This window comes from Trifolium pratense, linkage group LG2 (genome assembly GCF_020283565.1).
Source record: "Trifolium pratense cultivar HEN17-A07 linkage group LG2, ARS_RC_1.1, whole genome shotgun sequence".
NCBI classification, from domain to species: Eukaryota; Viridiplantae; Streptophyta; class Magnoliopsida; order Fabales; family Fabaceae; genus Trifolium; species Trifolium pratense.
The window spans coordinates 65,066,448-65,128,442 of record NC_060060.1 but is presented as its reverse complement, the minus strand read 5'-3'; the positions used below and the strand labels follow the sequence as shown (position 1 = coordinate 65,128,442).

Here is a 61,995-nt window from a genome sequence, read left to right as displayed (position 1 = left end):
TGATTTCTTAGAAGGCCTCCCTCTCTTTCGCGGTTGAGCTGTTCCTACCGGAATAGTGCTCAGAATTTCATTGATAGGCTTTTCCACTTTATGTTTTTTGAGTGATGAAACTTCTTCTTCAAGCTTAGTTAGTCGAGCCTTGTAATCAGAAACTTCAGCTTGCAATTTATTTACCATACTCCATAACTTAGCAGTCTCCGTTGACTGCAAGAATTAATAAACTTGTTCATATTTCTCATCAAGGAACTAGAAACCAAAATAATGAACATAATTTGATTGCGAGAATTGGGAAGAGGTATTCACCTGAGCTTCAACAACATTGGGAACATACGGATGTTGTAATTGGTTCATCTGAGCCAAACAAGAAGATTGATTCCAAGGAACTGTAAAGAAAGTATCAAACTTTACATCTTAATTAAGTTACATGTTTATTTTTCACAGTTGAGTTGCTTACAATAATGTAGCATAAAAATATAAAATGGTAGTATATCAGTTACAATGGAAAAAGTAGGACACTGACACTAACATGTTGACACCAATAATATATCAATGTTGAACACATGACACACATTCAATCTGAAGTGTCAATGCTATGTATAGGAAAAAACTACTAGTTCCATAATATTTGGTAAAAGTAGGACATTGACGCTAGCATGTCGACACCAATAATGTATCAATGTTGAACACCAGACACATATTCAATCTGAAGTGTCAATATGGGAAAAAACTACTAGTTCCATACATAGGAAAAAACTACTAGTTCCATAATGTTTTTTTCTGACTCTGAGAAAAACATGTCGACACCAATAATGCATCAATGTTGAACACATGGCACACATTCAATCTAAAGTGTCAACGCTATATATAGGAAAAAAACTACTAGTTCCGTAATATTTGGTAAAATAGGTATCAAAATATAATGCAAAAATTCTTAAGTAACTACAAGTCATACAAAAATCAACAATTACATACATACCTAAAGAGCCAGGAAATGTGTATCCAACATGATAAGACATATTTGGAACCAAATGTTGGGTTGTTGAGGAAGTAGCTTCAGGTACAATAGGAATAGGAATAGCTTGCAAGCCATTAGCATTGAATGACTGAAAAAAAGGAGGGATGTTTGTTACAAACAATTGTGGCCAAAACACATGACTTTGTTGTGGAAGTGGAAACTGCTGCCATGGTGCTTGTGTGGAATTTTGAGAAGTATAATAAGGCCACTGATACATTGATGTTTGTTGTTGTTGATTTGAGTTAGGCACATTGTCATGTGAAGCATTACTTTGTCCAAGAGTCATATTTGCCTCAGCTTTGTCTTGATTGTTCTGTTAATAAAATGAAAAAGAGTGGTTACACAAATCAAATTGCAATATATGCAATTGTTTGCGAGCAGGGCCGTCCCCGAAATTTTGGGTGCCCTTCCCTCCTCCCAAACACCCTTCGGAACCCCTCTGTTTGTGAGTTTGGAGGGGAGGGAGGACTTTGGATGGAGGAAAATAGAATAGAAATAAAGAAATTTTTCACATTTTATACATGAAAAAGTTTACCTTTTAGATTATGGGTAGAATTGATGTATCTAGACCGGACTGGGAGGAGTATATATTTTTAATTTTGAGAATATTATAACACCTTAAATTGAATTTGAAGAATTCATATAAATCCTCCAAAACGAACCTCCAATTCAATTTTTGAGTTTCACAAATTATAAAAAAAAAAAAAACCTCTAAAGTCCTCATATTTAAACTCCTCTAATCTTTCACTTGTTCCTTCCTATTTTTTAATTTTTTTTTTCCCTCTCATCACTTCAAACTAGTAATCAAAGTATAATACCAAGAAATAAGGAATGAGTTAAATTTCATACCTGGGGTTCAAAAGATGAATGTTTGTTATTCTTGTTCTTGTTCTCCATGGATTGTAGTGCTGCTTGAAACATTTATCACAGTGAGGGAAATACTTGTTACTAGTAATAAGTTGCTAGTGTGTTACAGCTAGAAGAAGCCTAGAATGCAATGTCTTCTCTGCTCTAATTTCTGATCAATCAACACATGAAACGAAAAAAACGGAGTGTTGCTGTGATGTGACTGACTATTCTCACTCGGTACTCAAAAAAGGGTTGATTTGGATTTTGACTCATACCGGAAAAGCTTAACGTCACATTACTACTACCATTTTAGGGTTTTTTATTTAATTTTTTTTTTTTTGCTGTTTATTGAATATATTGTATTTTATATATAGGGTTAGAAATTGAAAAAAGGATTGTACCAAAAAAAAAGGAATTTGAATTCGAGATCATTTATTTATTTATTTATTTTAAGATGTTAATTTATAACCATTAACCTATTTAACAAAAAAAAAAAAATAGTATCACGGTTCGATCCTCCGCAATTGCAATTGGGAGGGGATTAGAACTATTTGATGTTAGAACTGAATATTGAACCAGATTAGACGGTACGGTGAGCCGAATAATGATAGTGAAAACCAAAAAAAAAAATAGTATAAACTATAAAGACACGATATTAACGATTAGGCCTTTCATAAAAAAAAAAAGGATTAGGAATGACACGATGATCAATTATGTTTGAAACAAATAGATGAAATGATAATAATCATGTTTATAAGGTTCACATTCTAAGATGCAAATTGTTTTTTCCCTAATTTTAATTATTTACACACTCGCATCCTGCGTTACAAGGGGATGGTATTGAAAAACCGGGGAGGTGCATGTGAGGCTCAGGGATCTCACTCAAGATAAGGTCAGGTGATCCCTTTCTGTCTCCTTCTCAGTCGGGTAACGTAGTTTATATTTTTTTTTACTAACTCACCTCTATAGTAAAAAGATCACTCACTTCTATAGTCGTTGTTAGCTCATTCTATAGTTGTTATTAGACAAAATTTTCTCTTCCCACCCCCCACATTTATTTTCTATCGCAAAACACGCAGAAAATTTTGAAAAACGTTTTTCGAATTTCTTATGAATATTTTGGAGGTAGAAAAGAAACGTGAGGGTGAGAAGATAAACCGTCTTATTAGACCAAAGGTGAGACTAGCCCATTTAGAAAGAAGATATTGTAGAGCTTGAGCCCATCAAGAAAAATGGCATAGTAGCCCATCAAGAAAAATGACACAGTAGTAATAATTGATAGAATCTATCTTTTCGCACCCTCCGAAATGACCAAACTAACCCTCTCACTTTCTAGGATGCGAGCACTTTTTCGCACTCTAAGTAGCGAGTGAAAATATTTTTAATTCAACCCCAACGTATGTGCCCCATAGAATGAAAAAAAATCATGAAAAAAGGAGTTCGCATTCTAGAAAGCGAACTCATTTTGCAATTTGCTATCTAACCCCCCCCCCCCCCCCCAATTTTTGCTATTTACCCACTCGCTTTCTAAGTAGCGAGGGGATAATTTCGGAATACCAGGGGATGCGCATGTATGCCGAGGGTGCAAAAAGTAAAATTCTAATTGATATAAGGTTTTGAAACTTGAATTTGATGACTTTAATTTTCTTTCTTTTTAACGAAATAATTTGATGACTTCGTAACCCCATCTTCACTTGCTATTTACACAAGTAAGAGGGAATGCTAGCTTGTTAAGAGGGAATTCTTAACAGTCATATTAAATAACTATACTCTACATTTTTGCAATTCTTGTGTCTACTAGTTGTCTTCACATTATACATATCAAGACATGCTAAGAATTGCATAAACTTATTTTGGTTCGGTTAAAGTACCACAGATCATCACATTAAGATAAAAATAATCACACAATTTGTACATTTTTTACACAATATAATACTCACTTATAATATACTAAATAATATAGTTGTAAATTTTTTAGTTCTCAAATTCTTAACTTTGATCGAGGCAAGATTCTCATGCCCCATCTTTACAAGAAGATTTACATACTTAGAGTGAGTAAACCATCACTCATAATAGCTAATTAAGTCCTCAATAAATATAAGTTGAAAACTTCCTTCAAAATTTGAAAATTTTTCACCATACTAAAGACATCAATCACTTTCACTTAGAAAGTCCAATGGAATTTCATGACTTGAGACGAGCTAATTTCTGGTCCTTAAGCAATTCAACCACTTTTCTCATTGAAGGTCTATTAATTGGAAATGCTGATGTACAAAGTAGAGCCACATTCAAAACCTTTTCAACCTCTTCATAATCACAAGTATCCAAGTTCAATCTTGGGTCCACAATCTTTGTCACAACACAATCTAGGCCTCCTCTAATGTTGTCACTTCCTCCTACTTCATGAGATGTTGATATAGCAATCTCAGTTATCCACTTCACAATATCTTTGTTCTCACCAAAATATGAGTCATTTGGCCTCTTCCCAGTTATCAATTCCATCAACACCACACCAAAACTATACACATCACTCTTCTCAGTCACTTTCAATGTATAACCATATTCTGCAATTCAATCAATTAGGTATTAGATATTATCACACAGACACAAATATCAAACACAACACGGACACATCAACACAAGTAATAATTTATGAAAATGAATTAATCATTGATAATCATGTGTCGGACACCAGACACACTTTTAATCAGAAGTATTTGTGCTTCAGATACAAAAAACTTCATTCATAATAATAAACAAGTAAAATGAAAACTAACCTGGAGCAATGTAACCATATGAACCAGCAACTCTAGACATAGCAGCTTCACTTGCGTCGCGCTGCAACGTCTTAGCAAGTCCAAAATCAGCGACACGAGGCACACAATCATGATCAAGCAATATGTTATTACTCTTAACATCCCTATGAACAATAGGAGGAACACAATCATGGTGTAAATAAGCTAACCCTTTAGCAGCACCTAAAGCAATTCCAAATCTCTTAGACCAATCCAACAATTCCTCAAACTTCCCCTCATGCAAAACATCACCTAAACTTCCATTTTCCATGTACTCATAAACCAAAATTCTGAAATCATCAGCACTACAACAAAACAACAGTTTCACTATATTAGCATGTCTAATTCTACCCAATGTTTCAATCTCTGACTTGAACACAGATTCTATATCAGGTTTCTGTGTTCCACAACCCCAAAGTTTCTTCACAGCAACTATTTGACCCGTTTTCACTTTCACTTTATAAACCTGACCCGACCCGCCTCTTCCAATCAAATTCTCATTGGTTAAAAAAGGAACTATATCTTCCTCATTGAACCCAACTCTCTGAAATGCAGTTGTCATAAAAGCCCGTTTAGATTTTCCAACGAAAGATTTCGACTTTTTCTTCAAGAACCATAAACCAGATACAAAAATCAACACAACAGAAGCAGATAAAACAATTATTGCAACAACTGAAAAGGGTCTATGTTTTGAACAAGAATGAAAGTTTTTCATTACATTGCTACACAAACCCGGGTTACCCATTAGTCCCGATAAGTAAACTTCGCGGTTAAAATCCGAAGGAACCTCACCAGACAATTTGTTATCAGAAACATTGAACTGATTCAACCTTAAGCTTGTTAACTCCACCGGAATCTTCCCCGTTAAAGAATTAACGGAGAGATCAAGGTATATTAAACCAGGCAAATTACCAAGTTCCGGTGGAATTGAACCAGTGAACCGGTTATTTGACAAGTTTAACTCGGTTAATTCAGTCCATGAAGATACATTACTAGGAATTTTACCGGTGAACATGTTCCCCTGCATATTCAGTTTCTGCAACTTTTTCAAACCGGTTATGCAGGTAGGAACTTCACCGGTAAACCTGTTGTTTCCAATGTCAATTTGCACAAGCTCAATAAGTTGGCAGACACCTACCGGAAACTCACCGGAAAACCTATTACCGGCTAAAACTAGTTTGATTAATCCCTTTGCTCTGATTGAACCTGAGACTGAACCTTCAAACCTGTTATGATCCATTTTCAGAAGAGAAAAATTGGGCAGGTTCCAGAATCTTGCTGGAACTGAACCAGAAAGTTCATTGTTCTCAATTCTTACATAATGAAGAGAATCACAATCACCATACTCATCAGGAAGAGAACCGGAAAATCGGTTTTTGAATGTGAGAAGTCTTTGAAGCTTCTTCTTTTGACAGAGAAACTTTGGTAACTCTCCAATGAAGTTATTTGTTGAAACATCGATTTCTTCAATGGCAGAGTATTTTCCAAGATCTTGTGGTAGTTTCCCTGAAAAGCTATTGTTGAAAAGACACAAATCCTGCAAATTTGGATTCAAAGCTAAACTTTCTGGAACTTCTCCACTGAGAAAATTGTCATTCAAGTGAAGAACAGAAAGATTCATCGAAGCGAGTTCTTTCGTCAATTTTCCGGTGAGAGTGTTCTGAGAGAGGTCTAATAGAAACAAATTTGTAAGATTTGTTAAACCTTGTGGAATTTCACCAGAAAGATTGTTATCAAATAGTACAATTTTTTCAACATTTTTCATACCAGAAATGGTTTCTGGGATTTTACCAGACAAGGAATTTTGAGACAAATCAAAGTTTTTGATGGAAATAAGGTTTCCAATAGAATCTGGTATGTTACCTATGAGGTTGATATTGGCAAGGTAGAGAATTTCTAGCTTTGTAAGATTTCCTAGTTGAGAAGGTAAAGGACCTGGTTTCATTGTTTCTGTATAAGCAAGTTCAAATTGAGTTAATTCACTGAGATTACCTAAAATTGAAGGAATTGTTCCGGTGAAAAAGTTACCGGACAAACTAAGTACATTCAGTTGCGGAAATAGGCCAAAACTTGCCGGAATGTCACCGGTGAAAAGGTTATTAGATAAAATGAGTACTTTCAGGTGTGGAAACCGGCCAAAACTAGCCGGAATATCACCGGAGAAGTTGTTGGTTGAGGCGTCGAGTACTCTTAGTTGAAAGATTTCTGCGTTGAATTCTGGTAAGTTTCCGACAAATAAGTTATCGGAGATGTTCAAGACACGAAGATGTGAACATGGCAGCATGGAATGTGAGGAAATTTCATTGCCAAGATAATTGACAGCAAGTGATAGGTTTTGGAGAGTTGGAATTCGACAGAAATTAAAGGGAAAATCGCCATAAATGCCGATTTCTGAGAGGTCGATGGATATAACTGATTTGTTTCGTGAATCACAGGTTATACCGGTCCAGTTACAAGGATTGTGTTCTGTGTTTGGAAGCCAATTGTTGAGACTCTTGTTTTGGTCATCAATTTGAGTGTTCTTGACATGAAGCAGAATTTCATAGTCTCTTGAGAGTGAAAAAGTGCTTCCAATTGAACATAGTAATGAAAAGAGAAGAATAAGAATGAGTATTTTTTCCATGTTGTAGAATTTTGGTAGAGTGAGAAATGATGAGAATGATGAAGTTTTGAAGGTGTTAATAGTAGTTTGAATTTGAGTCATACATACACTTCTTAGAATCTTAGTTAGTGATATTCCTCGTGAGTGAGTTTCTGATTTTCATGCATGAAAATAGGGACAGTTCTCACAAGATTCACTTTACTTTAATTGTTGTGTGTAGCAACAAAAAAGGATGATGTTTTTTGGGATTATTAGGGGGAAAAGTGTGCATTTAATTCTCAGCGGTTTTGATGATGTGGTGAGGGAGGTTTGAAAGTGGAGAGGGAAACGTGATTAGGATTTGGATTGTTTTGAAAAGTGGAAAAAAGGACTTAGATTAAAGTAATGAGAATTTTGCATGAAAAACTAAAAGCAGAGAACATGACAGAGGCAAAGGGAGAGAGTGTAAGAGGGATAACATAGTAATACTTCTAGAACAAGAATGAATCATTCTTGGGGATAGGAGAAATTTGGGACTACCTATGAAAATCTTTCTGTGTTAAACATTTTGGAGATAGTAATTTGCTAAACATGTTAATAATGTAATAATGTTTTGTGTGGTTTAAGATTTTTGAACCTAGGAACCTAATACTCTTTCCTCTTATTGTCCCTTACTTAAATTCTAGTACTAGTAATATATGGAAAAGGATTGCACGCAGTTACTTTGTGCGTGCTGCTGTAATGATTTTCGGTTGTCTGATCTTGAATTAAGGTAAAGATTGTTTAGTACTAATTTTTTAAAATATAATAGTAGTCGTCCGATCAAAAATAAATGGTTGAGATCTATTACTTGGTCCGTAATATAGTATTGTTTTCTGTTTTTTTGTTATAGAGAGATACAGTATAGTGTAGATGGAGAATATTTTGCTTAGTAAGGAAAATGACATTTATTTATGTATGTACTATAATCTTAGTTCAATTTCCAAACACTATTTTGAAAGAAAAAAACAAAAGTTAAATGGTTGGGAAGAATCTGTTCCTGCTGACTCTGCATTGCCGTGAAGAATCAGCTGTCTCTCCACTTTGCTTTACAATGTTCCCGAGGGTTCAAATTAAACAAACGCTCATTTGCTCAATTCTAGCCATTCATGCTCGTGTATTCATAATTTTCAATTCATATTCTCTTTCTTTATCATATTCAGACCAATAATTGTTTCAGCCATATCCTAACTATTTGTCTTTAAGAAAGTCCGTAAATCACTAGGAATGACAATGGGTAACAACCTTTATACCTACGTGGGTAACAACCTTTATACTTGTGCTCATATCCTATGGGTACCTAAGTACCCATACCCGTTACCCGCATTTTTTCGAAAAATAAATCGTTCAATTATAAAAATCATATCATTTTAATAGAATTAAAAAAAAAAAAAATCAAAGATTTTAATGTTGTCTAATGAAAACTATAAACAAAATCATTACTAACCTCATGCTAAAGTTTATATCTTTGTTGACATATTCACATTGTGTTTGCATTATCTTATAAATAAACATTTTTATTAAAAATGTATAGGAGTTTAATAGAGTTTTAATTTTTTAAACTGATATAAATATATTATATTATATTATATAATAATATAAATAAAATAAATATATATATATATATATATATATATATATATATATATATATATATATATATATATATATATATATATATATATATATTATATGGGTATGGGGCGAGTTGGTACTAAGATACTCGTACCCGCACTCATACTCACTCATTTTTATGGGCAATTATCCATATTCGTGCCCGTATTCGAAATGCAGATTTTTATCTTACCCGTTGTGGGTATTTTTTGCGGGTGCCCACTAGGGATGAGTCAAATTAATTATCATCTCAATTAATCACTTGAGCTAATGCTTTAATTGGCTAATTGTTATCAACAATTTGATTAGTCCAAATGGTAAAAAATTTGAACATTTTGTGCAAGTTGGCGGAGGTTCGATGTTCGACTCTATAGTTCAAATGTACCTGAAATATGGTAAAAAAAAATTGAGACATTGTTACTACTTACTACAATCTATAGTAACTCTTTTGAAACATCAATGAAATTATTGGAATGAAGTCTTATGAATTTAACGGAGGTTTCATCATTGGACCCCTTTAGCAACAAATAAATACCAGCACCTAAAAGAATGAAACCCATAGAAAAAACATGCATTTTGTTGACTTTAACGTTGTACTACTACTGAATACTCCACTACTATTGAATTTTGTCGGTGATCTTTTCCCCCATTGAATTTGATAAGGTAAAATAATTGAAAGTTGTGATAAGCATTGATATGGGTCCAGATAGTTCATCATTTGGTTATTGATTTGAATGTGGTAAACGACAATCCTATTGTTTTGTATCATTAAGCACTAGTTTTATTTTATAGCTCACTATAGTTAAACTTAGCATAAAATAATTTTTAATCAAAGCATAAAGGAAGAATTAGGTTAACTAATTCATCCATTTGGTTTATGATGTGATTCCTAATTGTGACTGCTAGTAGTTTTAAAATGAGTACTATAACTAAGTTGGCATATTCACTTTTGCCACTGCCAATCAATAAAACCTAGTTAGCATCTAAAGAAGGAAATTGGATTGTCTGCGGTGAATAATTTGATATGTTCGCACATTCAACATATTCGTGATCGTTGGATCGAGATTCGATGATCCTGATTTCAATGAATGTTTTGATTTTCTTTTAAATAAAAAACATTGAATCAATATATGTAGATTGGTCTAGTTGACAAAAATTTAACTCATTCATAGGAACAGGATTTTCTGCATTAAATATTCATGTTGTTTTTATCATGATTATCCGATCTAATATTAATGGTTGAGATTGGTTGAAATTAATTTTATTAATTAAGATGCTATTTGAATCGACCGATTTAAAATAGATGGCTAAAATCTACTACGTATTGTGTGATTTAGTTACCGCAGTGCATCTCGTTATCCTACCGTGAGATATCATATGAGTTCAACTCCCCCTGCTATCATTATTGTGTTAAGATAAGAGCCTCACTCACTAGTCACCTGTGGGGGCAATGGAGTCCCTAAAGATCAAGTCACATTAGTCTTTTATTCAAAGACATAACTTTTTTGACTTGGATATCGTAGAGTGAGAATACTATGTCATTTGGTCATTGGATTGGACTCCTTAGTCAAATAATCGTCCAAAATTAAATGTTTTTTTTTATATTAAGTTGGTGATAGAAAACTAGCAGCACTGTGGTGCCTATGTACGTCATGTATAAATGTTAAGCTGAAACAAATTTAATTTATATTGTTTTCTTATGTGTGTCATCCACTTCTTTCTGAGTTAATTGGAATGATCTTGCGTCAAACCCTATTAGTTCTATGCATAGTAAAAGGAAGGGAATATTCTTTATCTCTTGAAGAGGCTAGCCCACAAGATTAGTGGTGTTGGGAAACTAGGATGTGGGATTCTATTAAATTTGGTAGAGGTGATGAGAAGAAGAAAAAAATTGGTTGTGTTTACGATTTAAACTAATAAAAAGAGTTCAATTTAAAAGACTAGTCTATTAACAAAAAATCTCATAACTTAATTAATAATACGTTGATTATTTTTATATACTCAATGTGAACCTCTTAAAAAATCGTAAGGCTTCTTCTTATTTATTCCATTGGGGAGGATTTTTGTGAGGTTTCATGCCAAAAGGCAAATGCGGAACTTACATAATGTTTTCACAAAGTTTATGTTTTTCTGATAATTTTGATGACATTCATTTCTATGCTAAGAGTTGGAGATTTTGATGAAAATGCAAATTATCTCTCTATTGCATTGCAGGTATAATAAATAACTTTGACTCAAGTGTAAATTGTATTGAAGCAGAGAATATTTGTTAATACTTCATTTGGAGATCGATTGCATATTATAGGAAAGTCAATCATCTTATCTCTTGAAAAATAATTTGTTGCCCTAAGAATGAAGGACGACCAGGATTCAAAAACATGAGATTTCTCTATAAAAGTTATTCAAAGTCTTGATTATAAGCAAGAACACGCGTCCAACTTTACAAAAAAAAGGAACTTATGTAACTTAATTTAACACCAAACTCTTCATGTGGACGACGACAATGATCTAAGTGGATCATATGAAGACGACGATCAAGGTTGATTGATGCAGCGAAGGATAATGACCGCTCCTTAGAGGGCATGGCGTACCTGTATGAACTCCAACACTCAAATCAAGAAGGATTTATGATAGTCTAGAGGTTTAGCCGAAATTGAGAGAATGTACTTTTCATCAAGGGTCATTGTCTTTTTATAGGTAACGACAAATGAGATTATGATTTTAAAATAATTATTCAATTGTGATTAATCAAACACGATTAACTTATTTCCGTCTAGTTATTATCAGATGGTCATGATTTGATCTCAAAATTTAACTTAATGTCTTGTCTAAATTGAACATGATGATCGAGGTTAGTTGGATTGACTCATATATTATCATGGTGCAAAGATTACTTGTGACTTTAGATAATTAGATTTGTATCTAAAACCAGGGCCGACCCAGACCAGGTGCAGGCATATGGAGTTGGACCTACAATTTATCGGGGCCCATTTGTCCAATTTTTTGGGCCAAATTTTTAAAATTAGATATCATATATTGGATAATGTCAAATTTAACAATAAGTTGCGAATAGCCGAGTGGTTTGAGACTTGAATTTCAAGTTGAAGGTAACTACATCAAATTTAACAATAAGCTGCGTACGCCAAATGTTTTTATTATCATGGAAAATAAAATAACAATGAATCTCTCACATGTAACAAATGCACTAAACATACATAATCTTTTTATATTTAGAAATTCAAAAAAAAAAAATTTTACATCTATTTTTTTATTTATGATTTTATCTAAAATGACTATTTTTTATGTTAATGCTATTATTTATAATTTAAAAATATTGATTTTTTTTAAACAAACTTTTATTACGGATTTATTTTTAAAATTATAGCCGGACCTCCAAATTGCTTGGAACAACCCTATCTAAAACTAAATCATATTTTGTTGATACAGGTGTCACACCAAACAATATTTCGTTGATACACTATACACAAATTTCATCATAAGATTGAATGCATCTTCTCTAATATGATTTTCTGCAATTTTATTATTCAAAATGTCCAAAGTGCAAAGTGGAAAAGGAAATGAGAATGTAACTATGCAAGTTAAGAAATGAAATGCCATGGCATGAATTATTGGACTAACTTTTTTAAAATATTTTCACCCAAATGGTTAGAGAGATTCGTTTTGATTAAAAAGAGATAACTCATTTTATATATCATTCTCATATCAATATCAAGTCATCACTCTTTTAATATAGGAATCAAGTGATCTAAATCCCTTCCGATCATAGTTTTGGGGTCAAATTATAATCTTTCTTATTAAGTTCAACGTCGATCAATACTGAATGAAGTAAAAATTTGTAAAGTATTAAACTTTGTAACTAACTACTACTTACAACTATGTTAACAAAAAAAAGATTTCATATTAACTTTCTTCTTCTTTTTTTGGAAATATTTATTTATTTATTTATTTATTAATCATCAATGAAAGTTTCACACACAAGACAAGAATTTGATAAGATCAAATTTCACACTTCCCAATTCGTACAAAAAAAACACCGATCAAAACCTTCTCCATACGCTATCGAAGCTTCTTTCTTAGATAGAGATCAAATCAAATCCAAAGATAATATAAATAAATAAATAAATTCATCTGCTCTCGTTTTTTGATTGCGAAATCATGGAGCCAAATTCATACGCAAATCAACGAATCGCAAGAATCTCCAGCCACCTCAATCCTCCCAATCTCAAGGTACGTTTTTCATCATCTCTTTCCCATTTGCATTGGATCAATAATATCACTATTAGTTAGATTCATGATCTCTATGAATGATTATGTATGATATGTTATGTAGATGAATGAACATGGTGATGGTTCTTCTTTGACAAGTTTCCATTGCCGTGCAAAAGGTGCATCACCTGGTTTCAAAGTTGCAATTTTGGGTGCTGCTGGTGGCATAGGTCAACCTCTTTCTATGTTGATGAAGATCAATCCTTTGGTTTCAGTTCTTCATCTTTATGATGTTGTTAATACTCCTGGTGTTACTTCTGATATCAGTCATATGGATACTGCTGCTGTTGTATGTTCCTAACTCTTTCTTCTTTTTCAATTTTTAATTTGCTTTTTAGACATAAATAAACAAATGAAACCCAGATACTTGTACTGCTTTATTGTTCTCAATTTCATGTAAATTGATAAACTTGATCATTGAATTGCTCCGGGACTATTAAGGTCATGTTTTCATATACAACTTAATTAACTGCTTATAGCATATACACTTATCGTATAAGTTGTCTAATCATAGAGAATGTCCAGGTTTGTAAAACCAAGTTGTTTTTTTTAATATTTTGAGATGACTAAGAAGATTTTGATATTTAGGTTCGAGGATTTTTGGGGCAAAATCAGCTTGAGGATGCACTTACAGGTATGGATTTGGTAATCATTCCTGCCGGTGTTCCCCGTAAACCTGGAATGACAAGAGATGATCTCTTCAATATAAATGCCGGAATCGTTAAAACACTCTGTGAAGCAATTGCGAAGCGATGTCCTAAGGCGATTGTCAACGTGATAAGTAATCCGGTTAACTCCACTGTCCCTATTGCGGCTGAAGTTTTCAAAAGAGCCGGTACTTATGATCCCAAGAGACTTTTGGGAGTGACGATGCTTGATGTGGTTAGGGCCAATACGTTTGTGGTATGTATGTGCTACTAAATACTATGTCCAGCTTTTTATAGTTACACTTACAGCATAACTAGGACAGTGAAGTGAATTTTTCAACTTAAACCGATAAACTGTCCAATGCAAAATTTCTTTTTGTTTCAAGCTTTGACCGGCTACGTCTATTACTTAATGACAAACAACAACCTATGATACTTATTAGTAAGAAATTAGATCTCTGACCAAGTTAAACAGACTGCCAATTTATGAAGATCTTTTGTTTATGGAGAAAAAGTATGGACCACAGTTATACATATTAGGTGAAAAATTTATGATGATCTTTTGATTGTATAACCACACATCGATTATCAAGATTGGTTTTACTCAGTTGTTTATGTATGTTTCTGTGGCAAAGATAAAAAAATTCCATTAGACAATGATTTCACTTGATACACTTCCTGCACAGGCAAGCAACGTAGTCTCGTGCTTTCTCATTCATATTTTATGCAAAGAGCAACAATTTCTTTTGGAATCAAGCTATTAATATTGTTAGTTTATACAAATTTAATACAAAATATTTAAGCTGGTATTGTCATCCTGATCTTGATAGATCCCAAATACTAAGGACAGGAGTGGAAATAGATGATCGATATCAGTTACAATATCAGTTCCGGAGATGGAATTCCATTTTTGTGATTACAGTAGTAATACTCATACCTAATTTCTGTTTATCACATCCATTTGATCATCTAGTTTTTGTAGATTATATTCTATAACATTGCTTGTTGAAGCCTTAATAGTTAATACTCCCTCTAGTCCTAAATATAAGAAAAAATTTACTTTTTAGATTTATTGAGAATCTAATGTATTTGGATCATAATATGGTCCAGATACATTAGATTCTCAATGAATCTAAAAAGTAAACTTTCTCTTATATTTAGGACCGGAGGGAGTACAATTAAGCATAGGATAAGTTTGTGTGCTTGTAGCTCTCGCATATTGTATCCTAGTTTTTTCTGCGATACAGTTGAGTTGAACTTCACTTATTCTCCCTGCTGGGCCCAAAATGCAGGCTGAAGTTCTTGGTCTTGATCCAAGGGATGTGGATGTCCCAGTTGTCGGAGGACATGCCGGAATCACCATTTTACCTCTTCTTTCTCAGGTCTGCACTATAACTATTTCTTATTCTTAATTGTTACCATTTTGATTTTAAATACTTAAAACTGTAACACTATAAAATCTTACCTAACCCTGTCACTCAAATTTTAGGTTAAACCACATTCCTCTTTCACCACAAAGGAAATTGAGTACTTGACGGATCGCATACAAAACGGTGGAACTGAAGTTGTTGAGGTGAAAATTTACACAATCTACATCTTCAAAAGTCTCTTTTTACTTCAATGCCAACATCTAATATCATTTCTCATTTGTCCTTTACTTATCAACTATGGAGGTCTTGATAATCAATGTATTAAATATGTTGACTTAAATGATTTGTTGGTGAGAGACAGCAGAGGGGCTGGACTATTAGGCAACTATAGACTCAAACTTTTGTTTGTGGGGAAGTTTTTGAGAGGCTAATTAAATGTGAGTTGACTCAAGCATAAATTGCTTCGAGTTTTACATAGGAGCACTGAAGCTGATATAAATCAATTTGCCACTATTTTTTATTTTGGAACCCACGGTAAACAGAACCTTTGGCACCTCAATGAGTCCACCAGGGTATCCCCACAACTTTGACTCCTTTGGACCAGCTATGTGACCCCAATCACTGGTTAGGCTGATTGAGTAAGATTTTGTCCCTTGGTTCTCAGCCTCCCTATGCGGGTGTGTCCATCAGGATTCACATCTGGATTCCCCAAATCCTCCTCCTTATAGGAGCACGTTGCTTCCACTTGACCAGCACCACATTGATACTTTGCCCCCATTTTTTGGGTTTATTTTATTTGGATGTTTGGAATATCACTACACCCCTAGTTCATATACTGACATAGAGGCTTGCATGGGAAATTTTGTGAGGCTTTAGCTTTTCTATATGCAGGAAAGCATACACTTGATTATATAAGTTTAAAAATAATTACTAATAACTTGTGCTATGTATGATTCCTCCATTGCTATAGATTATCTATACATTTGAATTTTTGTTTACACAACATTGTCATTTTCTCTAGGCCAAAGCTGGAGCTGGCTCTGCAACACTATCAATGGTTAGTATTTTATTTTTAAAATTCCATTCTTGGTTTATTGTGTTTGCATAATTTTCATGACTAACTATATTCATTCAAGTAAATTTAATGTCAAATGTATAATAAAGTGCAGGCATACGCTGCTGTTAAATTTGCAGATGCATGTCTTCGTGCATTGAAAGGAGAGGCCGATGTCATTCAATGCGCATATGTTGATTCACAGGTAGGAATACAAAGTAGTGCTTTCCATAAAGAACATCTTTGATCCACTTCCCTGTCATATTTTTAGCAGATTGTAGTAATGTTGGTTTTTCTGCTCAAAGTCGAAGCTCAAACAAGTACTTTTCTTAAGAACTAACAAACAAAATCTGTCATAGGTGACTGAACTCCCATTCTTTGCATCAAAAGTACGACTTGGCCGTGACGGAGTTGAGGAATTTCTTCCTCTTGGTCCCTTAAGTGATTATGAGAGGTAAGCTGTAATGGTTGACATTGAAAAAACGAATTTTCTATTGATATAGGTAAAAGAAACTGAAGCATCATCAGACTTATATTTACTTAAATTTCGCATTAGATTTATATTTACTTAAATTTCAATAGGGCAAGTTTGGAAAAGGCGAAGAAAGAGTTAGCAACAAGCGTGGAGAAGGGCGTTGCTTTCATCAGAAAATGAGTTGATAGCACATCCTGAAAATAAGTGGTGAGATTGAGCCCTATCAGCTGTGAGATCAAAATTTTTAAATTAGTTATATCTCTTTAGAACTACGTAATAAAAGGATTATATTCAGCCTTCCAAAAAAAAAAAAAAGGATTGTATTCAGTGTTCAATGTATAATCAAATTTTTTAATATAGTTCTTGGTTTTATTAAAAAAAAAAAGTATTATCAAAATTCAAATAGAGAAAGTGTGCTGGAAAAGTGTAATTCATTCTTTTAACTTTGAATCCATAGATCTTCAATTTTTAAATTTGTGTGAGTATGTCCTCTTCGAGCTAGTAGCTGTTTGCAAGCTGATTTTATTGGAGTTTCTACTCCTCGTTTAGTTGTGATGTGATTTTTTTTCCGGGCTTAGGCTCTATTATAATAAAAAAAATTAAAAAAAATTAAAAAATTGTCTGATTATAAATATGCCCAATTGAGCTTTGATTAAAAGAAATATTCAAAGTATTAACCGATCAACTGCCACTTCATTTCTACAAGTAGAGAGCAAAATGGGTTGGGCTGGCCTGGAAAAACCCGTTTTCAATCTTGGTTTTTTTTTTAAAAAAAAACTTCTCATCCCACCCACTTAGTTCTCTTATACCCCCATTTTTCCATTTCTGCCCTTGGTTAACAACTTCAGAACTCTTTTCCGAATTTTTTCTAGTTCAAATGCAAGCCCAATGCAAGCAACATATATATAGAATTTGGGTCTCTACCATAAGTCCACAAACTTATTAAAGCTTGCATAGGAATGTCCTTTATTATGAGAATTTCATAAAATATTTTTTGTGCTTGCGATTGATATTAGGTTACAAATTACAATCTTGCTCTGCTATATAAAAAAAATCTCTTTTTTTTTTTGGTTTTCACCATCAATATTCAACCAATTGGACTGTCTAATTTGGTTCGGGGATCGGTTCCCTTCCAATCACAATTGTGGAGGATCGAATCGTAGTTCTTCCTGTCATGAATTAAAGCCAAAAGAAAAGTTTCATTAATAAAAACTATTGAGTTTGAGAGCACAAGAGGTGCTATAAATAGACAAATGCAAGAATTCACAAAGCATTGCGTCATAGATTTTTTATTGAATAAATGTACCTCTGTTAAAATCTTATGAACTTAATACTAGTAGTATTAGCTGCAGTGTCTGCTATAATAAATGAAGTCAAAGGAGAGTGTGTAATAATGATGTGGAACAATTACAAAGGCAGATCTTGTGGGAAACCACACAACACAACACATATACAGTAATTAATCCACCCAACTACTACTTGGACTTGTCAGATATCTTCTGCCATCACCTCTTTTATTGCATGCTGATGCTAGTATTATACTACTAGGTCTTGCCAAGTTTTTCTTATCCTTCAAGAATCCCCTCCTCAATTTTTTTTTTTACAACAAAAGCAGTTAGTAGAACGTAGAAATGTACTACCTATGTTAATCATGGTTAATGAAATTTTTGGGTTACATGGTTATCATATGCATGTAGTTATTAGCATTTTTTTATACTATTAATAATTAACTAGTTGGACACCCGGAGTCGCGGCGTTGCCGCTCCTCACTTAGTAACATGAAATAATAATTTATAGCAAAGTAATTCAAAAGATAAAAAAAATCAGAAAGGATATAATATTTGTAAAAAAATAGAAAAAGAACAATGGTAAAATCATCACAAAAAAACCTCAGATATCCGTATTAGTATAATATAATTTATTTTCAAAAAATATATAAATATAAATAATGGAGAAATCATGAAAAAAATAGGTTACCTTATTAATATATTAGTAAAAACATCGTCTTGTAAAAATAACTAAAAACTTATGTCTGTGTATTCAATATATGAGTATAAATATAGTCCCGTAAAAATTATTAGAAAATAGGCAACCTTATTAATATGTTAGTGGAAATATAGGTCTCACAAAAATCATCAAAATAATTAGGTCACCGTATTAAATATTAAATATGAGTATAACCCGTAAAATTGTAAAAAAAAATAGACAACATAAAAAATAAGTTTTCATGTTAATATATGAGTATAAATATAGGTTCCGCATATATTATAAAAGAACGTGCAAGCTTATTAATATGAGTAAAAAACATAGGTCCCACAAAAATTACACAAAACATTAGGTCACTGTATTAACATATGAGTATAAATATAGATATCACAAAAAATAGTAAAAAACTGAAAATTTTATTAATAAGAGTAAAAACATATAGCCCTGCAGAAATCACACAAAAGATTAAATTTTTGTGTTAATATATGAGTATAAATATATGTCATGTAGAAATTATGAAAGAATTGACAACCTTATTAATATATTAATAAAAAACATAGATCTCGTAAAAATCAACAAAATAATTAGGTCCCTGTATTCATATATGATCTACTATAACCCGTAAAATTATAAAAAATTAAACAATTTTATAAAAATATGATTAAAAATATAAATCTTGTAGAAATTAAAAACAAAAAAGGTTCTGGTATTAATATAAGAGTATAAATATATGTGCTACGTAAATTATTAAAGAACAGGAAACCTTATTAATAAGAAGAAAAACACAGGTCCCTCAGAATTCACACAAAAGATGATGTCCCCGTATTAATATATGAGTATAACTCGTAAAATTAATAAAAATATATACAACTTTATTAATATATGAGTAAAAATATAAAGCCCGTAGATATAACCAAAAAAATTATGTTCTCATATTAATATGAATATAACCCGTAAATTATTAAAAACAAAAAATAGACAACATAATATATTAGTAAAACACAAGTTCCGTGAGACTAAATATAAATTCTACATAATGTATTGGTCAATCTATTTCAAAAGAATGACCAATGTATTGATGACAAGTGAATTTTTTGTTCCGGTAAAATAAAAGGTAATTTTTTTCTCAAAAAATTAATTAGTTCTTATATCAACAACAAAATATCTTCCAAAAAAAAAAACTTCTAAAAAAATGTCATTTATTTTTTAACTTTGTATTTAATTTTTTTTTTTTTTTAAACTAAAAGTATCATCCGCACAACCCTGCAGAGACCAATCCCCTCGAGATGACTGAGAATTCTTATTGTTTTAGTCTCAACATTTTTTCGGGAGTTTTTTAATTTTTCTCCCACCATATTCTGATATTAAATTAATTAAATATAGGATAAAATTTACAAACGGTTCCATTTTTCTTCCACCATATTCTCATATTAAATTAATTAAATATAGGACAAAACTTAGAAACAGTTCAATAGATATTGTTGATACTGTTCACCAATTAAAATGCGACACCTGAATTAATTTATTCGTCATTAATAATTTATTAAATTTCGTCAGTTCACCATTATCTAAAAATCTAAAAGTGTCTACACCAAAAAAAAATCTAAAAGTGAAACTGAGTTTTTAATTTCCACCGTTGTTATCAACATTGATTGTATCATTGAAAATGAAATCAAAAACAACAACAACAACAACAACAGTATAAACATGGCAATAACCCCCAATCATGGAGAGGCTTTGATGAAAGGCTAACAAACTTAAATCGTTTCCTCCCATGGTTGAAGATATATATATATATATATATATATATATATATATATATATATATATATATATATATATATATATATATATATATATATATATATATATATATATATATATATATATATATATGTGTGTGTGTGTGTGTGTGTGTGTGTTGTTAAGCAATAAGTTGGGAAGGTGAAAAAGGAACGGATGAATTGAAGGAAAGAGTAGTGGTGATCTCCATCGCTTTACTCTTCTCTTCCACTTGCTCGACGAAATTCGAATTGACAACGTGAATTTTATTAAAATTGAAATTAGTGATATGGAATAAATTAATTCATGTGTCATGTTTCAATTGGTCACAGTAAAAACCATTTCTATGGTTGTACAAAAAAAAATAGTTTCTATAGAACTGTTTATAAGCTTTGTTCTTAAATATATTTAGTTGAATTAAAAATTAACTTAATTGAATATTGGCTTGAAGTCCATAAATGAAGTTGATATTAAAAAAAATATAAAAACAAATTCAAAAAAAAATGTATAGACAAATATAAAATAAATTGACAAATATAACATTAATATTTTATTCTTTTTAGGTAATTAGCAATGTTTTAAAACCCGGACCGGTGATCGACCCGACCAAAGCATTGGGTCACTAGGTCAATGGTCGGACCAGTGGGTCACTGGTCGGACCGCATAACTACTAACCCGATCGATACAAAAATTCAAATATTAAGTTTCATAATTATAAAATTTAATAAAAATAATCTATAAAATAAATAATAAAAATTCATACATTTTAAAAAATAAAATAATTAAATTATGTATTTTATCAATACTTATTAGATATATGTCTTTAAAAAAAAAAACGGATATATGTGACATGAGATGGTTAGAAGAAAAAAAATTAGGTGGTACCAATATCCATAGCACATGTTTCATAAATAAACTATTAAATATATTTAAGTTTTATGTATTTGAATCACATAAATTGATTTGGCCTAGTGGTAAGGATGTTTGCTGTACATGTAGAGGTCACAGGTTCAAATCCCTGCCAGCATTATTACTGAAATTTTTATCAAATTTTCAAATCAACATAAAACCGGTTTGGTTCATTGTGCGGGTGGTTTCTCCGGTTTACTGGTTTGACCGTCGAACCGGCCGGGTCACGCCGGTTTTCTCCGGTCTATTTGCTTACCCGGTTCTGTGAGTAAACCGACCCATTAAGCCTTCCGGTTCTCGGCCGGTCCGGTCCGGTTTTTAAAACTATGGTAATTAGTATTGCTGGCTTATTGATGAAAACTTTCCATATAAAACTTTTCAGAAAATAAAAAAACGGAAACATAAAATAAAAGGACAACTATTTTTGTTTTAAGTAAGATTAAAAAAAAATATGTGTAGACAAATATAGCATTAATATTTTATTTTTTGTAGGTAATTAAAAAATGGATTTGTAGATAAGAAGAAAAAAATGTGGGAGAAGAGGTAATTTAGATTAAAAAATAAATAAAAATAAAGTGATGTAATTTAATTTGGGTTACATACAAAAAATTGGATTTGTAGGTAAAAAGAAAAAAAAAAGTGTAATCTACCTATATTAGCAAAAACGTTGCAGATGGTCGATGCCCAGTTAATAATTAATTTTTATTTACTAAAAAATTGAATTTGTATAAAGTGAGGTATTTGAATTTGGGTTACATACAAAAAATTAGATTTTTTGATAAAAGGAAAAAAATCGTGGAAGTAACAAGTAAAGTGGAGTTTTGTGGTTACAATTGACCATTTAACTCATATTGATTATATGTTGGTTCTAAAAATATAACAAATTAATTCATATGGCTTAGTGGTAAATGTAATAAGAAGTGTGACTAAAAGGTTAAGGGTTTGAATCCTATTGAGAAATTTTTTTAGCATTTTTCTACTAACTTTTTTTGATAAAGACAAAAAATAACCTTGAATTGATTATGTGTCAAAAAATGAAAAAGGGGCAAATTGGGAATTTTATTAGTATCTTCTTTTCTTATATAGTAGATAATAATATAGTAGATAATAGATAATGATTAATTTCCGTTAAAGAATTTGTAGAGCATATAAGATGAATTCTCCTCTTTAACTAAATCTTTTTATATACGAGAGTCGAGAATCAAACTTTGAACATATGTTTAAGTGACCCAAAACACTTAAAACAATTTATTGTTGGACATTCAATCAACACTTAAATGAGTATTATATTTTATACCTTGTTGAACATACAACAACATAAGATTTTTGAGTCCAAATGCCCTTATTACTTCTTGTTTACTTTTACTCGTGCGTATGTGAAGCCTACCTTGTTTCCGTTATTACATGTATCCAATATGCATTTTAATCGTATGGAACCCTTTTAAGAAACTTCAATATATAGGTTTTCTGGTCGATTCTAAAATTCATAAGTGAGATATATCTTGTATATCATGCATAATTTAATTTTTATTATTGAATTAATAAATCCCATGATTGAAAAAAATTGAGATATGATACAATATATTTGTTCCAATAGTAAAAAATATACTTACACATATTTATACACAATGTAAGATAATTTTACTTGAACACATTAGACAAAACTATATTGTCTTGATAGCTTTTGGCCAAAAGTCTTATATTTGAACATATATTTTTATCCATTTGATTTAGGACTTAGCCCATTAAAGAGTTATTGTAAAAAAATCCAAATGTAAATTGCTGACACGAATCCAAGGCGTTAGAATTTGAGGTTGAGCCTAATTCAATCCTACAAAATTGGTAAATTATCTCGCAATCGATGTAGGACTTTTAATACACCCCCTCACGTCCAGCTGATCGTAAAGAGACTCTGATACCATCTTAGAATTGAGAGTTGAACCTAACTCAACCCTACAAAACAGACTTGTAAGATGGGGATAACCTCTTATTTATAAACACATAACAGGAAGAGCAAAGACAATTAAAAATCACAAAGGATAAAATGATAAGATACAGAAAATTGCCAATTCACATTATAATGTACTATGTATATTGCTCGTCCTTCCATCCCGAAAATCACAAAATTTTGGTTTAATTAGTCTTTTGGTCCCATAAAGATATTTTAGATTTCACAATGGTCCCTTAAAGAAAAAAATATCAGGATTGGTCCCTTAAAGAAACACGTTTCTCAATTGGTCCTTTTCGTCAATTTTTTACAAAAAACGTTAGTTTTAGTGGACTGAATTGTGGATGTCATTAAGTGTAAGTAGTCCACCAAAAACATTATTAATTTTTAAAATTTTAACCATTGAAATTTTTTATTATATTTGAAGTTAAAATTTAACGGAAATGACCAATATGGCAAAAATATGTCTTTAAGGGACCAATCTGGGCCTTTTTTTCTTTAAGGGACCAATCCAGACCTTTTTTTTTCTTTAAGGGATCATTGTAAAACTTAAAATGTCTTTAAGAGACCAATAAATTACTTAAGCCCAAAATTTTCAATTCTTTTACACTTTTTTATCATTATTTTTGGAGAAGTGATATATCATTATCAACATCAACTTGTAGACAAAAATAGACATCATCTCTCTTTTCACTCACATCATGCAATTCGAGATATGTAAAAAATATTAAAAAATGCAAAAAGTGTATAAGGTCAATGCTACGGTGGACCACCTTCACAAGTGGTCCACCATGGACAAGTGATCTACCGAATATGAATTTTACAAAATTCACAGTTGGATTGAAAGTTTATATCGTATAGATCGTCCATAAATTTTTTTTAAATTTTTTGAAAATCATTTGATATGTTATTGAGACCCATCAAGATTTACGTTATTTAATAAACCGTTAATCTTGATGTGTCTCAATAACATATCAAATGATTTTTCAATTTTTCTAAATTTTTGTATGGATGATCTATATGATATAAACTTTAAATCCAACGGTAGATTTTGTAAAATTCGTATTCGTTATAATGTTATTCATGACTGGTACACCATGGACTACTTGATGAAGTGGTCCATATTAGAATTTACCGGTGTGTAAATGTTGTATATTTATTTGATATTAACATTTTTGTTATTTTTGTGCATACAGTATACGGTCAATATACTTAGGGAATATCATGCCTACACTTCATATTGGTCATCTATATCAACTACTACTCTAACTACTATATCAGCATATTTTCATTATCTCATAACTATAAATTTCAAATTCATAAGACCCTTACTTTGCAATTACAAATATTTATTTTATAGATACCTTTTTAACCATATTGTCAACACAAATACAAACCACTAAAGTTCTTTATATAGTAGTTTAATTAATATCTATAACTGAGATGCACTGGACCACATAAAAATGTTTTTTTTTTATGAAAAAAAAATGTGACCATACTAGAGGGAACCTACAATTAGAAAGGTTACAAAATAGAAAACCAAAGAAAAATGAAGTCGGTAGCGTGACATTAAATATCCAACTTAAATCGTTAACAAGTCTCCCCTAATAATAATCATTCGTCTTAAAATTGAATCTAATTCAATACTATAAAACCGACTTGTAAAATAATGGTTGTCGTCACTTATAAACATATATTCAAGTCATTTAGCAACCGATGTGAAACTTCTTAACACATTCTCTCACGCCTAACATTATTGAACTTAATACGTTGATATAAACGACTGATGATCAAATAGCGAAAACCTAATAACATGTGACCCAACATATCGTAGAGAGGCTCTGTTAGTTCGAAAAAACTCAAATTAGATTCATAGTAGAAACAATTATTAACCAGAATTTACTTCTCCACGATCAATTTTGAATTACCACAGCTTCATAGTAGCAACAAACAAAAATACTCCCTCCAAACACAAATATAAGAAGAAAAAAAAACACTTTAAATTTTGGACACAAATATTAAAATATAAGCAAAGTCAACTACTTTTAAACTAATTAATACAAATATTCCTAATATACCCTTATTTAATCACTTACACTTATTTCATTTTTCAAAAGTTTATGTGATTTTCAAGGCATAAATCACTTTCAAATGGTGATATATTAAACTTAACTCATATTTTGTATTAAACCAAAAAAATTAACTACACTTAACTAAATTTCTTAAACACCACATAAACGATTTTTTATTCTTATATTTGTGTCCGGAGGTTAAGTATTTAGTTGAGGCGGTGCCAGTAGGTGAAAGCAAGTAGAGAAGGCATGTATGGACCCAAATGCAAAGAGTAAAGACCCTACACTGTCTCTAAATTGGTTAAAGTAGTTTGTCGTTTTTGGGACCGATTAATTTCTCCTATCATGTCTTTCCATTTTCAACTTTCACGTTTCATTTCTTTGCTTCTATTGTTTGTTTGTGTATACGCAAATAATTTGAACCTTAAAAGCCGCATCAACGGGCTTTTTTTGCGCTTCAATTTTTTGGATTTATGTTGCTTTTGTTACAACAACAAAAAAATATAACTAGACATTATTCAGTACTAGGCTTATTATTGTGTTAGTGTCTCCATTGTGGAGACTTGAGAGATTCTTTAGTCGAATCTCATGTTCAAATTTTCAATTTCATAATCATATATAGAAAAACATTGATATAAATAAATCATAGAGTAACATTTAATAAACATAAAAAAAGGACGGTATTAATGCTGAAAGCCATATGAAAATAAATAAGACTTGACAATTCGTAGTACGATCCTGTCACATTTCCATACAATTTATACTAATTGTTCAATTGTCATAGTATTCCGTCCCATCATGTAGCTGTTGTCTGTGGTAGCATGCAAATCAAATTGTCCTTTTACCATGCAAAAAAATTCCGTTTGAATCAAATTGTTCACTTCAAAAATCTTACATTTTATTAACAAATTAAGATGAATATATATATATTTTCTAAAATGAAGAAAAAAAAACACTCACAAAAATAAACAGGATCTTTATTTTTACTTCAAAAATATAATAAACAAGACCTAAAAAATCTTTCTAAGTACATATTTATATTTTCCTTTGTTATTATATTCCATCCAGTAAACTCTAACCAATAATCACAACACTAGCTTTGTGAATGGCAATGTGGTGTACATGCAGAGAACCTGTCAAACAACAGTACTATTGGTAGCTAACAAGACTTGACAGACAATAATTTTGGACACAATATAAAGATGAATATCCTACAACGAACCACTAGATAAAACTTTGTCGTCAAAGATGAAATGGTATGTAGCTATTAAAGATGTAATGTGTCTGATAATGACCTAACTCCAGACACACACATATATAGTTACATTTACATGTGACAAAGATGTAACGCTATGTAGCTATTAAAGATGTAAATGTGTCAAAATATTATCAGGTATAGTTGCATTTACATTTTTTAAAATTATTATCAAGTAGTATTTATTATGTTTTAATGTTAGTAGTGTGTCCAGAAGATAAAATGTGACAATTGAACTTATAAGAAACTAATGCTATTTTGTTGCATGTGTCACGTGTATAACTCACAGCACTTACCCAAAGTTTTTTTAATTTTTTATTTCACCTTCGGTATCCGGCTCTCCGACTCACTGAATCACCTAATATAATTCAAATGTTAGTTTTAACATCAAGTGATTCAACCTTCCAATCGCAATTACGGGAATCAAAGATTCTCCCTACAAGTTCAACTTGTCACCCTACCAAGTTCAGCGTGTCAATCAATCACTACTAGACAACAACAAAAATTAAGGCTATGATTCTCTTTCTTTTTCCCCTTGTTTATTTCTTACAGTATCACTAAAAAATTATGCTTAGGTTAGAAACGTCATAAAGGCATTTATAAAGTCTCATTTAATTTGATTTTCATACCAACGAATGACTCAACTAGAACTAGTTACTGATATCTTCAACATAAACAAACCATAAAGAAAAAATTGAAAAGAGATCATGACTTGGCAAAAGCCTCAAGGCACTGATCAGTGATCACAGTTTTCACCAGTCACATTACCCAACCCCATTTGTGTGTTATTGTGTGTCCCTTTCACTCTACCTGTCACTGATCTCATAGGAAACCAAGACTACACTTGATGTATACATTGCTCCTCTGTGCAACCTCAGAATAACAACAGCCACAATACAACAATAATTAAAAGCAGTGCTAGATGTAGATAACGACTTCATAAGAAGAAAAAAACACCCCCCTTTTCCCTACAACCAATCCAACTGTACATAACCCTTTTGAAAAATCCAAACATTAATTAACCTTAAAGTTAGAAACCCCAATCCCAAATAAAAAAAGATAAAACTAAATGCATAATAAATAAGCTACCACAAACAAAGGGACTTAAGTTGAAAACACCCTAAAGCAAACCAACATAGCAATTCAAATGCTTAAGAGATCAGGTGGCGGCGATTGAGGAGATTGAGGAGGATGTTGATGATCCTTAGAGGCTGAAGTTGGAGATTCTAAAGCATTTGATGTTGATAAAGAGGATTCTGTGATTGTCGAGTCTCCTTGTTTAGAATCGGGCGACTTTGGAAGCTCTGTCAGAATTTGAACAACTTCGCGCATAGTTGGCCTTTCTACTGCCTGTTCTTCAACACACAGAATGGCTACATAGAAAACATGCATGACCTCATGAAGAGGAACTGAGGAAAGTCTTGGATCAAGAACTTTTAGAACTCCTTCCTTGTTGGAGTCTGTCATTTTTCTGACCCATTGCACAATGTCCACACCATCACCGAATTCTCCTACTGGTTTCCTTCCAGTTACAAGCTCTAAAAGAACAACACCGAAGCTGTACACGTCACTTTTCTCATCAACTTTCAATGTATAAGCATACTCTGCAATCAAATAACAAACTCATAAATTAAAACATCAAACTATTCAACTCAAATATAACAGTAACAGCCATGTTAATTAAAAACAATCTGCAAAACAAAATACTAGTAGGTGAACAAGTAATGCAGTAAACATTTTGCTGCTGTGAATAAATGTCTCTATAGATATAGACTATAGCCATGACAATGGAATTTTAACTAACCATAGGTGGGGGCTATGATTAAAAAATCAAACAATGCATTGCTACCTAACATTTACTTTCGGTACTAAGATTTGAATTAATTAGAAATAGATTAAATTAGGATACAAATCAATAGGTCATTTGTGCATAATGAAAATCAAAGTCAAGACAGGTACATGCATGGAAATCTATGTTAATTAAATGCATCACTTCAATATCTACAGTCTATACCTAAACCATTATGTTGGGTCGAATAGTCAAAATTATGAGCAGTGATTAAATGTACAATTATGAGCAGTGACTAAACGTACACTACAATTATGATATTGGAAAAGGAAATTCAATGTAATTCATCAATGTGTTGAACTTGATTATTCAATGTAATCCATCAACGTGTTGAACTTGATTATTACCTGGAGCTATGTATCCATATGAACCAGCAATAGCAGACATGCATTCAGATGTTCCGGAATCTTGCAAGAACTTGGCAAGCCCAAAATCAGCAACATGGGCTTCATAATTTGAATCAAGAAGGATGTTGTTTGATTTCACATCTCGATGAACAATAAGCGGGGAACAATCATGGTGTAAATAGCAAAGTCCCTTTGCGGCCTCCACGGCAATTTTATACCTTGTATCCCAATATAAATGACCACCTTTCTTTCCATGAAGAACTTCACCTAAACTTCCATTAGGCATGTACTCATAAACCAAAAGATTTGTCTCGTGATTTGAACAGAAACCCAACAACCTAACAATGTGCCTGTGTCGGATTCTCCCCAATGTTTGAATCTCAGCATTGAATCCATGATCATGAGAAGAACCTCTGCTCATAACCGGAAGCCTTTTAACAGCAACGAGTTCCCCATTCGGCATTGCCCCTTTGTAAACAATGCCAGCACCTCCTTTTCCTATGATGTTATCTTCCTTCAAGGAATCCAAAACATCATCAGCAGTGAAATCCAAACGTTGAAACGAGGTCAATTTCCATGCACGAGCCTCACTAGCCTTCTTCAAAGACCGAGCCTTGAATATCGCTGCAATAGCGAACACAATGGAACATGCAAGCAACCCAATAACAAGCAGTAGCTTCACAGTAGACGAAAGATGACCCTTATCATGATGAGATTGGTTAGCACCATTAACAACACCATCTTTACAAGCACCCAAATAAGGGCCACAAAGATCAGGGTTTCCCAAAAAAGACGTGTAGTTAAAGTAACTAAATTGACCAGTACCAGGAACCAAACCAGATAGATTATTATACGAAAAATCAACAGAAGTTAAGCTTTGCATTGAGGATATCGAACCAGGAATACTACCAACTAAATGATTTCTCGAAATATTCAAGTAATTCAATATCCTCATACCCGTAATCTCATTCGGGATAACCCCGGATAACTCATTATGACTAAGATCAACGAAAGTTAAAAGCTTGCATTGACTAATCTCAGGAGCAATAGGACCCGAAAACTTATTATGACTAAAATCAATCTTTGAAAGCTGTTGTAACCTTCCAATCTGAGATGGAATCTTACCAGAAAACATGTTACCATCAAGAAGAAGCTTCTGCATGCTTGAAAAATTCCCAATAGTAGGAGGCAAAGTTCCTGAAAGTTGATTATTTGACAAAGTAATTTGACCAAGATTAACAGAAACAGAATGAGTTTCAGGAAAATTTCCAGATAAATAATTATCTTGAAGCTCAACTTGAGTCAATTTTGGTAAACCAAACAGACCCTTAGGAATTGAACCATTGAGATAATTATCACCCATACGAATCCTATTCAAAGATTCACAATTACCAAGAGATTCAGGAATTGGACCAAACAGAAAATTCCCAAGAGTTATCAAAGTTTGAAGATGATTCCCAGAACACAAATAAGGTGGAAGTGTTCCAGTTAACTTGTTTGATGAAATGTCTAAAAGAGTTAATCTTCCGTTTGTTCCCAAACTCACCGGAATGTTACCGGTAAAGTTATTTTCCCATAACTGAACAACCTCCAACCCCGGCATATCGCCGACAAACTCCGGTATAGCACCATGAAGCTTGTTTCTAAAAAGATTCAAAAGTGTTAGATTCTTCAGTTCACCAAAACTTGTCGGAATCTCACCGGTTAACATGTTATTAGACAAATCCATTGATTTCAAACTTTTCAAGTTTCCAAGCTCCCATGTCAGGGAACCAGAAAGTGCATTCACCTGAAGAAACAGTGTGTCAAGTTTCTGAAGCTTCCCCATCTCCGACGGTATCTCGCCGGATAAACCGCAGTAAGCAGCATCGAGACGGATAAGCTCAGTTAAGTTTCCAATCTGCGGCGGAATGCCGCCGGTGTAAGTGTTGTAGTAACCGATGTAAAGCTCACGGAGACTTGTTAAGTTTCCGATCTCCGGTGGAATAGTTCCGATAAGTTCATTACCGGAAACAGCTAAATACTCTAACCTTTGCCATAGTCCATACTCCGGCGGGATCTGACCGGTAAAGTAGTTACCTCCAAGATGCAAATGACGGAGATTCGGAAGCTCCGTCACCGCAAGAGGAAGCGTTCCGGTCATGTTGTTATTGTAGAGATCAAGAACTTCGAGATTCTTCAGCTGAGAAAGCTCAGAAGGAAAAGTTCCGTTGAAGACATTGTTGGAGAGGTTAAGATACCGGAGACCGGAGACGGCGGAGAGCGGCGGAGGGATAGGACCGGAGAATTTATTATCAGCAAGTGAGAGATTTGTGAGAAATGGGAGGTGAGAGAGATGATCGGAAAGTTCGCCGGAGAGAGTAAGTCCGGTGAGGTTTAAGGCGGTGACGTGGCGGCGTGTGTTGCATGTTACACCTAACCATGAACAGTGAGTGGTTGAAGTGTTCCATGAAGAGAGTGTGGGAGGGGTAGAATCGGTAATTGATTCACGAAAAGAGAGAAGTGCACGGTATTCTGAGATGGGAGCAGAGAGAATATGGTGGTGGAAATGGAAGAGAAAGAAAAGGAGAAGAAAGAAACGCATTTTTTTTGAGTTATGGAAGAAAAGTGAGTGAAAATTGAAACTATATGAAAGAAAAGTAGAAAACAAGACACACACAAAGTGTGTTTTGTGTGGGTAGAGTAGAGAGGGTTGGAAGGAATGGAAGGAAGAGAAGAAACACCACCCACTATTTAGAAAGTGAGAGAGTGAGCTTTTTATTTTTATTTATTTTATGACTTTATGGTTGAATATTTTGGAATATGTCTCCTTAAAATAGAGGGAATTTTTTTTGATATGGATTTGAACTTTATGCTTTTAATAATTATTTGGATAAATATAAGGGGTGGAAAAAGGAAAAAGGAAAAAAGAAAAGAAGAAGTGGAGTCAATCATTTGAAGGACTTGCTGTCTTGTTGATTTTTGAAGGTTGAGTTGGTGAATTAATCGTTCAACCATTACCAAATCTCTAATTTTATTTATTTTTCTTTACTTTTTATGACTCTTGCGATTAGATAATTGTACTAACTACTAAGATGATGATAATGATAATGAAGTTTTATTGATTGTGTGTCTAATGTGCATTTGTTTTATGCAAAAAGGTATTTGATGTAATTTGAAGTTGCTTGAATATTAATTTTATGGCTAATGCTATGGTGGAAGTGGTCCAACGTGGACGAATGATCTATCGAATATGAATTTTAGAAAATTCACTGTTAGATTGAAAGTTTATATCGTATAGATTATCCATAAATTTTTTAAAATTTTTTGAAAATCATTTGATATGTTATTGAGACACATCAAAATTAACGTTATTTAATAATAACGTTAATCTTGATGTGTCTCAATAACATATCAAATGATTTTCGATTTTTCTAAATTTTTCTATGGATGATCTATATGATATAAACTTTCAATCCAACTATGAATTTTGTAAAATTCGTATTCGTTATAATGTTATTCATGACTGGTCCACCATGGACCACTTGATGAAGTGGTTAGGGATGGCAATGGGCGCCCACGGGTGCGGGTTTGAGTGATACCAAACCCACACCCGAAATCAACACCCAAACCCAAACCCAAATCTGTTCAGGTGGCAAAACCACACCCACGCCCACACCCATTGGGTTCGGGTTTTTTACACCCAAACCCACAACACATTTTGTACTACTTTGCAAATTTAAGCAAAACAAGGTAAATTTAAGCAAAAACAATGGAATTTAAACATATTGTCAATCACTTAGCAAAAACATAGGTTTAAAATTACAAGGGAATTTAAAATTACAAAATAGTCTTTCAAGAAATTAAATTACAACTAAACCAAAATTAAGTTCTTCCAACTTTCAAGCAAAATTCAAACACAATTTTGGTTTGTGGTTTGTGAAAAACCTAATTTTACTTTTACACTTATATATATATATATATATATATATATATATATATATATATATATATATATATATATATATGGGGGTATTTTGGTAATTTTAACATGTTTCGGGTGGGTGTATGGGTTTCGGGTGTGGGTTTGAGTGATACCAAACCCACACCCATAATTTCGGGTGTCACCCAAACCCAAACCCAAACCCAGACAATTCGGGTTTCGCCCGTTGACTTGGGTTTGGGTTCGGGTGGGTCTCACGGGTTTGGGTTTTTCTGCCATCCCTAGAAGTGGTCCATATTAGAATTTACCTTAATGTTGTTAATGTTAGGGTAGGCTAGGATTTTGCCTTTAGATATGTCTCATTATTATACAACAAGGGTTATCTTAACATGTGCACTAAAGACACATGTTAAAAGTTATAAATATAGAAAATTGCATTTAATGTTAGCAAATTTCAATATATTATTTCTATTTTTGCTTCCTTATCATGTGTCATTGATGCACATGTTAACATTTTTCATACAATAAATAACTTTTTCTTTTTATTATACAAATAAATTGGATTTTTTTTACTCAAAAAAAATTATTAATTTTTGGTTAAGTAGCCTAGTGACTAGAAATTTCATTTTAAATGTGGATAAATGAAATGTCTGAAATTCGAACCCTGACTCTTACGTATATAACACGATGTCCCTACCAACTGAGCTAAACTTTGTATTTCTCTCTGGTACCAATTTGAGTGAACTAATTTAGCTTATTCAAAAAAAAAACTTTGTATTCAACTTTTTACATGTGTGTCTTTACATCATAACAAAGGAAAATTCTTCGATAGGCAGAAACACAAATGACATGTGTTAGGCATACTCACAAAATCATAAAAATAAAAGAATTAAAATAATGTTAATTGATGTGATTATTTTATACTCGGTATGACACAAAGAATGAAGTGAAAGAATAAATGTGATTAAGGTCCACTAACTAGTGGAAATTATAAGAAATGAAGGAGATAAGATGGACATCCGCTAAGGCTTTCATTAAGGCTTATTATTCATAACACTCTCATTTGGATGTATGCGTCTCGTTAAAATCTTACTAAAAAAAATAGTACAACATCTTTTACATGATATATGTATTTCTACCCCTTAACCATACAGTCATCTATAAGACGACAGAGACCAATTTTTATTATCAGTTGTGAGATATTCTTTTATAGTCACGTGACCATGAGAACACATAAAAAACAATTAAAATAATATAATATAAAAAAAAATTGAAGTCCACATTAATTGGATGAATGTCTGACCAAATGCAAAGTTTTGGTCTAAAGACCATCCAAGAATATTTTGTTGTTCCAATATTCCATTTAGGAGTGACTTTGTGAAACGATCTGCTAAATTATCACACGAACAAATTTGTTGAATGCAATTATATCACTATTTTTGTAGATAAACTGCAATTCTCTTGTATGTATTGAGTTAGAGACCTCAACTATACACATTTTCGACCGTCTCATGTAATACTAAAAGTTCTGCATGATTCGATGATGTTGTTGTTATGGTTTTTCTTTTTTAGAATACACCTTTTAAAAAATTAATTTTTCAAGATTTATTTTAAAAAAAAATTGTGTTTTAAAGCCCTTATCTAAACTCAAACCAAAAAAAAAATTTGATATTTATACAATACCATTAATTCAAAACAGCTATTGAAACAATTCGCATTTTGTTATGAACTATTTCTAAAGAATAGCAATAATAGAGAAGGAGAAGAGAAATGAGAGAAGAGAAAGGAATAGACTCTTGTTATTATTCTATTCACAAATGTGTATTTACATAGAAATAAGAGTGTCATTTATAGGACACACTAGGGGACAAGAAAACCTACCCCATAATGGGCATTCATTACATATTATTCATAACACTCCCCCTTGAATGTCCATGAAGGATATTCTTTCTCTAAAAAAATTCAAGTGAAGGAAAACGAGTACATCATCATTTATGTGTGAACTGCCTCATTAAAAACCTTACCAGGAAAACCCAGTGGGACAAAACCACGGTGAAGGGAAAAAGAGTGCAGAACATATTTATATCTCCCCCTCATAAAGACAATTATTATACATGAGATGAAAAATCAAATAATCTTCTGTACTAGCTGCTCCAAAGTTTTACTAAAAGTTGACTCTGTAGAAAAATCTGTCATATCTTCTTTATTATACTCTTCTCTAAATTAGCATTGCGTCTGATATTATCTTCATGTTGAGTTGTTGCAGGAACCATCATTTTGTAATAAAACAACGAATTTCTTGTATGTGTTGAATTACAATCCTCAACAAAAACATCTTCTCAACTTGCTTGATGTAGTGCTAAAATCTTCACATGATTGGATGATATTGTTGTTTCTTTAAAGTATAAATAATTGTATGTTTTGCTTTACTTCAATATTTGGGTTGGATGAATAGGCAAAAATAAAATACTACGAAATTATAGCAAATATATTAGTGAGCTTAATTGAATTAAGTTATGGTACTTCAGGACCAATTCAAATTATTCATCATTTTCTTGAGGCATGACACATCAAATGACATTGCAACCATTTTTAGTATACAACAAATTATATTTGTCAATGTCAAACTGTTTTAACATTTTTGCTATATAATCTTATTTAAATTATAAATTTAAATGAGAATATCTCATAAGCTCTTCGGGAGTCTAGATGATATTTTATCATTAATATAAGCCTCGGATATAAATAATTCATTGTCAAATATAAATAAATCCTTCAGGGATCATCATTATCAAGTGAGCTAGTAAAATACGTTAAAACACATATTTCACATGAATTGAGTATTTTCAGATGCTACTCAACTTAATTAATTTTTGAATTCACTTCAGGTGAATATGCTTCTTGAAAATCAATGATTGACATTTATCAATATACTTGAATAACAATTCAAACTCTAAACATTTTGTTTTTATTATTTTTCTCTTGAAAACTTATTCATATCGATTTATCTCCATCTGCAGATGAAATGGACTACTGGTCCAAAAACATTTCGCTTTGCAAAGCTAGTTTAATTTTGTATCAATTACGTCTATCTTATTTAGTCAATCATTTCATTGTCTATAATCCTTAATAGACTTTGATTTATGATCCTCATTGTCATTTATCACATATATAGCGCTTTATTATGTGCAAAAATATTATCAACGTTGACTTTATCTCGGTTCCATCGTATTCCATTCATGACATAGTTTGTCGAGATCTCTATATTTTCGTAAATTACAGGTACCTGATAAGTTCTTCTGGAACTGGAAAATTAATTATGTCAAATACTATTTTCATATCCTCACTCGGGTCATCTTTGTTTTTAGCTCCTTTTCTTATTTGAGGATTTTTATCTTTGGAACCAATTTGCTTACCATGCTTCACGCGTGGTTAGGAATCATTTGCAATATTAGATTGTCCAACAGGGACATTCATTTTTATTGGAGCATTAGCAGCTGTTGATTGATTTCATAAACTTTGCAAATGAGTTATCTTTTGAACTTCTGGTTCATATTGATTTCTAAGAGGATCAAAATAACAATTATTAATTTATTTCAAAACATTTCAATTGAACTTCTAGTTCATATTTTTAGCTGCTTATTATCTCCCCCTAATATTGGGAAAACTAATTCACCAATTGATAATCAGCCCATAAAGCTGTAAAAAAATCTCCAATTATTGGCTCACTTTGGAGATTCGTATAAAAATTATTTTCCCAATATTCTTTTACTACCCATTTAAATGCATTATATTGGAGCAATTGAGACGTGCCCAACACATCCAAAAATATTTATATGGGAAAATAGGTTTATAAACTAAAATTCAAATAAATTAGGGGAGAGCTTATGTATATAATAATTTGTTGGCATGATGCTATTCAATATCTCAACATACATGTTTGAGTGTTCTCAACTATAACTTAGAATGAATCTTCAGGTCCATTATTTTTTGTTTGTATGAACATATTTCACAAGATGTTTGGTATAAATTTCAATTAATATATGATATTTATCAAATATTTTCTAGAATAATATATATAAAATGATCTCTTAAAAATAATCTCACAAACTTCTGGTTGTGAGTTTATAACAAACATACATGTGACCATTTGGTTGATGCATCAATTTAAATTTTAGAAATCTAATCGGTCCACATGATCGGTGTATTGATTTACAAATATCACCTTATATATATTCTAAAAAAATAAAAGATGCTCATTTACTTAATTTATCAACTTCCTTTGGAAACTAGTAACACATAAAAATTATTAGATTGAATGAACTTCTGGTCATTCAATACATATCCATAGAAATTTTTCGCATCATAATAGACCAGAAATGACCCAACTGATCTTGCCAATGACAAAATTAATATGATTTATTTGTAAACTTCTGGTTTACTTGAACATGTGCTTAAGTTGCACTAATATCATAAGTACACCACAAACTAGAGATAAAAGTTGATAATATGTCTCGTAATTAATATAGAGATAAAATATCTCCGTCGTTTCTTGTTTCAATATGATATTCATTTATATGAATATCCTTTGGTAACAAATTTCTTTAAGACTTAAAATATAAAATACATTAGCAAAGTGCAACTTTGTTTCTCGATATAACAATGCATTGACTCTTCTGGAGTCTTCAATAATTTTCGTACTACCAAATATAAAATTTAATTTTTCATGAATAGTAGTATCGATGAATATTTTCAAGCTAAACAAATATGTTTCTACAAAAAAATCTTTCCGGTGGAACACAATAAAAAATAGTAATAATTTATTTGTATGAGAATTAAAAGAGTAAAAATAAAGTATAACAAAATAATGTTTATGTAGATTTCTGTAGAATTAATTGTATAAATTTCTATTTTTTTTTAAAGAGTAAAAATCAATTGTATAATTTTTATTTTTTTTTAAAAAAAATCAATTGTATAATAATGCATAATATATCGAAAAAAATATATATAGAATATGCATCGAAGGTATATGCAAGCAATATGTGATTAATCTTTCAACATACTCTTAAAATTATTTCTCAAATTTGCTACTTCAGGAGCATAATAGAGAACTATATATACTATTTAATATTTATAGATAATGATTATGAAAAATCATTTCAAGATGCTTCAGAGCAAATTTTTCTAAGATGCTCTAATATTAAACTTTTGGTTTTTCTGGAACTATATTACAATTTATCTTTATAGTGTTTAAGAGTAATTAATTCCTTGAGCAATCCTTATGGGATGTGCAACTCTTTAGTTCTCCAAGAACTATGTCCCAAATCTTCAAAACAATAATATAAAATTTCATATTTTTTGAGCAATCCTTCAGGGAAGCTTCAATATCAAGGTCTGCTTTTTCTTCTTTAGTTCTTCGGGAACTATATCAAAATTGATATTTACTAACAACAAAAATCCTATTATTTGAGCAATCCTTCGAGGATGCTTTAATGTTAAATTCTTCTGGAATTCAACAAGATTATCATAATCTCATCAACATGTAACAATATAAATAAAAAAAAACGTGATCATGAACATGAATTAACAACAACAACAACAACAACAACAATAATAATAATAATAATAATAATAATAATAACGAATACAAAGAAATAAATTTAATTTTAAAGTTCTTCAGGAACTATATAACATATTTATAATGTACAAATAATCATTTGTACAATCCTTTAGGATGCATATATATTGAATCATTCATAAGTTCTTCAAAACCTCTATAATAGATCTTATCAATTATTTTTTTTTACACCCTTCAGGGATGTGTCACAATTGAATTCATCAAGATTTCATGGAGGACAAAATTTGAATTTTTAAGTTCTTTGAGAACTATATAATAGATCTAATTGTACGATCCTTCATAGATGTATCCGTAATGAATTCTTAAGAATTATGGAGAATAAAAATTGATTCTTAAATTGTTCAAGAACTGTATAACAAATCAAATCAGTTATTTATCCAATCCTTTAGGGATTGATGTTTTTGAATTCTTCTAAAAGATTAACAAGATATTGATTTTACTTATATCTATGAATCTTCGGGATTCATATTTTAAAAAATATTTTACGGTACTTTTATAAGTGTATGCTTATGAATCTTCAGGATTCATATTTTAAAATTTCATCATACTATGAATCTTCAGGATTCATATTTTAAAGTTTCATCACACTATGAATCTACAGGATTCATATCATCACGATACTTCTGGATCGTAGGTTTGTGAATTAATATAAAAAACGAGAAGAAAAAAAATCTGAAAAAATAGAATAAAAAAAATCATACATAAAATAAAATTTTCACTTCCCATTGTTGTTATACCTTTCTTGAAAGATGAGAGACTATCGTGCTGATAACGTGTTATGAACTATTTCTAAAGAATAGCAATAATAGAGAAGGAGAAGAGAAATGAGAGAAGAGAAAGGAATAGACTCTTGTTATTATTCTATTCACAAATGTGTATTTACATAGAAATAAGAGTGTCATTTATAGGACACACTAGGGGACAAGAAAACCTACCCCATAATGGGCATTCATTACATATTATTCATAACACATTTGTATTTATATTGTATTTTTGCTCTCTCTTCTTTTCACCTTATTGTTTTTATCCCAAAAAAAAAAATCATAAATTAATGGTATAAATATCATTACTCTAAACAAATTTAGTGACTTAATAGGTTATTGGAGCTTTGAAATTTGAAGGTTTTTTAATAGCTCTAATTTTGATCCACTAGATACATAACAAATTCAATCAAACAAAACCTAAAATGTGCATGTCCTTCTGCCTAAATTATAGTCCAAATTTGAGAGTGAAAACAAGGAAATAGGAGTGCCAAGTTGTTCAATAATCACTTCCTCTTTGAAATGAACAAAGAGGTCCCAATTTTCTCTATGTGCAATGAGTCTGCAAGAAGTACTAAGGACCCATTGGCCTGGCTCCATAACATTTCACTATTTTGGCCTATTTGTGAGCTTTGTCGTATTATTATTCTTTTTTTTTCCTTCTCTTATATAAGATGAGATAAATAGACATGTTCATCAAAATTATAATAATTTTTTTTTGTCAAGTAATCTATCAATTCACGGAAATTTTGTTTAAATGAATAACTTAATTATGAATGTTTGAGTTAATTTATGGTTGTAAATCCACAAAATAAAATATTTACATATATCAACTCATCAATGATTGATAAATGTGTGACTCTAGTTTGAACACACTCAGATTTTTTGTGTGATGAGACCGTAAATTTTTATAATCTTGAATGGGTATTTTAGAAATTTAAAAATAATGTGGGATATTTTTGTTAGGTGTAAGGTATACATACCCATCACAAATTATTCAATAATAAAACAAAGCCTAAAATAAGCACATCCTTCTGTCTAGATTTTAGTCCAAAATTGTGAGTGAAAACAAGGAAATAGGGTTGCAAAGTTGTTTAATTATAACTTTCTCTTTGCAATGAACAAAGAGGACCCATTTCTTTGTAAGTGGGATGCTTCTACAATGAGTACACTGGCCATAGGGACCTGTTAGCCTTGGCCATAACATTAATTCATTTCACAATTTCTGACTCTGTGTGAACTTTGTCTTATTATTATTTTTCTCATTTTCGCTTCTTATAGAAAATCAGAAAAATAGTCATATGGTTACCAAAATTAGATATACCACCCTGCCCCTTATTAAATGTTAAATACTTCTCACTTGGTAAAAAACAAAACTTTTCACTTATTATATGGGAACTTCTACGGTACATCTATCAAATTTCAATGTACCGGTACATTAGATCAAATAATTATTAAATTAACGATTATTTTATGTATAAAAATACTATTTGTTGATTATTGTATTTCATAAATGATGATTTCATAAAAAAAAATTATAAAAATTAGTTTTCTTTAAATAAAAGGGTAAATAACCTGCAAAATAGGCGAGTTTTGCGTTACCCCCTGCAAAATATTTTTTTGAGATTCCCCCTGCAATGTCAAGATTCCTTGCGTTACCCCCCTGACTCAACAAGTGAACATATGACATGGACGAATCTTGACGTGACAGCACACGTGGAAATTAATTAATTTTTTTATTTATTTTTAAATGTCAACTCAGTAATTATTTATTTTTTACTTAAAAAAATGAAAAAAAAAATAACTTAAAAGTTGTTATATTTTTACGAACTTACTTAAAAGAAAGTTTTGTTATTTTTTTTTACTAAAAGTTGTTATTATATATATATAAAAATATAATACATTATATATATATATATATATATATATATATATATATATATATATATATATATATATATATATATATAATAGCAAATACAATAATAATAACTGATAATAATAGAAAGAAACAACTTTTTTTTATGGAAAATAGAAAGAAAGAAGATAGAAAGTTGGGTTTCATTCACGATGAAAATAGATTTGCCCTAACCCCCAAATTGAAATTGAAAACGAACAACAATCGTTGAATATGAACGGGTCGAAAACGAAGATGAAACCGACGAACACCAAGAAGAAGGAAACGGCGAATTCAAAGAAAGAAACAACGAAGAAGAAGAACGAAACTGTGAAGACGAAAAGGAACAAAACTGAGTTAGCAATTTTTTATTACAACTTTCTTTTACCTAGGTTCGTAAAAAAAAAGTTTCTTTAAAAAAAAAGTTTTTTTTTCATTTTTTTAATTAAAAAATAAATAATTACTGAGTTGGAAATTAAAAATAAATAAAAAATAAATTAATTTCCACGTGTCATGCCACGTCAAGATTCGTCCATGTCATATGTCCACTTGTTGAGCCAGGGGGTAACGCAAGGAATCTTGACATTGCAGGGGGTAATCTCAAAAAAAAAAAAATTGCAGGGGGTAACGCAAAACTCACATATTTTGTAGGGGGTATAACACTATTTACCCTAAATAAAATTATAAAAATTATTTGAATCAATGATTTTAGAAGAAATTCTACATAACTTATAACTTTAAAAGACGCTTCTTTTTTTTTTTAAAAAAAAAAGTTCGTTACCTAAATCAAAGACCGATTAATTTAAAGTTCACTATTTATCGGTGCAAGTTAGATCAAAACTCTATATGAAGTAATAGTACATAAGACCATCTCCAATGGTGTAGTACCTATTAGGTACTCATGGTACTTATTAGGTATTATCATTGGAGCACAACACATTTTAGTACCTAATAGGTACCACTTCTAATATAAGAACTCTCTCTCTTCTTTTTATGGGACCCACTTTATTTAATATATTCAAAAAAATTTAATTTGGCAATATTATTTTAAATTAAATGTCAAATTTTAATAATGTGGAGTTATTGATGGGACCAATTTTAGAACTTTTTAAGAAATACTCCATTGGAGAGGTTGAGTACCTATTAGATAATATTATTAAAAAAATAATAAATTGATGATGTGTCTATGTGGGACCATTTAAGTACTCAAAAATGGAGTGCTCCATTATAGATGCTCTAATACAAAACGATGGTTCAATGTAATTTTGTCATATTCACCGCGGTATCGAACAATGAAATAGTATAAGAAGTGAAAGTGAGTAGTAGAATAGATAATTATTGAAGACTAATAATTTTGTTGGGTGATAGATAAAGGTGGTCAAACATTGTTGAAAGTTGATCCATGGCACGAGAAGAGAGGGGGCGTGGTGTGTTGTGGATTTGGTGTTTTCCATTATTACAAGAAAGCCCCTGAGGTTGCAGATAGATCCAAATTTCAATTTTAACCTTTTATCATAAGAAGGTGTATATGTTTGGGCCATATATGTCCTTCTCTTTCATTCTATCGTTAAGTTACAAACACTACACGGGCCATAGTGATCAGTGAAAAGCCATTCAATTCAAATCGTGTAATAAGAGAAGCACTGCCTAAGATGCCATGCCAATGGTCCTTGGTCCCCTCTCCTCATTATAAACAGGAAACACATCTGTTTTTTTTCTTGGAGGAGAAAATGACCAAGCATCTAGCATGACCAACATATATATCCATGTTAATATGATGATATTAATGGACAAATTCTTTGATATCTATTAGAAAAATGTGACCATGGGTATGTATAATGGAAAAAATAATCTATTATTTAAATCCATTTACAAGATATATAAATAAAAGAATAGCGTATGATGATTGCATATTGGAGTAAGACCTAAGAGATTAACTTTGACACTTAAGTCGGTATGAGAAAGAGCGAGAATGGAGTGGTAATTGTTGGACATTTTGGTTAGTTTATTAATAGTAAATGAATCACTTCGAAGAGAATGATATCATGTCATGCCGGATCTCCAGTTTGCTTTTCTCCATTAGAGTAATGAATTGTAGAAGGAAATGTTACGGTTCTAGAAGCTTTGTAGATGTTTGCTTTTGGAATAAGTTGGGTTTTTTCTATTTTCGATGGGTTCGGCATTTATGATGTGGATCCAAAAAGGGTTCACTAATACAAGGATTTTGACCCCAATGTGAATGTCTTGAATCAATGAGAAAAATGAAGAAAAATTCAAGAACCCTAAGAAAAATTTAAAAGGAATGGAAAAAAGATACAAATTGGGATTAGATAAAAAATGAAAAAACAATTGTTATAATAAAAATAAAATTTTCTTATCAGTATGCTTAACTAATATTTCAGAGAAACTGTTTAACATTTTTTTATAATATAATATTTTTATCAACTGAACTATATTTATGGAACTCTAAATTTTGATAGAATATTATGTATTCCGTTCATTCCAAAATATAACGAAAAATTGGTTAAAAGAAGTTGATGTATTTAATTAAAAATTTGGTTATTATCAATGAAAATCAACACATTGAACTCTTTCAATCAGAAACAGGAACATAGGAAGATACCTTCCAACAATGAATCACAATCATGCATGATTCGGGCTTGTAGAAAAAATGGTGGTTTTGAATCCAACATATGCAGCATTGCTGACCCACATGAGATTACTAGTACTTTTTTACTAAGAGGTTGTCCTTGTTATACCCCATTAGATAATTAATCATTAAAGAGCACGAGCCTCACTTCTAGTGCAATTTGACCACTTCAACCATAGGAGTATAATGCCAATGTCAGTAGCTTAATTATAATCTGGTTACTTAATTAATAGTACCAGTACTTAATTCTAATAATAGTACTATATTAGTACTAAAAAGAAAATAAGATTATTGGATTGGCTAACATGGAATTCTAAGCTCTTGCAACTGGATTCCCAATATTCAAGCAATCCAAGAAAACGGTGGTTGTTGGATTGCTTCTAACTATATAAACACATTCATGCCATATTGTAACCGATGTAGTTCGATCAGAAATTGATAGTATGTGGCTTAGCGAATCATAGAGGTGTCTCTAATACTATTTTAGAATTGAGTTTTGAGCCTAATTCATCATTACAAAATCGATTTGTAAGGTGAAGACATTTATAAACACACATTCAAAGTCTGACAACCGATGTAGGACTTCTTAACATATATCATTTTTATTTTCTTAACCGGTGTCTCGAAAAATTAGTTGCATGATCCTTCTTTAAATCTGGAATATATATAATACTAAAATTAGGATCGTTTCACGTTTCAAACTGTTTAATTTTAATTTTTTGAGGGTCAAGTTGGCACCGGATAAGATTTGCTGATCATTATATATATTCAATTTCAAAGGTTGCAGTACGTGCACTTAGAACAAGAAAAATTTTGGATTTGGTTTGAATAAAATTTGTTACCCCAAAACCCTTTTTTTCCCTTAAAACACGTTGTATCACACTTTAGGAGTGTTTCCAATGTCTTGGATGCTATGCTTTTTGTCTCCTTTTTTCATCTTTGTAACCTAACTGTGTGTCTTTGTAAACCTTAATTGTCTCTGTCTCTCTAATTCTCTAAAAATTGTTTAATGTTCTCTTTCCATTATTTGCCACCTCGATCATTTTTTTAGCTACATATTTTTCTTTTGTTGATAAATTTAGCTACGGAATGAAATTAAACGTAGTTTTTTTAGTGGCAAAAAAAAAAATTTGTATCTTCTTGAAATAAAATTAATTATAGTTTGCTCAAAAGAAGAACTTAATTATATGCATGAAAGGATCATTATGGTCATGTATATCCATAAGTCGATCTGTCTCCATCTGTGGGGATTAAAAAGACATATAGGACTACTTCTGCCAAATCCATTGTACATATAGTATTGTGTATGAGAATTGGATCCGGTGCAGGCAATTTTTCCATTCAGTTTGTTTTATAGTCGTCCGATCACAATCGGTCGATTTAAACAAATACAGTTAATAAATAAGTTTTTAAATTATTACTGTTTGATCTTGATCGGATGACTATAAATAACTTGACTGCATGACTGCACCGAAAAAGCGACTGCACCGAATTCGGGTCATTTGTGTATGTGCTTGATAATGATTGAAGATAGTATAGGCAAGTAAAAGAGATCGGATGTATCTCAAATCTTTCTATCTTGCATCCTTTTCAATATTGTCTTGCATCTCTTATTTTTGTCTCTTTTTAAAACCTTTGTTATTAAAATGGAAATTTATTTAGTTTGGCATATTTACATAAACATTATAGGCTTAAATGCATTTTTGGTCCCCCTATTTTCAAAAAAATGAAGTTTTGGTCCCCCTATTTTTAAAACCAGTTTTTTAGTCCCCTATTTTCATTTTTTTTGAGTTTTGATCCCCATCCCATTTTGGGGTTAATTTTGTTGATGTGGCCTTGTAACCAATGATGTGACAACATTCATGTGGACAAATTTAATATCCATGTCATTATTATATATTTTTAAATTCAATAAATCTTTATTTATAAAATATTTTCAACTTAAATAATAATTGTTAAATCTTATAAAATATGAAATCTGAAACCTTAATTATCAAACTTTCAACTACTAGAATTTTATTCACCATCAGAGAGAATCATTTCTTATGGATTTCACCAATCCTATGGTTTTCGTTCAAACTCAACAATTTCTGGATTTTTAAAAACGAAAAGAAATTAGAGATAATTTTGTGATTCAATAGAAATTACTCATACTCTTTAAACTATCTATGACTTTGGATGAGTTTGAATGAAAACTCATAAATTGTTTTATGTTTGAAGTTGAATTCTAGATTGATTTTATATAAAGTTTGATGATGATGAAAGTTGGAGGTTCTTGAGACACAAAACTTGCTTTCAATATGCAATAGTTTGATTTGAATCAAAGAGGACCATGTCCATGTTGTGATTGTTTGTTTTTTCTTAGGTTTAATAAATTAGAGGTTGTGAATTTTGGGATTTTTTATTTTAATGAGTTTACGATGATGATGGTGAAACGTGATTATTTTGTTTTCTGGGTTGGTAAGAAGAGTAGGATAACTGGATAAGTGGATGATGATAATGGAGGCTATGGATTGTTTGATGTGATTTTTGATGTTTTTGAATTATTTTTTTATTGATTTCTTTTTAAAAAATACGATAATTTTAATAATTAAAATATTTTATAAAATAAGTTTTATTGAATTAAAAATAAATAATGACATGGATATTAAATTTGTCCACGTGGACGCTGATATGCATTAATGTCAATGCCACATCAACAAAATTAGCCCTAAAATGGGATGGGGATCAAAACTCAAAAAAAGTTAAAATTGGGGGACTAAAAAGTTGGTTTTTAAAATAGGGGGACCAAAACTTAATTTTTTTGAAAATAGGGGGATCAAAAGTGCATTTAAACCAACATTATATTACAATTTGCTTTCAAAAAAAGAGCATACAAAAAATCGAATTAAATAAATACATTTTCTCTTCTTATTCCGATATTACTTACTCCTCCGTCCGAAATCTTTGTTCATTTTATCTTTTTAGTTTTGTTGCAAATCTTTAGTCATTTTAAGAAACCAATGCTCAATTAGTAATGCTCAATTAATTAAATATATTTTGTCTTTCTTAATAAAGTAAGGGTAAAAATTCATGTATCAAAAAAAAAAGTAACGGTAAAAATGACTTAACTTATCAACTTTTATCATTTCTTAATCTTCGTGCAAAATTCTAGACTAAAGTTTCGGGACAGAGGGAGTATTAATATTACTTCTCTATCAACTAAAATAAGGTCAAGAAGCTATTCTCTCACAATTTAACAAATCAAGAAATGAATATCGATGAAAAGATATATTCGTATTTAGTGTTTAATATGTCTCAATGAAATTATCTAGATATGAAAATAAAACAAGTAATTGAGAAACTATTTTGGGTCATTTTTAGCTAAATAAGTCTATCACTAATCTAGATTAAATAAGTGAGTGCACCGACTATTATGGAAAAACAAATTATAAAACAACTAGTGAGAGTAATTTGGCAACAAAATAATCGATGTAAACAATTTTTTCGAAGTGGCAGTTGTAACAAACATATCATCACTTTCACCTGATATATTTGCAACCAATCGATTAAACATGAGTCAAAATAAATAAAAATGACTAATTTATCTTATAAACAAAAATTAGGGACTATTGTTTTTTGTGAGGTACTAAATTGGACCATAGAAAAATTGTGAAGACCGAAATAAATAATTAATCTAAAATATTATTACTTCACTTTGTTCACACTCTTGCACATTCAATAGGAGAGGAGTAGGGACCAAAATGTGGGAGGTTAGCATGATTTCATTTCAAACCCATTTTCAACTTGCCCACATTCAAACCCATAAAGCAATTTTGTCCACTAAGACAACTGGCCCAATTTATTGTATCTACTTTGTACCTGCAGGGTCATTTATGTCCAAGTAATCAATCAAAATCTGGTTGATAGAAAGAGGAGAAACATATTTCAGTTTGTAGGAGATTGCATACGATATGGAGAGATCGAAATTCGAACCTTATATATATATATACCTATTTTTTGTGAAAACATTTTGTGATTTTGTTACCAAAACATAATTGTCCGTTGTTTCCACTTTATACGTCTTGAATTGTATTATTTTCACTAGATAGAACCTATACAAAATCGTTTATAAATTTTAATTCAATTGATAAAAATGTTAAAATTGTTAGGTTAGATATTATTATCGGGGTTTAAATTCTAACTGATCTATTTATTTGTGTAACTTTTTAATGGTTATTATTATTTTGTCTATCTTTAAAACAAAATAAAAATCATATGCTAACCAGCATAGTGTGACACAAGTTGTGGATATTTGAGCCCCTTAACCATTTGGTCAATGGTTCGATTTCTGGTCGGTGCGTATGGAGAAACATTTGTTGGAGATGTCAATCCATTTAATGGATCTCGGTTACCTCGGGAGGATTAGTTTCTGCAGTTGAATACGGAGATACCTTAGTTTAAAAAAAATCCTATGCCAAACAAAAAAAATATGTTCTTTTTATTAAGCTATAAGCCTATAACTATGCAAACTATAATATAACTGATAAATTGGAAGAAAAAAAACTAGCTACAAATTAAAAGACATATTTATTCATTAATTTGATTGGGACAGATCAAATGCATCAATGAGACTACATATAGAATGTTATATGTTTGATTAAAAAAGGTTTAATATCTAAAAACTAAAAAGTTCAATTAATATAAGAGATTTCTTTTTGTCACCCTACTAGTGACTCGCGCGTCCTATGCATTTCACATCCGCTACTTAAGTAGTGAACGTTATAAAGGTATGGCGTTTTTGAGGAGTGACCGCTACTTAAGTACCCGATGATAATATTTTGATAATTTTGTAGGGCGCGTAAAAAATGTAGTAGGGTGGTAAAAGTAAAGGTCCTAATATAAATGCTACATTAATCCAACATATAACAGGAAATTTTTTTTTTTACCCCAACAATTGTCAATCTACCCCAACATTAATTTTGAATGGACGAATTTACCCTTATATATAAACTAAAATCCTGAAGAAAAAAAATTTGTTTACCGGAACACTTTGGAAAAAAGTGTTCTGATATGTAATTTTTTTTTTACCTGAACATTTTGAAAAAAAGTGTGTAGGTATGTAAAATTTTTCCAAATTTATTTTGTTACCTACACACTTTGGAAAAAAGTGTTCAGGTATGTAAAATTTTTCTAATTTTTTTTTTACCTGAACACTTTGAAAAAAAGTGTGTAGGTATGTAAAATTTTTCAATTTTTTTTTACCTGAACACTTTAAAAAAAAGTGTGTAGGTATGTAAAAAAATAGGCTATTTTTGGAAATTTATTTTATATACCTGAACACTTTTTTCCAAAGTGTGTAGGTAACAAAATAAATTTGGAAAAATTTTACATACCTACACACTTTTTTTAAAGTGTTCAGGTAAAAAAAAAAATTAGAAAAATTTTATATATCTGAACACTTTTTTTCAAAGTGTGTAGGTAATAAAATAAATTTGGAAAAATTTTACATACCTACACACTTTTTTCCAAAGTGTTCAGGTAAAAAAAAAAATTTAAATATCAGAACACTTTTTTCCAAAGTGTTCCGGTAACAATTTTTTTTTCTTAAGGGTTTTAGTTTATATATGAGGGCAAATTCGTCCATTCAAAATTAATGTTGGGGTAGAAAAAAAAAATTTCCATATAACACCATCGATAACTTTGGTCCAATATACATGTTCTGAACAGTCCATGTGCAGGTCCTAAATAAAAAACAAAAAAGAGTTCTTCTTTTTGAACCTCCTAATTATTTTTGCGCTTCCTTAAAAAGTTTAAAAATATCCCCTCATTATTTATTTATAGAGATTAAAATTAAAATACTTAAATATTTGTAAGGATTAAATAAATTTAACTAGTTTTTTTTGCCATGGCATTAATCTAAAGTGGATTTTTGAAAGATGTAATCCAAAAAGTTGTTCATCCCTTTTCTTTGGCGAAAGGTTGTTAACCTGTTATTAAGTCCAATCTCCATAATTTTTTATACTCCATAATAGTAACCTTTGTTCCCCTAAAGCAGCTTTTTTGAGTTAATATTTGATTGAAGAATAATGTAGTATTAAGAACTTGAAATATGGCTGACAGAAATTAAGGTGACGGTGGATATAGTAGACAAGAACCAAAACAAACATGTCAAATTTGTTTTGCGAACTTTTCTGGTACTACTTGCTTTTTAGGAAAATACTAAAAAGTGATATTAATTAAAGAGACAAATACAAATGTTAGTAATAGTATGTTGAAAAATAGTGAATTCTTGCTATAAAAAAATAAAAAATAAATAGTGAATTCCATGTTTTACAATTTCAAAAATAAAACTACAAGAAAATGAGGAGGTAGACCATCAACACACTATAGGACTCATCACATGCAGAAAAAGAGAGGTAAAGATCAACTACATGCCGGACAAATCAGTTTTGTTTTGTTTTTTTTTTTTTGTGGTTTGCCCTTTTTACTTCTTCCTTTATCCATTTATTTCTTCCGTAACTAATGATGGCACCTTAGGTATTTTTGTATTTTTGTTTTCTTCTTTTGTGAGTACTTTGGTACTCCTCTTTGTATTTTTTCTCCTGTGCTTTGTAACTTCTTCAATTTTAATATATATCTTTGCTATTAAGAAAAAAAATTAAATTGGACAATTGGTCCCTTAACTTATTTATTTGTTTCATATTGATCCCTTAAATAATTAACATTACAAATTAGTCCATTAACTTTATTTTGTTTGTCATTTTCGTTAGTTTTTGTCAAAAAATGTTAACTTTATTTCTTGTTATTCGTTATATGTACGCATAAATGATTTATTTATAAGTAATATTGTTAGGCATGCCAAGAAATATGATTATGAGTACAAAAATCTTTCTTAGACTGGAGATAAAACTAACGTTTTTTGAGAAAAACTAATGGAAATGACCACAGGTATTCGACCTACTTGATTTGGAGGTCAGTTCAGTCATCAAGTGGTTCAAACCTCCTCCTGATTGCATTAGCGGGTGTCACTCTTTTAATTAGTTTCTAAAATATGAAAATCATTAATAATCAATCAATCATGTTCTATTAAAATAAATAGTTCAATCATAACAAGATCTACTAATAAATTTTACATTCTTGTCCTGTTTATTATAGTAATGACTTGAAAACCTTAATTTTTAATAATGAATTCCTGTTCGTGAAAGGATAGCTACGTTTACACCGAGACGCATCCATCCACAGACCAAAGTTCTTAGAAGAAATTCATGTAGTATACTATTTTAATCGATTACCAGATTAGCAAGGAGATCATAAAATCTATGGTGGGACCAAGCTGTTTCATATATACATAGTTTGCAACTATCAAATTTTAATCATGGACCCATATGATCGGTCATCACGGTTATAAATTGAAATTCTAATGGCATACACCACCAAAGTTAGTTGATTAATCAATATATAGCTTTCCTGCTGTCATCTTCATCAAAAAAACAAAACAAATTGAAAACAAATTAACAATTAATAACTTTCTTTGTTGGCAAACTCATATATTCCTTTTAAAATAAGAAAAAAGTTAAGGTTTAAACCATATACAAATGAAAATTTAGTAATATTTTTCAAATTTGATATACACGTTTCGTTTCTTCTATAGTGAATGTCACTGTTTATTAAACACCGTTAATTTTGATGGGTCTTGTTGGAACATGATGAAGGAATAAGAGGAAACTTGGTATTGAAGTAAACACATTTGTTAGAACCATGTGTAGTGTGAATTGAAAAAAGACTCTTTTGAGTCCCACATTGGAAAAATCACACCACTTGGTAGTGTTTATATATCACAAGTTGGCAACCAAGGGTGTGCCCTTGGGGTACCCACTTTTGTAAGAAAGGGAGACCACACACAATGTCGAATATCACACGCGCGCGCCGCCGCCGTCCGTCCGTCCGACCGGCCGGCTCGGTTCGGGCCGGGCTTATGTGCTTCGACCAAGTCTTGAACGGATTTCTATCTGTTAAACGGTCAACAATGATGTGTCCCGCGTGTCCCTATTTTTGTGCCACGATTGGAACTTTGACTGAGCAAATTCAGCTCCTGAAAATCCTCTGATTCCAGCTCCCTGCTTGCCTATAAATACCACTTACTCTCTTCAGTTTTAAATCACTTTTCTTTTTCTCTGAATTCTGAGAAACTGCTTTCTTTCCTCTCTATTTTTTCTTCTTCGTTAAATTTTTGTTGTTTCAAAATTTGAACGGTTGTAAACCGTAGAATTGATATTCGTATATCAATAGAGTGGTTCGATATTTCGTACCATATTTGGTGTTATTCTGACCGATACTACAGTGCAGTAGTTTATCGGTATTTTCTTTGAAAACGGCTGTTTTATCCTGGGGACTTCGCGGTCGATATACTACAGTGCACTTCTTCGAGTAGTTCCGCGAAACGTCTTAAAGAAAGCGACCTAGTACGCGACTCAGCCAATAATTTAATTCGTTGCCAATTTTGAAAATTCGTTTTTCTGTTTTTTATAAAGTCAGTAAACCGTTTTACAACAATTTTAAGACGTTTCGAAAATATCATGGCAAACGAAGAGATTATTGGTAATTCATCTGTCGGTGCTACCGAAAGGCCGTTTAAGTTTGAGGGCAATCATTTCAAACGTTGGCAACAAAAAATGTTTTTCTTCCTAACTCTTAAAAAGTGTGCCTACGTTTTGAAACAGCCCATTCCTGTGGTTCCTGCTGAAGCTTCGGCTTCTGCTTCTGGAACTAATGAACAGACCGTTAACACCAACGGTGATGCTGTCTCTGCCGAGAAAGATAAAGGCAAGGCCACGGCAGAACAGCTTAAAGAGAAAGCGCTGCAACTAGAAATAGATAGGCAGCTCTGGATTGATAATGATTATGTTTGCAAAAACTATATCATTAATGGATTGGAGGATGATCTGTATGATTATTACAGAACATATAATACAGCCAGTGATGTGTGGGAGGCTCTGAGTAAGAAGTACGATACTGAGGAAGCTGGTGTGAAGAAGTATGCTGTGAGTAGGTATTTGAAATACCAGATGGTTGATGAGAGGTCGGTGGAAGTGCAGTCACATGAACTGCAAAAGATTGCTCATGAGATAATAACTGAAGGTATGCCTTTACATGAGCAGTTTCAAATTTCTGTTATAATTGATAAGCTGCCCCCTAGTTGGAAGGATTTTAAGAATCAGCTCCGTCATAAGACAAAGGAATTTTCCATTGAGGGTCTGATTACCCGTCTTCGTATAGAAGAAGAATCCCGGAAACAGGATATGAAAGAGGAAGAAAAGATATTGGTTGTTTCTAACACCAATAAAAAGAAATTCGGTGCAGCTCTGAAGCCTACGGGCAAACCTTTGAAAAATCAGAATCAGAGCCGCGTACAAAACCGAGTTAAGAATGGTAACCCGGTTAGGGGCCATATTGCTAAGCAACATCAGCAACAACCACCTCCTAGAAATGACGCTGTTGAGCCATTTTACTGCTTCAATTGCTGGAAAACAGGTCATATATCAAAGAAGTGCAGAAATCCAAAGAGGCCTAAACCGGCCAATCTTGCACATATTAATGTGAATGTGGCTGATGAGCCATATGCTGCTATGATCACCGAAATTAACATGGTCGGTGGTACTGATGGATGGTGGATAGATACTGGCGCTACCCGCCATGTCTGTTATGATCGTGCTATGTTTAAAACATACACGAATGCTGAAAATAAGAAGGTGCAGATGGGTAATGCTCATACATCTGATGTTGCTGGTGTTGGAGATGTGGTTCTGAAGTTCACATCTGGAAAGACTCTTATCTTGAAGGAAGTCCTTCATGTTCCTGAGATGAAGAAGAATCTTGTTTCTGGTTTCCTCTTGAATAAGGCTGGGTTTAATCAAACTATAGGGGCTGATATGTACACCATCACTAAGAATGGTATTTTTATTGGGAAAGGGTACGCCTCTGATGGCATGTTTAAACTCAATGTTGATTTTAATGTTATGAATAAAATTTCTCCTTCTGTTTACTCTTTGTGTGATTTTAATATTTGGCATTCTAGACTTTGTCATGTTAATAAACGATCTATTTTGAATATTAGTAACTTAGGATTAATTCCTAAACTTAGTTTTAATGAAATAGAAAAATGTGAATTTTGTAGTCAAGCAAAAATAACAAAGAGCAAACATAAATCAGTAATACGAGAATCTGAACCAATGGACCTTATACATTCTGATATATGTGAACTAGATGGAACCATGACTAGGAATAACAAACGTTATTTTATCACTTTTATTGATGATTGTTCAGATTACACTTTTGTTTATTTAATGAAAAATAAAAGTGATGCTTTTGATATGTTCAAAATTTTTGTGAAAGAAATAGAAAATCAATTTAATACGAAAATCAAGAGACTTCGTAGTGATAGGGGAACCGAATATAATTCTAGTTTATTTAATGATTTTTATAAACAACACGGAATTATACATGAAACGACTGCACCATATTCCCCTGAAATGAATGGTAAAGCAGAAAGAAAGAATAGAACTCTTACTGAATTAGTAGTTGCTATTATGTTAAATTCTGGTGCCGCTAAACATTGGTGGGGGGAAATAATTTTGACTGTCTGCTTTGTTTTGAATAGAATTCCCAAATCTAAAAGAAGCGAATCTGCTTATGAAATATTAAAGAAAAGACAACCAAACTTGTCTTATTTAAGAACTTGGGGATGTCTAGCCTATGTCCGTAAACCGGACCCGAAGCGAGTTAAACTCGCTAGTAGAGCCTATGAATGTGTATTCATTGGTTACGCAGCAAACAGTAAAGCATATAGGTTCTTCGACCTAAATGAAAAAGTGATCATAGAATCTAATGATGCAGATTTCTATGAAAATAAATTTCCCTTTAAATCAAGAAATAGTGGGGGCACTGAACAGGATAATATTCCTGAGTCGAGTCACTTACCAGTGATACCAAATGATGATAGCAATGACGAAGTAGAAAATGAACTTCGTAGAAGCAAACGTGTAAGAGTTGCTAAAGACTATGGTCCAGACTATGCGACCTTTACATTGAATGAAGATCCAGCAAATCTTCAAGAAGCCTTGTCATCGATGGATGCAGATCTTTGGCAAGAAGCTATTAATGATGAGATGGATTCTCTAGAATCTAACAAAGCATGGCACTTAGTAGACTTACCTCCCGGTTGCAAACCAATTGGTTGCAAATGGATTTTGAAAAAGAAACTAAAACCCGACGGCACGGTTGAAAAATACAAGGCTCGCCTTGTAGCCAAAGGTTTTAGACAAAGAGAAAATATAGATTTCTTCGACACATTTTCACCGGTCACTAGAATAACGTCCATTCGAGTACTTATTTCAATAGCAGCTATTTATAACTTAACTGTACACCAAATGGACGTTAAAACTGCTTTTTTAAATGGTGACTTAGAAGAAGAAATCTATATGGAACAACCCGAAGGGTTTGTTATACATGGACAAGAAACTAAGGTCTGCAAGTTAGATAAATCTCTGTATGGTCTTAAACAAGCTCCGAAACAATGGCATGAAAAGTTTGATAACTTAATGATATTGAATGGGTTCAGACTCAATGAGAGTGACAAATGCATTTACTATAAATGTGATGGCAACATTTGCACTATAATATGTCTCTATGTAGATGACATGTTGATATTTGGCTCAAACCTTTCTGCCATAAATAATGTGAAATCAATGTTGAGTAACAACTTTGATATGAAAGACCTCGGAGAAGCTAGTGTGATTCTTGGAATAAAAATCACTAGGTCTGAGAAGGGGATATCCCTAGATCAATCACATTATGTGGAAAAGATCCTAAAGAAATACGGTTACTTTAACTGTAAACCTGCCTGCACACCTTATGATCCCAGTGTAAAACTGTTTAAGAACACTGGTGATAGCGTAAGACAAACAGAATACGCGAGCATCATTGGTAGTCTTAGGTATGCCACTGATTGTACTAGACCCGACATCGCCTATGTCGTGGGACTCTTGTGTAGGTTTACCAGCAGACCCAGTGATGAGCATTGGCACGCTATTGAGAGAGTCATGAGATACCTGAAAAGGACCATGAATCTCGGATTACACTATCAGAGATTTCCAGCTGTACTTGAAGGGTACAGTGATGCTGATTGGAACACCTTGTCAGATGATTCCAAGGCTACTAGTGGCTTTATATTTAGTATAGCCGGTGGAGCTGTATCATGGAAGTCTAAGAAACAGACCATTTTGGCACAGTCCACTATGGAATCTGAAATGATAGCACTAGCAACTGCTAGTGAAGAAGCAAGCTGGTTGAGATGCTTGTTATCTGAGATTCCCTTATGGGAAAAACCTATGCCTGCTGTCTTGATCCATTGTGATAGTACTGCAGCTATCGCTAAAATTGAGAATCGTTTTTATAACGGTAAAAGACGTCAAATAAGAAGAAAGCACAGCACAGTGAGAGAGCTCATCACTACAGGTGCTGTGAGAGTGGATCATGTACGCACTAATGATAACCTAGCAGATCCTTTGACGAAAGGACTGGCTAGAGAGAAAGTCCAAAATACATCTGTCAAGATGGGACTAATGCCTATGAAGTGAATTACTTATGATGGTAACCCAACCTAAAAGACTGGAGATCCCAAGAATTAGGTTCCAATGGGTAAACAACAAGTTGTGAGTAATATGAGATGAACATGCAAATTAAGAAGCATGAATCCCGTAATGATAAAGGTTGAGTTAGCAAAACTCTTAATGAAATCTATACTCTATAGGAGTGGAGTACTTCAGGAGTACTCTTGATAGAATCACCTATATGAATGTGGAACTGAGGCCGGTTCCTCTGGAGTTTCGGGGCGAATTCCTAGAGCATTCATGAAACTGGGATAGACGTGCAGGGCCATTAATGCACGGGCCTTAGAAAACACCTTAAGAAAGGTTGTGTGCTGGTTTGAGGAAAATCTGAGATAGAGTTCCAAGACTAAACGTCACTCTTGCTTAATCAGGCTCTTACTGGCTACGTGAAGGTTCCAAGACTTAGCTCACCTTCGCTTATGCACAATCTTACTGGAACGTTTAACGTTATGACTGAAACAACTTTTTTAAATTCAAGTGGGGGATTGTTGGAACATGATGAAGGAATAAGAGGAAACTTGGTATTGAAGTAAACACATTTGTTAGAACCATGTGTAGTGTGAATTGAAAAAAGACTCTTTTGAGTCCCACATTGGAAAAATCACACCACTTGGTAGTGTTTATATATCACAAGTTGGCAACCAAGGGTGTGCCCTTGGGGTACCCACTTTTGTAAGAAAGGGAGACCACACACAATGTCGAATATCACACGCGCCGCCGCCGCCGTCCGTCCGTCCGACCGGCCGGCTCGGCTCGGTTCGGTTCGGGCCGGGCTTGGGCTTGGGTGATATATTAATTTTTTAATACTAAGAAAAAAGAGATTTTTGAATTTAAATTTCTTTTATGTGTGTCCCTTAATTCGCACATGTTAAATGTGCTTCGACCAAGTCTTGAACGGATTTCTATCTGTTAAACGGTCAACAATGATGTGTCCCGCGTGTCCCTATTTTTGTGCCACGATTGGAACTTTGACTGAGCAAATTCAGCTCCTGAAAATCCTCTGATTCCAGCTCCCTGCTTGCCTATAAATACCACTTACTCTCTTCAGTTTTAAATCACTTTTCTTTTTCTCTGAATTCTGAGAAACTGCTTTCTTTCCTCTCTATTTTTTCTTCTTCGTTAAATTTTTGTTGTTTCAAAATTTGAACGGTTGTAAACCGTAGAATTGATATTCGTATATCAATAGAGTGGTTCGATATTTCGTACCATATTTGGTGTTATTCTGACCGATACTACAGTGCAGTAGTTTATCGGTATTTTCTTTGAAAACGGCTGTTTTATCCTGGGGACTTCGCGGTCGATATACTACAGTGCACTTCTTCGAGTAGTTCCGCGAAACGTCTTAAAGAAAGCGACCTAGTACGCGACTCAGCCAATAATTTAATTCGTTGCCAATTTTGAAAATTCGTTTTTCTGTTTTTTATAAAGTCAGTAAACCGTTTTACAACAGGTCTCAATAATATTTAAAATGATTTTCAATTTTTCTAATTTTTATATGGATGATCCATGTGATAAACTTTCAATCTAACGGTAAATTTGATAAAATTCGTATTTAGTAGATCACTTGTCCACGGTGGATCACTTGTGAATGTGGTCCACCGTAGCATAATTAGCCTTAACAATAATAGTATTATCAAGTGAGCTAGATTAAGGATCATTTGCAAGAATGAATTAAATTAATAAAACATGTCTCATTCTTCAAAAAAAAAGAAAAAGTCCCAAGACTTTATCTTATTTGAATGAGATACATCGCACAAATAACATACTCCCTCTATCCTGATTTATAGGCAAAATTCTACTTTTAAGCTTCATTCAATAATTGATGTATTTGGTCTATAATATATGCCAAATACATTAATTTTTCAATGAATCTGAAAAATTAACTTTTACTTATAATTAAAGATAAAATGAGTAATTACCTAAAAAAATTAAACTCAATATTTTCGTTTTTCTCATCTAATAAAGTCAATAAATATTTCGTACCAATAACATAATTCTCAAAATAAATTGAACTACTGTCTCAACTTTTTCTTTTCTATATTAGTACACACTACCTAATGGATATTATTTATTTAATTTAATTAAGTAGTACCTAATGAGAAGTGAAGCTTGTTTAAGAATATAATCTCTAAAGAATATAATCTCTTACAGATAATATATATACAAAGAGATCTAGAGAAAGATCAAGTGAGTTGGAAGGTGATCAAACAGTATATAAAATAAATTAGAAAAAATAGCAACTGGATATAAAGACCATAATCAATCATCATTAAAAATAAGAATTTTATACAAAATTAAGTGAGCACAAAACGACAAAAGAAAACAAATACTATTAAAAATGAAGTGGTTGCCACATGGATATCAAACCAAAACCTTTTCACAACAAGAAAAAGGTTACAATAAGTCAAAGCTTCTAAAACAAAAAAAAGATAACCATTCCAATAATGATTAAAAAAATTAACAATTACACATGTGATGGAATTAACATAGTTAACCTTAACCAGTCAAAGTCAACTATGCAAAAAAAAAAACACAACAGACGAAAAAACAAACACTTTGGCACCATCTGTTGAAATTCCACACACCGACCTAGAAGAACAGACCAAAGCAAACAAACCCTTGACTGAAAACAAATGAATCATAATACTATGTGAATGTTGAAAACATGATCTTCCTTTGTATGTATTGTACTCCAGAATTCAGCTTATTAAGGATACTAAAAAGGAAAAATATAATTGAAAGCACTTGTGATAAAAATCGTTTGTTGAGTAAACTTATTGATGTAGGTTAAATATTTTTTCAATTGATCAAAGCCTGTCGTATGCTTCCTAGGAGATCCTTTGCAGTCACACAGTTTTCCTTGTTCATCTGCATGAGATGTAATTATATTAATCATCTTGGTTTAACAATTCAATAAATAAATTAATCTAAAATGTTCAATATTAATTGCGATCATAAATATAAGAGACAGTCAGGTTGATAAATTGAAATTGATATATTTAGTCCGGTTATGGATCATACATCAATTTCTATTTATCCAACAAACTCATGCGTACTATTTAAGACCGAAGAGAGTATGTGTGTGTATGTACTTCATCATTAAGCTGAACATTAAAGCTAAATATATCTTGATTTCTATTAACAACTTAATTAAGCATGCATAAATATTTATCTAAATAATAACTAAACTAAAGGCTTATAGTATAGCCTTCTTCCTATGGCAAAAGATAAAATAAAATCAATTTTTTCATATATTTTTCATAAGCTTATCTTAAAGTTTATAGAAATAAGCTTAAAACCATATCATAACATTATGTGATCCCACAATCCCGCATTTGGAACAATGATCATTCGATCTAGATCAGACTTTCAAAATTTTAGTTTATTTATAATTTAAAATAACGACTTTAACTTAGACCATCTAATATTGATCAAATGACCACCAATATTTCGAATGTGTAAATATTGGTAATGGCGGTTACAGGGAAGTCGAATCCCTATTGTGTAAGTTTGTATGATACTAATAAATATAAATAAGTGAATTCAAATATGTCATATATTAATATAGAGCCAATACATTGAATAATTGATGAATCTGGATTCTATTATAAACTAGATACATCAGTTATTCAATTGATCTGAAAAATTGACCTTTACTTATAATTAAGGATGAAATGAGTATACTGAAGTAACAATAGTTATTACTTATTTACCTGAGCAACAATAGTTACATCAAGCATGTTGTTTCCAAAGGGCAAAAAGTTACTACTTTGAACAATGAGATTAAGGTTTTCTAATTGGCCCAACACCGTAGCAGCACGTCCACTTTGTTTATCACATTGAATCTTGATGAGTACATCTTTACTTGAAACTCTTACTTCGATTTCAGGAAGAAGTGTCCTCTTGTTGTTGTCATCATGGTCATTATTATCAATGAAGATAACAGATCTCTTGACTTGAACTGTGGATCCAACTTTTTTGTTGTCTTCAACTTGTTCCTCAAGAGTTTGTAAACGTGCTTTTAGTTGTTTCATATATTTGATTGCATCTCCCAATACAGATGCTTTATCCATCTGCACATGATGCCATAATTAATTTACTACTATAACTTAATTAGGTTAAACTTGCATGTGTGTTTATTCATTAATCACTATAATTTGTACTACTTGCACCCAATGCAAGTAAAGTAGACCAATACTAAAATAAAAAAGTAAAAAAATATTAGCAAAATAAAGAACTAAAAACTCTCTAGTCTCTGATGAAAATAAAAAACAACCTCGATCAGTTTGAGTCTCGAAAACCAAATTGTCCGGATTATTTTTAGTTTTTCGAATGACTGAAAGTTGATTGAATTTATTTTTTCCGAGATCAAATTAGGTTTTTTTTTTACGGTTTTTCTTAAAACTAAAACGAGTCTTCAATTAGAAAAAAGTTTGATATGGCACAAGAGAATTAGAGAGATCTCACTTTTCTAGCTAGTAATGGTTTTGAATGAAGTAGCATTATATATAGGATAAGATCATATATACCTTCTTTAGGCCAGGAACGATGGCCGAAAGAGCAATGAAACTTCGAGTGAGCTTTTCCCTTCGTTTTCTTTCGGCCATTACATGTTCTTGAGCTTGAGTTGTATTTCTAGTCTGATTCGCTCGATTATCATAATTTGCCGGAAAATCCTTGTTTTTACTACACCCTTTCTCGATTTTAGGCTTTACATCGGAATAATCAAGGCCGTAAAATTCCTTATTAGAAACAATTGGTGTTGCATTGAATTGTTCAAATGAAATGAGTTGAGGTGTTGATGAATAGGAAGAAGGATTGGTTGACGATGTCTTTATCTTCTTAGTTGGTCTTGTTTGAGCAACGTAGTTATCATTAGGTTGATGAGTTTCAACTGGGAAACAATTTGGTGTTGTTTCGTAGTTGTTGTCAAAGTGAAATCCAAAGTTGTCAAATGCATCCGATGCAAGAGAATCCATAGGGTATTGGTGCAAGAAGTTGAGATCCTCCATTCCCTATTCAAAAAATTTAGTAATTAATATAAGACTAAGTTTTCTCCTTCTATATATATGCAATTTATTTTCATTGGTCTGAACTCTCTTGTTCGCAAAAGAAAACTCTGATAATCGGTTAAAAGAATAAATAAAGTGTAATAAAAAATTATTCGTGTATATATACTTGATGTTTAGTTATATTACACTCTTGTCTCCTTAAAAATGTTTTTCTGGTCAAGAAGCAAAAAGTTTATGAATTAATTTTAAGATACACTATTTGATAGGTAATATTTTGATAGAGGTATGCTTACAAGTTCAGGCAAATAGATAGGAGACATAATTTCCATCATCTTCGATCAGTTTCCTTCCTAAAAAATAGATTTGATTTGATATTGTGGTATGGAACACACTGAAATAGAGTGAAAAACAAAAACAAAAACAAATTAAGGAAATTCAATTAAAAAGTTGAAATCTTAGAATGGAAGGGACAGTCCCAAAACATGACTGACATGTTAGAATAGATGACAAAGAAACAAACACCTGAAAAAGAAAATAACTTATACCTTGATGAATGAAGAAAATTAGAAGAACGTACGTCAAAGAGAGAAG

The 61,995-nt window shown here is 31.7% G+C and overlaps 4 protein-coding genes across 4 annotated transcripts in view; 1 reads left to right on the top strand and 3 right to left on the bottom strand.

The window, feature by feature from the left end:
* Positions 1–3,721: 3,721 nt before the first annotated feature.
* LOC123909944 (LRR receptor-like serine/threonine-protein kinase HSL2) lies at positions 3,722–8,668 on the bottom strand. The gene is made up of 2 exons (XM_045960891.1): positions 4,642–8,668; positions 3,722–4,428 (listed from the first exon to the last, which is right to left on the bottom strand). The coding sequence occupies exons 1-2, from the start codon at positions 7,361–7,363 to the stop codon at positions 4,049–4,051; spliced, it is 3,102 nt and encodes a 1,033-aa protein (XP_045816847.1). The 5' UTR covers positions 7,364–8,668; the 3' UTR covers positions 3,722–4,048.
* A 4,209-nt stretch (positions 8,669–12,877) lies between these two features.
* LOC123908701 (malate dehydrogenase, glyoxysomal-like) lies at positions 12,878–17,199 on the top strand. Its single transcript, XM_045959414.1, has 9 exons — positions 12,878–13,141; positions 13,245–13,469; positions 13,769–14,083; positions 15,120–15,209; positions 15,317–15,400; positions 16,219–16,254; positions 16,367–16,456; positions 16,611–16,705; positions 16,834–17,199. Exons 1-9 carry the CDS (start codon positions 13,070–13,072, stop codon positions 16,904–16,906), a joined length of 1,080 nt encoding a protein of 359 aa, XP_045815370.1. The 5' UTR covers positions 12,878–13,069; the 3' UTR covers positions 16,907–17,199.
* Positions 17,200–27,172: 9,973 nt separating this feature from the next.
* On the bottom strand, positions 27,173–31,883 carry LOC123907690 (leucine-rich repeat receptor-like serine/threonine-protein kinase BAM1). The gene is made up of 2 exons (XM_045958053.1): positions 28,875–31,883; positions 27,173–28,282 (listed from the first exon to the last, which is right to left on the bottom strand). Exons 1-2 carry the CDS (start codon positions 31,456–31,458, stop codon positions 27,822–27,824), a joined length of 3,045 nt encoding a protein of 1,014 aa, XP_045814009.1. The 5' UTR covers positions 31,459–31,883; the 3' UTR covers positions 27,173–27,821.
* A 26,756-nt stretch (positions 31,884–58,639) lies between these two features.
* LOC123903904 (transcription factor bHLH25-like) overlaps positions 58,640–61,995 on the bottom strand; it is a 3,406-nt gene continuing 50 nt past the window's right edge. Inside the window, exons 1-5 of the mRNA XM_045953588.1 lie at positions 61,950–61,995; positions 61,698–61,795; positions 60,922–61,407; positions 60,106–60,465; positions 58,640–59,260 (exon numbers count right to left, since the gene is read on the bottom strand). The exon at positions 61,950–61,995 is cut by the window's right edge and continues 50 nt beyond it. Coding sequence (XP_045809544.1) covers positions 59,192–59,260; positions 60,106–60,465; positions 60,922–61,407; positions 61,698–61,736 — 954 coding nt within the window. The 5' untranslated portion in view covers positions 61,737–61,795; positions 61,950–61,995 and the 3' untranslated portion in view covers positions 58,640–59,191. The remainder of the gene's footprint in view (positions 59,261–60,105; positions 60,466–60,921; positions 61,408–61,697; positions 61,796–61,949) is intronic.

What these genes read in the sequence shown, in the direction of transcription:
- LOC123909944 (XM_045960891.1), bottom strand. Translation starts at nt 7,363, where the DNA reads ATGACTCAAATTCAAACTACTATTAACACCTTCAAAACTTCATCATTC. An exon ending in ATATGGTTACATTGCTCCAG is followed by an intron (nt 4,429 to 4,641) that starts GTTAGTTTTCAT and finishes ATTGAATTGCAG; the next exon opens with AATATGGTTATACATTGAAA.
- LOC123908701 (XM_045959414.1), top strand. Translation starts at nt 13,070, where the DNA reads ATGGAGCCAAATTCATACGCAAATCAACGAATCGCAAGAATCTCCAGC. An exon ending in TCAATCCTCCCAATCTCAAG is followed by an intron (nt 13,142 to 13,244) that starts GTACGTTTTTCA and finishes TATGTTATGTAG; the next exon opens with ATGAATGAACATGGTGATGG. An exon ending in GCTCTGCAACACTATCAATG is followed by an intron (nt 16,255 to 16,366) that starts GTTAGTATTTTA and finishes AATAAAGTGCAG; the next exon opens with GCATACGCTGCTGTTAAATT.
- LOC123907690 (XM_045958053.1), bottom strand. Translation starts at nt 31,458, where the DNA reads ATGCGTTTCTTTCTTCTCCTTTTCTTTCTCTTCCATTTCCACCACCAT. An exon ending in ATATGGATACATAGCTCCAG is followed by an intron (nt 28,283 to 28,874) that starts GTAATAATCAAG and finishes ATTTGATTGCAG; the next exon opens with AGTATGCTTATACATTGAAA.